At 34.8% G+C, this 72,089-nt stretch overlaps 3 protein-coding genes across 3 annotated transcripts; 2 read left to right on the forward strand and 1 right to left on the reverse strand.

Annotated features, from left to right (window-relative positions):
• Positions 1-18,838: 18,838 nt before the first annotated feature.
• On the forward strand, positions 18,839-19,156 carry LOC141714016 (protein BOLA1, chloroplastic). Its single transcript, XM_074517565.1, has one exon. The coding sequence runs from the start codon at positions 18,839-18,841 to the stop codon at positions 19,154-19,156; it is 318 nt and encodes a 105-aa protein (XP_074373666.1).
• A 4,216-nt stretch (positions 19,157-23,372) lies between these two features.
• Positions 23,373-27,745, forward strand: LOC141712010 (kinase-interacting family protein-like). Its single transcript, XM_074514768.1, has 3 exons — positions 23,373-23,524; positions 24,553-24,701; positions 26,533-27,745. The coding sequence occupies exons 2-3, from the start codon at positions 24,560-24,562 to the stop codon at positions 27,534-27,536; spliced, it is 1,146 nt and encodes a 381-aa protein (XP_074370869.1). The 5' UTR covers positions 23,373-23,524; positions 24,553-24,559; the 3' UTR covers positions 27,537-27,745.
• Positions 27,746-27,813: 68 nt separating this feature from the next.
• On the reverse strand, positions 27,814-30,273 carry LOC141712012 (xyloglucan endotransglucosylase/hydrolase protein 9-like). The gene is made up of 4 exons (XM_074514769.1): positions 29,951-30,273; positions 29,592-29,692; positions 29,164-29,357; positions 27,814-28,340 (listed from the first exon to the last, which is right to left on the reverse strand). Exons 1-4 carry the CDS (start codon positions 30,123-30,125, stop codon positions 27,941-27,943), a joined length of 870 nt encoding a protein of 289 aa, XP_074370870.1. The 5' UTR covers positions 30,126-30,273; the 3' UTR covers positions 27,814-27,940.
• Positions 30,274-72,089: the final 41,816 nt, after the last annotated feature.

The following is a 72,089-nucleotide window of genomic DNA, read 5'->3' on the forward strand; positions in this document are numbered from 1 at the left end:
AACCTAAATTACATATTTATATAAATATACTGAAATGACTTTCAGCAAGACAATTTCAATTGTCTTGCCGATTGTCATTCAAGTATAAACTTAACACAACCAAACGAATATAAATATATATATATATATTTAATAATTAAAATAAAAAACTGTTTTTTAACAAAAACAAATACAAACAGTTTTTAACAAAAACAGAACATATATATATATATATATATAAACAAAATTACAGAATAGTACAATAAATACTAATATAGATATGGCATAAAATATTTACACAAATAAAATATTTCAGAGATAATAATATTTTCAGTCCAAAAATAGATTTCTTTTGAATTTTAGCAAATAAAATTCATAGAAAAATATTTTTAGAGAAAATAAAATATTCTTAGATATTAAAATTAACAAGTTGAGTAAATAAATAAGATAAGGTAATAATAAAAATTATATAGAAATAAGCAAGAAATTTTGGAAAATGATAAAATAAATTTGCAAATAAATTTTTCATTTATGAAAAATTCATTTGTAAATTCACTCAAGAACAGATTTCAGATATTCACACGTTTAATCACTAAAGCTATTCAACATACCCAATTTACCAACTAATTTGGTAAATATGGATTCATCAAGAGGTTTAGTGAAAATATCTGCTATTTGTTCTTCTGTTGGAACAAAAAATAGTTCAACAGTACCATTCATGACGTGCTCTCTAATAAAATGATACCTGATGTCAATGTGCTTGGTCCTTATATGCTGCACAGGGTTGTTGGTGATGGCTATTGCACTTGTATTGTCACATAGAATAGGTATTTTGTTCAATACAGAGCCATAGTCCCGTAGTTGATCCCTAATCCACAAGATCTGAGCACAGCAGCTTCCAGCGGTAATATATTCAGCCTCGGCCGTTGAATTTGAAACTGTTTGTTGTTTCTTGCTGTACCATGAGACTAGTCTGCTACCTAGGAATTGACAACTCCCTGAGGTGCTTTTCCTATCAACAACACTTCCTACGTAATCTGAATCTGTATATCCAACAAGGTTAAAACCAGATTCTTTAGGGTACCAAATACCTAGATTTGGTGTTCCCTTAAGATATCTTAAGATTCGTTTAACAGCAACGAGATGAATATCTCTAGGATCCACTTGGAACCTTGCACATAAGCATGTAGCATACATAATATCTGGCCTACTTGTAGTAAGATAGAGTAACGAGCCAATCATACCTCTGTAGCTTGTGACATCTACCTTAATAGAGTTTTCACATGGTCCAAGCTTGACAGCTGTAGTTGACGGACTCCTTGCTGATGCAGAATCCTCTAGATTGTACTTTTTGAGGAGTTCCTTGAGATAATTGGATTGACAAATAAAAGTTCCATCTAACCTTTGATTTACTTGTAATCCAAGAAAGAACTTCAGCTCTCCCATCATGTTCATTTCAAATTTGTTGTGCATTAACTTAGCAAATCTCTTACAGAGATTATCATTAGTAGACCCAAATATTATATCATCCACATAGACTTGGACTAATATTGTATCATTCTTATGCTTTTTAGAAAAGAGAGTTTTGTCTATGACACCTCTAATAAAGCTATTTTCAATAAAAAATTCAGAGAGAGTGTCATACCATTTTCTCGGAGACTGTTTGAGCCATAGATAGCCTTGAAAAGAAAGTAGACAAAATCCAAATGATCTAGATCTTCAAAACCAGGAGGTTGCTCTACATATACCTCTTCATCCAGCTTTCCATTCAGAAAGGCACTCTTGACATCCATTTGATAAACTTTAAAGTTAGAGAATGCTACAAATGCCAGAAATATCCTGATGGCCTCTAGTCTATCCACTGGAGCATAGGTTTCATCATAATCAATGCCTTCAGCTTGAGAATACCCTTTAGCTACCAGTCTTGCTTTGTTTCTTATAACCACACCATCTTCATCTAGTTTATTCCTGAATACCCACCTAGTACCAACAGCTTTCTTGTGTTTAGGTCTAGGTACCAGTTTCCAGACTTGTTGATGTTCAAACTGATTGAGTTCATCTTGCATAGTAATCACCCAATCTGGATCAGTCAGTGCTTCCTCAATCTTCTTAGGTTCCATCTCAGAAAGAAATCCTGAGAACAGACACTCATTTTGAGTAGCACGTCTAGTTCTGACTCCAACATCTGGATCACCAATAATCAACTCAAAAGGATGAGCTTTATTCCAGACAGTCTGTCTTGGAAGATTTGATCTTGATGATTCGCCTTGAAATTTATTGGGATGTTGTGTCCTACTAGTTGATCCTTCAGCATCTCCCCCTGAGTTGTTGCCATGTTGACTTGAAGATTCTCCGTCAGTAGCAGTGGTATCTCCATTGTTGCCAAAGTTTCCATCACCATTACCTTGAGTATCATTATGATTAACAGGTTCTTCACCAGCAACAACCTCAGGTTCTTGACCATGTTCTGATTCTGAATCTGACATATCATCAAACTTCAGTTTCTCAGAAAGATCTTCAGTTTGGATACTAGGGAGTTTAGTGTCATCAAATGTAACATTGACACTTTTAGTTACTTTGTGTTGATCAATGATATACACTCTGTATGATCTTCTTCCATATCCAACAAAAATACCCTCATATGCCTTTGCCTCGAATTTACCACGACGATCATCTCCATCCTTGAGCACGAAGCATCTGGCACCAAATACATGAAAATATTTGATAGAAGGTTTCTGTTCATTCAAAATCTCATAAGGAGTTTTCATGAAGTCTTTGTTGATTAGAGTTCGATTCTGAGTATAATATGCAGTATTGACAGCTTTAGCCCAAAAGTACATTGGAAGACTTGATTCACTTAACATCGTTCTTGCAGCTTCAATCAATGTACGATTCTTCCTTTCTACCATTCCATTTTGCTGAGGGGTTCTAGGGGCTGAAAATTGTATGGTAATCCCTTTGTCTATACAGAATCCATTGAGAAGTGAATTCTTGAATTATGTTCCATTATCTGACCTTATTGCTCTAACAGGGACATTAGAATCTAACTCGATCAACTTGATATGATCAATTACAACTTGTGGTGTTTCATCCTTAGAGTGAAGGAATAAAACCCACGTATACTTGGAATAGTCATCAACTATCACAAGACAGTAACACTTCTTTGACATCGAAAGGACATTAACTGGTCCAAATAAATCCATGTGCAATAATTGCAGAACACCAGTTATGGAAGATGTGACAGTGCCTCTGTGACTTGCTTTCTTTGACTTTCCTTTCTGGCAAGCCTCACATAGTCCTTCTGGGGAGAATTCCAGCTGAGGCAGACCTCTGACCAATTCTCTTTTGACAAGAGAATTCATTGTTTTGAAATTGAGATGAGAAAGTCTCTTGTGCCATAGCCAACTCTCATCTAACGATGCCTTTGCATAGAAACAATTGACTTCAGGATTGCTTCCAGAGTTCATGTCAGCTACGAACAGATTTCCTTTCTGGATTCCCATCAAGGAGGGTTTTTCATTTTTCTTGTGCAGAATCTGACACTTCAGCTTGTCGAATAAAACATTGTAGCCGTTATCACAGAACTGACTAATGCTAAGCAGATTGTGTTCAAGTCCTTGCACAACATACACATTTTCAATGATAACATTTCCAGCTAGAAAACAGCCATATCCCTCCGTTAAACCTTTGTTGTTATCTCCAAAGGTAACCACTGGGCCAGCTTTCTCAACCACATTTGATAGTAGGGCTCTATCTCCGGTCATATGTCTTGACGATCCGCTGTCAAGAATCCACACTACCGGTTGTACCTGTTTAATGCCCTGCAATACAAATGGATTAGACCTTCTTCGGAACCCAAGCTTGGCTGGGTCCGACATACTTGTAAAATTGGCCTTTATCAGGCAAAACAACATTCTTAATTTTAATGTTCTCAACTTTCTCAATGACTGGACATTTGACCTTGTGAACAGCCTTGACAAATTTCTATTTAGGCTTAGGCACAAATGTCTCCTTTCTAGCTTTAGGAGGACTAGCAGTCTTAGACCTATCATGCTTCCTATTATTCACATGCTGACGAGGAGTAGTCTTATCATTAGAAACATGCTTATCATTAAAATAAGCATACATCAAATTAAAAGCACAAGACATACAATCAGGAACACCACATGCTTTATGAGAGGGATTAACAATAGGAAACTTATGCATGGTAGACATGGCATTTGTGTTATCCAACTCATGTGTGTTTGAGTTAGTCTCAGTTGCTTTCACAACTTTGACTGGAACCTTTGACACACTTGACTTGGAGACAGCTTTCTCATTAGTATGATCTTCAGCACGGATTTCTTCTTGAATAATAAATGAGGTCTCATCAAATGGTTCAGCAATTGATTCTTTATAGAGGGGTTCATCAACACCCTTAAGCACATGTGGTACTTCCCTGCCTTTAGCACAGACATGAGGAGGGGAGTTTATGCCTAATTTTCCAATAGAAACATTGTAATCATAACCTATTCCAGATGTTTGATTAACAGCTTGCTTATTGTAAAACTCTTTGGACTTCGAACAAGAATTAAAGTAAGCTTTAACCTTAGCCTCAAGACCGGTGATCTTGTCTTTGAGAATAGTTTCGAGTTGTCTATAACAGTCAACTCTATTCTCTAGAAAAGATACTTGTTCTTTTAATTTATCTTGATTAATGTGCACTAGTCTTAATTCATTAACCTCTTTCTCAAGGTCTTTGATTTGTTGATTTAACAATTCATTATCACGACGAGCACAATCTAAGGAACCTCCTAGATGATAAACTAATTCAGCATCAGTAAATTTTACCTCTTTTCTTGACGATGAGGTGTTTGCATCACTAGCCATGAGAGCAAGATTCCCAACTTCTTCATCTTCACTGTCAGTATCATCCCAGCTTCTTCCCTTTGCCAGGTAAGCCCTTTCAGATTTACTCTTCTGATTAGAATCGTAAGAGTTCTTCCTAACTTGTTTTGGCTTCCTGCATTCTGTGGCAAAGTGTCCCAACTCATTGCAGTTGAAGCATCGAATGGTGCTTCGATCAACCATCCCTGTTTTGTACCCACCACTGCTGGTGTTAGAGGATGAAGATCCACCTTTCTGGAATCTGTTGTAGTTGGACTTGTACTTGAATTGGGATTCCTTTTGAATCTGACATTTGAGAATCTCTTGACAATCAGGGCCATTGACTCATCCTCCAATTGCTCCAGTTCTTCCAAGGAATAAAAATCATCTCCTGATTGATTTGTAGTAGGAGGATCAAATTCTGCTACTATCACATTTTCTTCAACCTTGGAAGACTGTACCATTCTTTCTGACTGTTGAGATTGTTGTTGATATTATGGTTGTTGTTGTTGTTCATTAGCTACTAGAGCAGTAGACGTGCTGACCACTCTTCCTTTCCCGTAAACTTCCTTCTGCTGAATCTGCTCCAACTCATAAGTCTTTAACACACCATAGAGCCTTTCCAAAGAAATTTCACTCAGATCTCTTGCTTCTCTTATGGCAGTGATTCTATGTTCGAGATGAGTTGGCAGTGTTAAAAGGAACTTTTTGTTGACCTCCCTGATGGAATAGTATTTACCATTAATGTTCAGGTTGTTGATCAATGCATTGTACCTCTCAAACACTTCAGTGATTCCTTCTCTTGGATTGGATTTAAAGTATTCATACTCAGAGGTTAGGATTTCTAACTTGTTCTCCCTAACTTCCTCTGTGCCTTCATTAATAACCTCAATAGTTTCCCAGATATGTTTGGAATCTTTACAGTTCATCACATGTCTATTCATCAAGGGATCAAGGGAATCTACTAAAATTAATTGAAGGCTAGCATCCAGGGAGGCTTCTTCTTTTTCAGCAGGAGAAAAATCCTCAGGATCTTTCACATAAGTTCTTGCTTTGGTAATCACCACATCATTTTCTATTACCTCTGGTTCAATAACCATCGGAATTTTAGGACCCTTCTTTAACACTTCCAGATATTTGGAATTTGTAACTTGTAAAAACAATAGCATCTTCTTCTTCCACATAACATAATTTTCTTTATCGAATAGTGGAATTTTAACGGTTCCAACTTTTTGTGTAGTCATTATGAATTTTTGAGTAAATAAATATTCAAGGAGTGAAAGAAACACAAAAGTCTAGGATCTTGATTTGTACGTTAATCAGAAGGCTCTGATACCAATTGTTAGGTCTCAATATGTTTGTAGAAGGGGGGTTGAATACAAACAATATCGTTTAATCGAATAAAATGCGGAATAAAAAAGTGAAACAAAATTCAAGTTAAATAAAATTATTATTAAACTTGAAAGGTGTTACAACAACGGTATCGTTTACAAGGGATTAATCTCAAATCAATTATCACAAATCTAGAATAAATTCGACATGAACTTTTTCTATTTTTGCAATAAAAAGATCAAATGCTAAAAGCGATTTGAGATTAAGTTCTAGGGATTTCGATCCGCTAGATAGTTACACAAGAACAAGAAAAGTATTTCTAGTGGATTGGATTTAACAATAAATACTAGAAATAAATGATCTGTGAATTTGCAATAAATTCTCTGCAGGTTTCTTTTGTTATGTGTTCTGTGTTCTGCTGAATGATATTCAATACTCTGCTGCTTGTTGAAAAATGATCTACTTTGCTTTATATTGACTTCTGTGATTTTAATTGGCAAGACAATCCATTTAGCTCAGCATGACAATCCTTTGAACTGGTAAGACTTTCGGTAGGACTATCAATTGAACTGATAGGACTTTCGGTAAGACAATCTAAATGAACTGGCAAGACAATCAAATGAACTGGCATGACTTTCGGTATGACTATTGATTGTCATACTGATTGTCTTGCTAATACAAAAGAAAGTCTTGCTGAATTAATATAGAATATTAATTCAAAATCAATTCTGAAAATACATAATATTAATTCAAAATTAATTAATTAATTAATTCAATTAATCAATAAATTAATCTTTGAAGATATAATTTATTTTCTTAATTAAATTATATGACTTAATTAATTAATAGAGAATTAATACTACTCTTGAGCAGCAACCATTCTTCTGAAAATCACTGTCAATTATGAATCAATTCCACCACTTCAATGTTGACACTCGATGTACTGTCTGGTTCATGAGTGACAAACTTCCGTGACGTTTCTTCATGCCTTGACCTTGATACTCTTGATTTTCTTCAGACTAAATCCTTGTAATTAATTGATACCCTGACGAGATCTCTGTCGCTTGATTAAATCCACAATCTTGATTTATATCACTGAGGCTTGATCAATTTCTTGAGCTTCTTCCAGTGAATTAAGTCATCAAGTCTGTAGAAGAACAATGTTACTCAATCCTTTGACATATGTTACTCTGAGAGATCTCTCTGACGATAGAACCACTATTTACTTGTTACATCCTTATTTGAGTTGAGTTAAATCCTCGAATAAACAAATAGGCTATGACATATGCCTTTCAGTATCCTTAAGAGTGTTTTTGAATTAGATTCTTCAAGCAGCTTCACACTAGTCGATTTCTAAAGCTCAAAATCGACTAGTAAAATCTAGAAGTCGATTTTGGCTTGTTCTTGCCTTAGAAAATTTTCTACAATGCACTTCATTCGACTACTAACTCCTTAGAATCTACTAGTAGATTTTCTTGAATTCCATAAGTCGATTTCTACTCCTAGAGTGCTCTTTACTTAGCCAAATCTTTATACATGCTATTTGCTTGACCAACAACTCCTGGAATATAGACTTGAATCCCTTTTGAACTTGATCTTGAATTCACTGACCACTTCTTTTGTAGACTTGAATGATCAATCCTGGAATACTGACGCTTAGTGCACTGGTCCAGTTCACAAACGACTAGCCCTGAATTGGATATCCTTATCCTTTCTGATTGTTCCATGTTAATGAATTCTGACTTGAGTTATATAGATTGTTTTCTACTGGAATCACTTGATTTCTATACTTGAATCTTCAACTGTATTAAAACAACAAGTCCTCTGATTGTTTATTATTCACAGAGGCCTGATCACTGAATGATCTTCTTTCTATGACTTCAAATAGACTTGCACTTGTAATACTGTGTTCTGATTCTTATATGTGTCTGATCATTCTTCTTCTGGATTCCTTGTGTAGACGTAGTATTATTAACATGTCATGTTCTAGTGTTGTTATTGTGTTGAGTTATCACGTAACTGTTCATACAGCTACGTCGTCTCACCAACAGGGCTAATCGTTATCATGGGGTTCTAGCGGATTTATTTATGGATTTCTTTAGTTAAATTGTTTGATGCCTTAGTATGTGGTGATTGTATGATATCCTAGTATTGGTTGTGCGTATTCGTCTTATGAGCGTTGCGAACTTATAAGATAGTGTGTTAATTCTTAATGAAGCGAAAGTGAATTTAAGGATTTAGAACTTTCCATGCTAGCATAGGTTCATGTATTTGTTATGCATGATGCGTAGGTAATTTTAACCATCTTACTTGCCCTATATAATCAAGATAGATAACTTCTGCTTAAACCGTTATGTTGTCAAATTCTATAGACATATAGGGTCTTAATATAATTGGTGCCTATTTAGCTTCTATCTCTTTTGTGGATGTCTGGTAGAATGGTACTCGTGCAACGAAAATTAGCGTTTATCAGTTTCGTGTTATCTGATTAGTGTCATCACCATTGCATCCTAAGGTTAAGAATAATAAGGCTATTGAATGAATTATTTAATGAACTTAGAATCCCATGTTTGTCATATATATTAATTCAGTTAATCTTATTCTCGTAGTTATAATTGTTAGCGTAATTATTAGTTATAAACAATCTCAATTTGTTATCGTCTTAGCATTGGATAATAACCATACATTGTTGCTTAGGTGCATAAATTAAATTGTTAACCAATACAGTCTCTGTGGGAATGAACTAGAAAAGGTTCTATACTACTTGCGAACTCGTATACTTGCGTGTATTATTAGCGCGTGTTTAGCGACTAAATACCCCCCTCTGTATTGTATTGTTAGGGAATAACATTTCTAAACCTAGAAAAGTGAAAAATACAACTGCTAGTTAAACACCTAACCCATTTCCATCCTTAGCGGACATAAACATTTTTATATTTTTAAATTTATATGGTCAATTAATAATTTTATAAGTTTATTTAAAAAGTTAACAAAAAAAGTAGCGGAATAAATAACCAATATACTACTAACTTAACTTTTGCCCCTTATAAATTTTCAACACTATAATATCATATTTTTAAATTAAAAAGTATAATACATATTAGTAATAAAAAATTTCAAAATAGTTTAATTTAACAATTATTTTGTAGTTTGATTAATATTAATATTTGCATTATAAGAGGGAGGTTAATAGTATAATAAATAATAACTTATATGTTAGAAAAATAAAGAAGAGACTCTTGAGTATAAATTAGTTATGAGTTATTTCGTAGAAGATTCTTAAAAACAATTGTATATAATTATTAATTGGATTATTTAATAAAAGCTGCAAAATCGTATATATTTAGAGTCATATAATTAGAAATTTTATTTATTCAACCTATTTCAAAAGACTTTTTTATATTTTATTTGTCATCTTTAATTATATTTTATCTAAAAAGTTATTTTGAACATGTTAAAAAAATATGTATATATAATTAAATTGTAAAACGTTAAAATTGTTTTATTAGTTGCCCTTCTATATATTTACTCAAATTATCTTTTTATTTTGTTGGATATATTTGAGATGTCATGTCTAATATGTTTCATGTTTAGTTTTTAGATCTTAAAAAACAGGAAATATCAGTACTTACTAGAATCAGTACTTACTGGAAGTCAGGACTTAATGTCATATCAGGACTTAAGGTCATTTCAGAACTTAAGTACGAGAGAATTACAGTTAAGGAAGAAAGTTGATTAACAGTAGAAGATCGAGACTAATACAAGAAGAAGATATGCAAGGAAAGAGTTAGAGGACTAGAAGAATTATATAAGATATCTGATTGATATATTTTAGGAGACAGAATTATATTCCATATCAATTAGAAGTTATCTTGTAACTGTGTACTATATAAACACAGACATAGGTTTACACTATATGTGTTATCATTATCGAGAAGATCATACATTGTAACCTAGCAGCTCTCGTGATATTTTTCATCACTGAGAGAGGACAGTTCCATTGTAACAGAGTTTATTATATCGAATACATCTGTTTTCTGTTATCTGTGTTCTAAATCGATTTGATTGTATTCTACACTGTATTCAACCCCCTTTTACAGTGTTGTGTGACCTAACAAATGGTATCAGTGCCTATCTGTTAACACACATACAGTAAAGATTCAAAACAATCATGTTTGAAGAAGCAGAAAATCCAACCAAGCCCGCCAAAATTGAAGAAACTCCAAAGACTCAAACCCATAGTCGATATGAGACTATTAGGGTTCCCATGTTGAGACCTTCTGAGTATCCCATATGGAAAGTGAAGATGGCTATATTTCTGGAAGCTACAGATCCAAAATACCTTGACAGAATTAATGAATGACCATATAAGCCAACCAAGCTCTCTGTTGTAGTTGCTGATCAGCCAGCAACGACCGTACCAAAGGAGAAAAGTGAGTATACAGCTGAAGATATCTAATTTATTGCCAAAGATGCAAAGGTAAATCATTTGCTGCATAGTGCCATTGATAATGTCATGTCAAACAGGGTAATTCACTGCAAGACTGCAAAGGAGATATGGGATGATTTGGAGACAAGATGCTAGGGAACTGATGCAATCAAGAAGAACAGGAGGACTATACTCACTCAAGAGTATGAGCACTTTGACTCAAAAAGTGATGAGTCATTAACTGACTTATATGACAGGTTTGTCAAACTCTTGAATTATCTGTCACTGGTGGACAAGGAATATGATCTTGAAGATTCAAATCTAAAATTCCTTTTAGCTCTTCCTGAAAGTTGGGATTTGAAGGCTACTATTATAAGAGACAACTATGCTCTTGATGAAACTACTCTTGATGAAATTTATGGTATGCTCAAGACTTATGAACTTGAGATGGATCAAAAAAACAAGTGACAAGGGAGAAAGTCAAGAACAGTTGCTCTTAAGGCTGAGGAAGAATTCCCCAAAGTGGCTGTCTCAAAGAAAGGAAAAGGAAAAGCTCTTAGCTCTCATCACAAAGTCTGATTCAGAATCATCAAGTTCTGATGATGATGATTCAGAAACTGAAAGTTTACCTGAAGTAGATGCTAATGAAGAGATGATTAAATTGTGTGCTCTTATGGTGAAGGGTATCACAAAGATAGCCTACAGGAAATTCAGAAGGGGAAATAAGTTTTTCAAGAAAGGTGGAAGTTCTGATAAGAAGGGATTCAGAAAATCTGGAGGCAGAGGAAGAAAGTCTAACATAAGAGATTACTCAAATGTCAAATGTTAAAATTATGGTGAAAGAGGCCTCATATCTCCTGACTGCGAGAAAGGAAAGAGTGACAAAGGCAAGGCACTTGTCACAAAGAAGAAAAGCTGGACAGACACTTCAGATTCTGAAGATGAGGTGAACTATGCCTTGATGGCAAATGCTGATGGCAGCCCTAAAACTGCTGAGTTAAAGGTACCTCAAACAACTTATGCATTTCATACTGATGATATTACTGAGTTGAGATTATATCTTAAAACCATGTTTATTAGCTATAGAGATCAAACTTTAACATGTGAAAGATTAACTTCTGAAAATCTTGCTTTTAAGAAAAGGAATGATTATTTAGAAAAGGAGTTAGTTATGTTCCATCAAACTCAGAAAGAGAGAGATGATACTTTTTATGTTAGAGATGAATTGCTGAAATTGAATAAATCTCTAAAAACTGAGTTAAAAAGAAAAAAAGATTATCAGGACTTGGACTAACTCTGGCAGAACAACTCAGAAGTTATTAAGTAGTGGAAACTGGAAAGAGGGCTTAGGTTATGGAGTTGACAAAAGTATAAAGGGATCTGAGCAAATTGAGCCAATTATTGTTAAACAAACTGTTAAGCCAAAGGTAAATCCTGTTAAGTTTGTAGGTAAAACTGTAAAGTCTGATTCTGAAAAGATGAAAGAGTCTGTGACAAAAGTTAAGGAGAAGTCAACTTTTGACAAATTAGAGCAGGATAAACCAGCTGAAGTCAACATAGGCTTAATGACAAAGAAGCAACTTAAGCATAAGCTGAAAGAAATAAGGAATGTCAACAAGGTTAAGGCAACTAGGAAAAATAGGAATGGAAAGGAAGGTGTGAATAAAAGCAATAATTATATGCCTGTTCCTAATGCTCCTAGAAAGAAATGTTATAACTGTGGAAACTCTAACCATCTTGCTTATTTTTGCAGGAAGAATAAAAATATAAACTCTTTATCTCTTAAGTCAGGAGTTAAGAGTTAGTCTGTTAGGTTTAAGCCACAAAATCCTTGTTTTCATTGTGGTAGTTTATGGCATTCCATTTATACTTGTAAGGAATATTATAGTTTATACTATGATTATTATCAAATAAAACCTTTTTTGAAGAAAGTTGCTTTAATTCCTTCTAGTGTAAAACCTGAAGCAAAGTCTGATATAAGTTCTGATAAACAGCATGTTAGCATAAACTCTGATATTAAATCCGCTGCAAATGCTAACAAACTTAATAAGGCCAAAGGATCCAAGCAAGTTTGGGTCCTTAAAACTAACCATTAGTGGTCTTTGTGATTGCAGGGCAACAGGAGAAACATCCTAGTACTGGATAGTGGATGTTCAGGACATATGACTGAAAATAAAGCCCTACTCTCAGACTTTGTGGAGAAAGCTGGCCCAAAAGTTTCTTATGGAGATGGCAACATGGGAAAAACTCTGGGATATGGCAATATTAATCTTGGGAATTTCATCATTGAAACAGTAGCTCTGGTCTCAGGACTTAAATACAATCTGTTGAGTATAAGTCAAATCTATGACAGAGGTTATCATGTGGATTTCTTTGAAGAACACTGTGAAGTTGTAAGCAATTCTACAGGCAAAGTGGTTCTGAAAGGTTACAGGCATGGTAACATTTATGAAGCCAGACTTTCAACAACTACTGAAGGTTCTGCAATCTGTCTGTTGTGTAGAGCATCAATTGAAGAAAGTTGGAATTGGCACAAAAGAGTCTCTCATTTAAACTTCAACAACATAAATGAGCTTGTAAAGAAAGATCTTGTGAGAGGACTACCAAAATCAGTATTTTCTCCTGATGGCCTTTGTGATTCATGTCAAAAGGCAAAACAAAGAAAATCTTCTTTCAAGAGCAAAACTGAGTCATCAATTCTTGAGCCTTATCACTTACTGCATGTTGATCTATTTGGTCCAGTCAATGTCATGTCTATTGCAAAGAAGAAATATGTTATGATTATAGTGCATGAGTTCACAAGGTACACTTGGGTGTACTTCTTGCACAAGAAGAATGAAACTACATTTAATCTAACTAATCATGTCAGACAGCTGGATAAGTTGGTCAAAGATCCTGTTAAAATAATAATGAGTGACAATGACACTGAGTTCAAGAATTCAAATATGGAAGGGTTCTGCAAAGAGCATAGAATCAACAAGAATTTTTTGCACCTGGAACTCCTCAGCAAAATGGATTTGTAGAAAGGAAGAACAGGACTCTCATTGAAGCTGCACGAACTATGCTTGATGAAGCAAAGTTGCCAACCTATTTTTGGGCTGAAGTTGTGCAGACTGCTTGTTTTACACAGAATGTAACACTCATAAATAAGCATGGAAAAACACCATATGAGATGGTGAAGAAAAAGTAGCCAAATCTGAAATACTTTCATGTATTTGGTTGCAAGTGTTTTGTTCTTAAGACTCATCCTGAGCGGCTGTCAAAATTTGATCTAAAAGCTGATGAAGGAATTTTTGTTGGATATCCACTTTCCACAAAAGCCTTCAAAGTCTATAATTTAGGAACAAGGGTTGTCATGGAATCTATTAATGTCTCATTTGATGATAAGAAGATTACTGAACTTGAAGATTTCAATGATCATGATCAGCTGAGATTTGAGAATGAAGACTTAACTTCTGATTCTGTAATTTCTGATGACTTAAACTCTGAACCTGTAAGTACTGATGTCATTGAATCTGTGGTAACAATTCCAAAGGAAAATGCACCTGTCCAGGGGGAGCAAACTGAAGATCCTACCACATCTCAAGACTCTAAAGAAGAATCAGAACATGTCACTGGCTCTTCAAGTGCTTTTTCATCTAGTTCTGATGAGCTAAATTCTGATAATTCTGGAAGCTCTGATTCTTCAACTCTTGCTTTAATTTTTTTTACTGACGGTTATTATTACAGATCGGTCTAGGGAGTCGAGGCATCATTATTTTTACTTGTAATTGTTAAACAGTCCTCGCGTCCCTTGGTATTCTACTGGCTATTTAAACCGACTATTCATCCCAGCCAAACCATCTTCCATTTTCTCACAAACTCACTCTCTCTTTTAATTCTCATCATTTTTCTTTTTCATAAACAAAAATGGTTCGTTTCAACTTGTTCATGAACTATGAAACTTTCAATATCGAGTTGAGTTGTGATGATTGGCAACACGAGTGGCATGTCACCGCCATTCCTGAAGAACTCTGGAACTCCGTTCCACAAGAGGTTCACACAGACCTCTTGTTCTTTTCGATGGACTACCATCTCCATCTTGATCGATTGGAAGAAGAAAGGAGAGAAGCTCTCCGTCAGCAAGAACGGATCATCCGTCTTGCAGTGCTCTTCATCAGCAGCAGAAGGAACTAGTCGATAGATCTTCTTAGACTAGGACTAAGGCTGTTAATGTTAAGAATCTTAGAATAGGACTATCTTGTAATTTTTGCATGTAATTGATAAATTTCATGAAATGTACTCATCTGATATATTAATGAAATTTCCTTTAATTGCAAGATTTAGTCTCTGTTTCTCAAATTATGTGACTGTGCATGTTTTAATTGCAATTTGCTAATCTTTACTTAATCTATTTTTAACTTTATCCTGTGATGAATGTTTTGATTACAATTATGGTCAATAATAAATTTTGTTGATTTGAGGAGGAAACAATTGAAGCACAGGTTCCTGCATCAGAACCTGTGATAAATGAAGCTGGGAATGTTACTTCTCAGAAAGAAACAACCACTCAAAGTTCTGATACTTTGAAAAGGAAATCTGTAAATTCTGATGCTGCAACATCAACTCCTTCTTTGGCAAGGAGATTGAAGAAAATGAAGGCTATGAGGTATTTGGCTAAATCTTCATCAGAAGATAATGAAGAAGCAGAGGAAGGGGATCAGGAATCTCTGATCTCAGAAGAACCAATCATTATTGAAGCTCTGATTTCTTCATCTCAAGCCACAGAAACTGCTACCGATACAGTGGTTACCCCTCCTGGCTCTCCAATAAAAGCTTCAGATGATGCTAAAGAATAAACTAACAACTCTGAGATAGATATTCACAATTTGAATATACCTCAAGTTCTTTATCTGGAAGCTCCAACTACTGAAGCTCAGCCATCTACAGTCAAATCTTCAATCTTAGATGCTGAGATACCATCTACATCAAAGAGACCAGCTCTGGAGATAAATTCTGATGATCAAAATTTAGATGATGTTATTCTTGAATCTCCAGTTGTATCACACACTCTTGTACTGTCAGAAAATGATGAAACTTCCTCAAGTTCTGGAGACAGTATTTCTGTTGAAACTCCAGTTCCTATTCTGGGAAAGGAAGCTTTGGTGAAGAAATTTGTTAGACAGGATGCACCTGTACCTTGGGAAGAAACTCACAGGGGAGTTGCGTGGACCAAGAAGTGGAATGACTCAGATTTTATTCCATGCACCAAAATTCTGATAGAGCATGTATCAAAAGCTGATGAGTTATTATCAAATTCTGATTTCAAGACTCAACTCAAGGTTGCAGCTATGAGTACAAGAAGTCTTCATGGTCTACATTCTATTACTCATGCTAAAGTTGATACACTCAGGGAACAAGCTGATAAGCTCGATCTACAACTCAAGCTTGATAAGAATAGGTATGTCAGACCTACTCTTGAAAAAATTGAAGCCATTGACAAGGTTCAAGAGGAGCAACAGGCCCAAATTGCTGAGGTTCTGGTTAATCAAGCTTCTCAGAAAGCTCAAATGGATGAAATCCAATCTTCAGTTGAACTTCTTCTCTCTCTCTCTCTCTCTCTCTCTCTCTCTCTCTCTCTTATTTCCTGATGATGCCAAAAAGGGGGAGAAGATAGTTAAGTCCAAATGCTCACCTACTCAAGTACTGAAGAAGAAGGATGATAAAGGTGATGACCAAGGAAACTCTGAATAGAGCAGAGGTCAAAGAAAATTTCAAGGAAAATCTTCTATACAGAACAAGTCAAGTTCTGATGATGTGAATGCTCAAAGTCTGAAGTCAAGTACTGATAAACAAAGTCTGATGTCAAGTTCTGATATTCTGATTCAGTCAGGATCAAAAGACTCTCAGAAGTTTATGCAAACTCTGAAGCTAAAAAGGAAGTAGACTACTGTTTATTACAAAGATCCTAAAATTCAGACACTTGATGAGGAGATAGCAAGAAGATTATTTCTGAAACACAATTCAGGAATGGATTTAGAAGCTCTCAAGGAGGAAGAAGCTAGATTTGCAACTGAGAAGACAAATCTTAAGTCTAAAGTTTCTGATGCAAGGAAAACCTCCAAGGCCTAAGGAAAAAGGCATTGTGATCAAGGAAAAGTCAAATTCTAAAAGTTCAAAGTTCAAGACTAGATCACAGACTGAGAGTAATCCCAAAGACAAAGGGAAAGGAAAAGTTGTTGAACCAATCAAGTCACTGGAGATGAAAATTTCTCAAGTTTTGATGAAACCAATATGCAAAATGGTTCAAGTAACTGATGATAATCTTATTGAAGATGAAACTGTTCAAATTCTGAAAAGAAGAAAGATAATTGAAGAATCTAAAACAACCTCTGACATTGCTCAAGTTGTTCAGAATGAAGGACAACAAGCTATAGAAGAAACAACAAATTCTGATCAAGTTGATTTGAATAAAATGACAATTGCTGATAAGAAGAAGCTGTTATGGAAGAAAGCTACTCCAGTTGAACCAAAATCTAATCTCTTGATTAATCAACTCGCTATATTTGGGTTGAGATCCAAGCAACCTAGGGATAGAGCTGGATTAAGTTCTGACGAAGAGAAGATTCAAACAGAAGTACAAGTTACTCTAAGAGATCCTTTCATGTTGACAGACAAACCATATGAACTATTCAAACAAAAGCACCTTGACAAGGTATTGTCTGCTCAAGTTGTGATAGATGTTCATGATAAGGAGAATCTAAAAGAGAAATTGATTTTATTTCTCAATGATGGAAGGACTTATAGACTAACTGATACTGATATACTAAAGAAGTCTGTCAGAGAGTTTCAACATATTCACTATCTTCTGGAAGTAAAATCTGATGTTACAAGAAGATGGTCAGAATACATTTTGAAGGCTATAAAAGATCTACTCAGAATCTATGGTACAAAGACTTCTCATTACAGTCTAATGATTATTGAAGATGATGGAAGAGAAATTCCTATGTTGAAGAATTCTGCTAAGGTGGAAGTAATTCTGAAAGGAAAATGTTTATGTTATAATGAAAACTCTTCACATTCTAAAGTTATCAGACTTGGTGATGGACTTGAAAGAACATCCATTCAAGCTCTCAGAACAGCCATTTATCAAATTGGTGATAGTAAAGAAGAAGAACTGACGCAGGTCAAAGCACAGTTAGTTGAAGTTCTGAGGAAAGCTGAAGATAAGCTGGTGAAAGATTTTGTTAAGAATCATTATGGATTCAGATTGATCCAGTAATGTTGGTAAAGCTGGATGTTTTATAAGTTGTAATTGATAGTCTTATTAAACTCTTATTGCATTTGAACTTAAGTGTTTTTGACATCACCAAATCTATTAACTTGTACATTCTTGCATAATTTACAAGTTGGGGGAGATTGTTGAATATATTTGAGATGTCATGTCTAATATGTTTCATGTTTAGTTTTCAGATCTTAACAAACAGGAAATATCAGTACTTACTGGAATCAATACTCATTGGAAGTCAGGAATTAATGTCATATCAGGACTTAAGGTCATATCAGAACTTAAGTACGAGAGGACTTACAGTTAAGGAAGGAAGCTAATTAACAGTAGAAGATCGAGACTAATACAAGAAGAAGATATGCAAGGAAATAGTTAGAGGACTAGAAGAATTATATAAGATATATGATTGATATATTTTAGGAGACAAAATTATATTCCATATCAATTAGAAGTTATCTTGTAACTGTGTACTATATAAACACAAACATAAGTTTACACTATATGTGTTATCATTATCGAGAAGATCACACATTGTAACCTAGCAGCTCTCGTTTCCATTGTAACAGAGTTTATTATATTGAATAGATCTGTTTTCTGTTACTTGTGTTCTAAATCGATTTGATTGTATTCTACACTGTATTCAACCCCCTTCTACAGTGTTGTGTGACCTAACATATTTATTTAATGTTTTTAATAAAAAGCTGACCATATATTATTTTAGCATTTGAAACACATTTTTTCGATTTTCAACTATTTTTTAGCTACAAATGAAAATTTCAGAAAATTGAAAAATGAAAAAAATTCTACAAAGTAAAGAGGCCATAAATATAAATTTAGGTGGATCCGGGTCTCATCCATCAATGGGCCTTGCAAGCCCCAATATATACATATATGGGTGAAAGCCCGAAGGGGCACTTAAAACAGTAGGCTTCAACGTTCATACATGTTCCAAGTTCCAACAAAAGATGGGGTCTCGAGCAGGAGCAAACATGTTAATATCACGAGCCAATCGAATCAGAACAAAGCTCCAATCTGCCCTTGAAGCCACAACTTTAGAAGTTGAAGACGTTTCTTACCAACACGCAGGCCATGCTGGCGTTAAAGATAATCCCAACAATGAAACCCACTTCAATTTAAAGATTGTTTCTGGGAAATTTGATGGACAGTCACTAGTGAAACGACACCGTATGGTGTATGAATTGTTGGCCGATGAACTTGATTCTGGATTGCATGCTGTGTCTATTCAGGCCAAGACTCCTAAAGAAATTGGAGGGTCTGCTTGAGTTTTTGTTGAATTTACATTTTTACCCTTTTGGTGAGATTATTTAAATAACTGTGTTTGAATAATTGTTTTTGATTTAATTATATAGATCGCTGTTACTTATGATATTTTCTGAATTGCTGTTTTTTTGTTAATTGTCACTTTGTTATTTTGCTTGTTAATTAGTTTATTAACAATGTTTTGATACAAGTCCATTATTCATTTATGAGTAATTTCGTTTTTCCTGATTCGATTGATGTACAACTTTTCATGTACGGATGCCAATATCTTTCATGACCCCAGAATCTGGCTTGATTCTTGACGCCAGCACAGAGATAAATAATCAAAATGACACATCGCGACAATGCTCTGAAACAAAATTTCATTTAGCTTAATGTTCATTTTTATTAAATTTCAGTGAAGTTTAGGACCAAACTTGTTTAGTAACATACCCCGAAACCTGATATTTCCACCTTTATTTATTATGTGGATTCACAAAGCTCAAATATTGGTCTTCCGGTCAGAGGTTTGATGACATGTGTCCAATTTTCTTAGGTATGCGTATGCCTTTATTAGCTATAATCCTGTAAGAAAGATGGTCTTGGTTTATAATTTGGAACTTCTTATAGACTGCAATATTGGGGGTTAAGAATTAAAAACAGCTGAAATATACTTTCCTAGTTGACCATTTCCTTCCATTAAACAAAAGAGTTAATAGGTAAAATCTAAGAAACACACTTTTTTTATAATGACTAAAGGTCTGAGTGCAATGGGTGGACTAGGCAAGGAGAAAAAATATTTGTGGTAGCCTCTTATGGGAAATGATAGGTAAAGACAATAAGCATGTCAAACGGGAACATGGGAACATGGAATGGGGAGCTGATGCCAAACGGAGAATTAGAATATTAGTTTTGTTTTTATTTTATATTATTATGTAGATATAAGTGTGTTTTGTAATTAATAATTATATAATATATTAGGAACATTCTAGATTATAGTAGTAGAATAAAATCAATGATATGTTTTCTTTAATTGGTTATTCTTTGATTGGTTATGGTAGTTTATTTATATAAGTATTTAGTTTTCAGGAAATTACTTGGCATCCAAGTAATAGTTATTTACATGACTTCATGTAATCTTTCATTATGAAATAGAATTGATTGATTATTATTGAATTGAGAATTATTTATCTTTTGTTCTGGGTTGCGATCCTAACAAACGTCTCTTCTGCGGTTGAGAAATCCTACAGGTAGTGATTCTTCTTCAATTGGATCACCTTAGGCGTGGGTTTTCTGCGGATAATACACATTTATATGTCATTTTACTTGTTTTAAATACATGTCATGCATCAGGAGCACAATATTAATTCTCTTTGTATTTTGTAATATAGTGTCAATTATTAGACGACCTCCTAAGCTCATCCCGTGACATAATATAATAGCTGTGATTAGACGAGTTGCCTTTGAGATGTTATATCAACTTCCTTTGTCCTAGAACTAGAAATGCCATTCTCCTTATTCTTATTCTGATGTTCCGAAGTTAAGGAAACATTTTTTTTTGCTAAACAGTCAAGGATACCTTAATAATTTAATATATTTAAAGTAGCATATAATTTCTTAAACATAATACTTGTTAGTGCAAATCTAATGTTTGAGATCAGAATAACTATAACTATATTTTAGCGCTTGAAGTGTTTTCCTTGCAATAGACTCTATTAAAGCATCTCCAGTGGGGTGTCAAAAAGAGTGACATAGTGTCATGTCATGTGTCATGGCACTCTTGTTAGGTGCCCATTGAAGTTCTCTCAAATGGGAACAATTTTATATATCTTGATAAAGAAATGTACATTCATATCTATTTTTAATAATACCTGCATATAACTAGTTTGACAACTTTTAGTGCTAATTGTTGAAGTAAATTTTGGTAAGAAGGGTGTCAAAAGTACAATCGAAGAAAGAGACAATAGTATATTAGTAATATTGATGAGTTGGCAATATTGGCAACTTTGGTTTAACATTTCCCTTGGAAATGCTCTTAAAAGCTGGTTTTTGGCTTAAACCAGAACGTGGACAACATTTACCTTCCCTCGTCAGTTTTATGAACTCATCTTGCTCCCTTTTATGGATAGGAGCATCTGCGGCTTGTTCTAAATACGGAACCAAGTTTTTTTTTTGTGCTAATTTCAGTTTGTAAATGGTTCTGCACTTAGATTCGTTAATTTTAGATCGGGTTTCACATTTTAGTTGTAACACCAGTTTGAGCACTGCACTGGATTCATTAATTTTAGATCTGGTTTCACATTTTAGTTGTAACACCAGTTTGAGCACTACACTGGATTCGTTAATTTTAGATCTGGTTTCACATTTTAGTTGTAACACCGGTTTGAGCACTGCACTGGATTCATTAATTTTAGAGCTGGTTTCACATTTTTGTTGTAACACCAGTTTGAGCACTGCACGGGATCTGCTCTTGAAAATATAGTACTACTTGTATATATATTTTTCAATTACTTAATTGTTCCAGTCATAACCCATCTTTATTTTTTCTTTGTTTTGGTGGCAATTAGTTATTATAATGTCATTAGATAGATTAAAGCATAGAAAACACCGGAATCTGGTTTGTGGGAGTTATAATTGAGGATAAATTGAACCCAGAATAACTATCTGGGAGCCAGAACATTCAGTTGATTACAATAATCTGAAATGTTCAAGCAATGCTTTCACAAAACAAAGTTTTGGCCTGGTAAGGATGATCGAGATTGTATTAAAAAATAAACTGTGGGTGCTTGATCTGTAGCGAAGACGAGCCAAAGGGGGCTGGTCCTTGCACAAATGGTAGTGCCCGTACTTCTCTACTCCCCTCTCAGATTATGATCATTACTTGAACACAGATATTTTTTTTTTCATTGCAGCAGCGTGCATGAAATCATTCTTTTACTTTTTGATTTTTCTTGTATTTTTTTAAAAAAGTTTCAAAAACCTTGAAGCTTATCAGATTTTAAAGAATAGGTGATTTTTGTTCATAAAGGCAGCGAGTTTAAGACCGCTCTTTCGGTCTTAATAACTTATATGCTGTTTTGGGTGATACTACTGACCGAGGTTTGAAATCGTAACATCGTATGGTGATATAGTTGGTCGAGAGATGCTTAACGTGGTGGAAGGAGGCCGTCAATTAACACAAGGTTGAAATTGGATTCACAGGGAAGCAATAGAAGTTAACAATACATTTTAGCCGATTCACATGAGGTGTTTCATGTATCTCTCCAGTTGGTGAGGATGGGGTTATTTGGTTGAGGGGTTGGTGGGGATGAAGTAAGTCGCTGTTAGCATCATTGCATTTTGATGGGAAGGTTGTTGTCTTGAGTTTCTATTTGAACCTTTGCCTGATTATATCTTGATATTTGGTTTACAAAAGATAATCAAACCCCTTTTTAAACCCCTCAATCACTTCATCTAACTAACTAATTACAGTATATTCTTTAGGTAACATTTGCCATCATTATTACGATAGATAGTGTCATTATTCCCAGAATCAAGCATTTTACACCTTGTTTAAGGTGATATTATACATCTGACTTTTTGTGGATGGCAAAATCCGGCATGAATAGACACACACGAATTTAATTCGAGAAATATGACGTGTGGTTACGTTTTGGTTTGGGTTAATTGTAAGTGTAACCGGAAATCATGTTAAAACAATAACTAAAATTCATTTTTGATAAAGGTTATTAATTTAAAAAAATAAAAAATAAATAGGGGGATGAATAAAAGATGTTGGAGGGTATCCAATGTGTGTGAGTGACCCCTAAAGAGGTACCGTAAAGTATATGCAGGGCCTGGGTAAAGAAGAGGACATATCCTAATGCTAGATTTTTGTTCATAAATTTAAATACTACTACTACCCTTTGTTTTAGACCCAACACCTTTTTAGCCGGTACTACATTATCACATTCTTTTTACACCAATTCTGTTCTGTGTTTTTATACACTTCCCATTTTTTTGGCTTTATTGTTACATAGTCTACTCATTTTTTTCAAGAAAATTCATCTTGATTTAACTATATAGTTAAAGTTAGTACTACATGTGAGGACCTCCGTAAATTTGAAAACGAAAATTAAAATTTCATAATTTTCAACAACTGACAATAGATAAAGTTCTACTTTTACATGGTTCCCTACCCATGTACACATGGCAATCAATAATAGACAGAGCCACTCCTTATTTTCCCCCATCAGTTCACTACCTAGCTAGTGCCTTGTAGCTATAAGAGTAGTTCTGCTTATATATACTCTCCATTTTTACACCTAAAAACTGGATACATCAAATTCAAAAGCCTTAATCTAGAGACTAGAGCAAGCGAAACCTATCTGCAGCTGTGGTTTTTTCTTAAGGTAAGCATTTCAACCCCTTCAACTTCTTTCCTCTTGACACTTATGTTGGTGTGTATATAAATCTTCATGATTTTACATTTTCTACCATTTTTCATGTTTTTCTTAAGCTTCATAAATTCTGGCCAAACTATCCTTTTTGGCTCGTTTAGCAACAAACTATCATCATCTTCATGTGTTTGTGTGTGTTTCCTTGTCAATGAACTTTGCATCACCAGCTTAATTTTGTGTGTGTGTTTAGTTCTTGAACCTCTGGAAAACTGATCAAAAGAATAATGAGTGGCCACTAGTTTTGTGCGTAAAGATGTCTTGCCCAGTTTACGCGCACCGTGACTGAGGATCACTGCGTCCCACCAGCACCACCACCCGCTTAAATCCTTACCTGGTCTTGAGTAGCCAGTAGTTTTACAAACCAACAAAAATTACAAGAGCAATCAAATAACTGTTGTTACAAATGTGAAATGTCAGTTCTAAAATTTGTTTTGCTTCGCAGTATAACAAAGTTTTAAATTACAGAATAAAAAATGTAATGAAACCCTTCAATATAGTGTACACACACACAAAAATAAACACATACGCACATGATTGGTGGTGTAGATTTTGAACCAACTGAAAAGTGGTGTTTTTCTCCTAGATCTGCGGTCCATTTGTCTGTCAAACACTTGTTTTCATCCAGTTTTTTCCTACCCTGTGCTTCAAAATTTTTGTTTCCTTTACAAAATACAATGCATTTATTACCTTCACAATATTCAAACTTTGTACTAGTACAGAATATTTTAGCCTAAATTTTGGAGTACTCTCTGTAATTTTTGATTTTTTTTTATCTAATGCACAGGACTCAGGACTCTGTCTATGTAACTAATTGTAATTTGCCATGTAAATTTAGGAGTGTATTTAGGATTTTATTTTTAGTTAATATGTGATGGATATCAAACCAAAAACACTCAATGTGAAATCATCCATTTTTTCTTCTTACACAGCACTACTAAGTTGTGTGTATAAGATTGATTGACTGAGTGTTAATCTTGTAGGGGCAATATGTCTGGAGATATGGAAGAAAAGGAGAGAATAGAAGATAAAAGTAGTACTAATAATACTACTAATTCAAATCATTCGAACAAAAACAACAGAAGAAATGGCACATTTATCAAGCCTTCTTGGTTGCTCCTCTCCGTGGCTGGTACGTTCTCTCTGTCGTGTTTCTTTTGTTTTTGTCTCAATATTTAGCCCGTTTTTTTGTTTCCTCTTTCTTAAATTCGGTAACAATTTTATGTTGTCACATCTTAAATAATTAGGCTAAACTGTTCAGATGTTATTCCAGAAGATTTTAAATATGTTATTTTTGAAATCAAGTGTGACATGCCATGCCATTTTAACTGTTGAGATAGACTCTTGGGTTTCAACGGCTGTTTTCGTGCTGGGCACTCTGGTCATTCGGAAAGTCACTTTTTTTTAGTGTCAGATTCTTTAATCGAAATATAGACATTTCGATGAACTCATATATGCCATTTAGAATTCAAAATGAAAACAATGAGAAGAATGGAAATGAAATGAGCACGGAAAATGGAAGGGAAGGGAATGACTCATAGTTTGCTAAGTAGTTTTTGTTCAGTTTGATATGGTTAATTTTCACTACAAACTTCTATACTTGTTTATTACATTTCTCGGCTCATGTATTAAAATTTCTGAAGTTTCGAGTGTGTACTCAAATATGTATCGTATCCGCAATACCATGGTTGAAAATGTGGTTTAATCTTCAATGGAGTCTCCTTTATATAGAAAGCATAGTGATAATACCATTATTATTGATAATATGGAATATGGATTGCCCCTTTAACAAAGATGTCTTTTCTTAACCATTCTTTGTAAAAGTGGAAGGGCAAAGGTTCATAAAGATACTTCATATTTACCCAATTGTCGGCAGAGTGAAACAAATATGAAAAGTAAAAGAAGAACAGTAAGAAAGTTTAACTGCCACTCAGTACTACTCTTTTGCAACTACTCTAAAAAAGACAAAAGTGAGAAAGTAAAAACACCACTATTAATGCTCTGGTTGGCCCATGATCTACTAGGCCCACACAATTTCTTTCTTCCCTGCATTCAGCTAGATTGCAAATTACCAGAATTTGAGGATCAAATTGAAGGGTCACTTTCTACTTACTGTATGTATACAAGAAATGATGCTGAATAGGCCTATTCAATAAAAGCTGTAACCATCTGATATATTTATGTCTGCATTTGTCTTTTTACAGACTATACTTATTCAAAATTTGAATTGTGTACGTGAACATGAGTTTTCATTATCTTGGAAGTTTTTTTGCAGAAAGGATAAATATATTTTATTTTGAGATTTTCTGGGATTTATGTCTTGCCTATTCACACACAGTGACTATTCATATTTTTATGGGATGTACTTTGCTATATGAAGTTGTAGCGTAAAATGATTTCTACTGTTATCAGAAATTGTAGAGTTTCTGCATTTGACAAAAAATCCAAATTATCACAAATGGGAGCAATGCAATTCAAAATATCAGAATATGTGAGTAGGCCTTAAATAACACTTGAATCAGCTTGTAAAATAGTTGCAAATAGTGTAGGCCATTTTCCAACCGGCGAAGCACATTTCGCATGCAAGATTGGTTGTAATTCAGGACTTCTTTAAGTTATGATATTTTTGGCAAAAACATCTAAATTATGACCATCGAATGTTCATCTAGTGTAGTGGAACGAGATTTGAATTTTTTATGTAAGAACATATTCAGATATTGTAAGATCTTATATTGATACTAGAATTTTTAACCAAGTGAAGCAGACATTGAAATGATGTACTATGGTAGATATGTTATTGAGAACAGTAGTTATGAAACACTGCCATTGTACATTAATCACATTATATATCAGTGTTACTAATTTGGTATGTATAGAATTGTGCAAAAAATAGCATGTATATTGGGTTTTTTGATTGAAATTTTGAAGTGCATTTGTGTTGGTCTATGCATTGGCAATTACAGATTTGGACAGAAGGATGAAAATGGTATCTTCAAACACTGACAAGGAAGAAGATAAAGGGGACAGTTTTGCTGAACAAGCTGCAACATATTATGAGAAACGCCCCCAGCTATTATCTTTACTCCAAGATCTCCACAATGGCTACCTTACGTTAGCTGATCGTTACTGCCAAACGCTTGCTAAGCATCGACATACTTCATCGGCATCATCAATCCCAAGTTTCCAGTTGACTTCAGATGAAGAAATATATTGTTGCAGTGAAGTTGACAATGAGTCCGATATGGAGAGCTCATTGTCCTTCCAAGCCCCATTCTCGACTCCATTCAAGACTCATCAAGTCATAACAGATGCTGATCAGATTGTTGCTGAGCTTGTGATCAAGAATGTTGAGTATGAGATCATTGTTGATGAGTTGGATGGAGGGGACCAAAAGTGGCAGGAGTTTTCGAGGAAAATAGAATTGCAAAAGAGTTTGTTGGAGGTTTTGGAATCGGAAAGGTTGATTTTATTGAATGAGAATGCTAGGTTAGGATACAGAGTTGGTACACTGATGGAAGAGAACAAAGGGTTGGCTGCTGAGTCTTTGTTCATGAAGAGAAAGGCCGGTGAGCTTGCACGTTGCATTTTGAAACTGAGGGATGATCATAGGGTGTGCATGCTTAGCCGAAAAATTGAAAATCTTCAAGCTCAGATATATAGCTTGGAGAGGCGGAACAAGGAGTATTATGAGCAGCTTGTTAAACAAGAAGAGGAAAAAAGGAGTAAGATCACTATGAAGAAGATTATGAAACATAAGAGCGGAGAAGTGACATTGGAGGATTGCTTTCAGGTGGATGAAGAAGAGGCTGGCAGTGATCCGAACAGTGATCCAAAACGACGATGGCGGCGTGGCGGTGGCAGTGTGAGAGGGAGTGGCAGGAGGGCTTCAAAGCTGTGGGATAAGATGAAGAACATTGACATGCTTCTATGTGGTCCACATTACAACTCTTCTACTTGGAAAGCATAAGAGCTCCTCTTAACTTAATTAGGTGACTTGATGAAGTGTATAGATATATTGCTCAATTGAAGATTTCGTTTTTTATCGTTATTTATTACCTAAAAATTCAATGGCATGCTAAAAGAAAACCTTAGCTTATATTGTAAACCGAATTTGCTATGGATCAGTTATTGGTATGTATGCAACATATATGTCATGTTATGGCACTATTTTCTTAACTAGTGGTGCTTCCTTTCCTTTTCCCTGTTTCTTATCAATGAGTGTTCTATTCAAATATGTCATGAAACCTCACCACTTCTGCAAAACATATACAAGTAAGAAAAAGAAAACAATGGAACCAGAAACCTTAGTAGTTATATTACAATCTTGAAAAGTTGCAAGATACAATAAAAACATGTACAACGTAATAAAGCCTACTTTAGGCACTCCTTTGGTAGCTCAAGGAATCTTGGTACATCCTTGCAATAATCATATACCAAGTGGTTGGCTAGAACCCACTTTAGTTGCTTTCTTTTCTGTTTGTTTAACCTATTCATGGCTGGCTTGTCCCACCAAAACTGTCCCAACTTGCCACATTTTCCGGCAAGGCCATCGGATTCAGTCAAAAGCTCGCAAGCATCGATATCGAAGGATCTAAACATGGTTACAAAGGGGGCATTAGTCCAGTTTGTCTTCACTCTTCCTCCTTGTGTAGCCCAGTCGTCTGCATTCCATAGGGATCCATGAATTCCCATAGCTTGAGCTTTTGGGTATGTAACTCCTTTTTTCTCTTTGTTTGCAAATATCCTTATTGGAATGTCATCTATAAGAAACCTGCAAATTGCAGAATAGTAAAAATATGAAAGGAAGCATTGAGAGAAGATAATTATTTGAAAACGTTTTCTTGTGCTGTAATAAATCATTTAAGGTTATTATCCAATGAAACAAAGTCTCCATTAGTGTCACAATTTTTGTTGTTGTGAAATTTAGTGTCGCAATCTTGTTTCATCACACTGTCTCCTATCCTTAAAATGATCAAATATACTAAATTACTCAAGCAACACTCTTCGTATATATGTTGCAAGCACATGCATTTTCTCCAACGGTTCCTAGTGGTAAAAATGTATCTCAATATTGAAAATGAACTCAGATCCCATCCTCATATTTTCCTTTCCATAATGAAAGAACACATTTTTCTCTCACCTTGGGAGAGGAGAGATAGTAATATTCAGTTTTAAACGAAGGGTATTTTTTTTAAAGGATGTTATTTTACGCCATCTACAACTAAAACAAGTCACTAAAAGCAGTACAAAAGAAAGTGGAAGCATGCTGCATGCCAAGGTTGCAGTTGAAACAAAAATAGAAGGGGAAAAGAGAGTACATCATTTCTCAATTGAACAAGAAGGCATCATGGTCTATCTTTAGTGTCAACACGCTAAATAAAATAAGTGTACACATCAATAACTCGGTTTTATAGTATTAGTTGGAACACTTGTTAACAAGTAAAGCCTGATATAAATATTGATTAGTTACATTAACATGTTCTGATGCTGAGATTGACTCGGATTCTTATGAATAGTCTGCACAGTGTGTAGACTTTAAAAACTACGCACAGAAACATGTTGATTCTAGGCACCAGGGTAAAACAATAGCTTACATGATGGAGCGATGATTCCAAAAGAAAGAATAGGTATGGAAGTCTGTTGTAGGATCAAACCAAAGGGTATGCCTCTGCTCTCGATTTCCAGAGCCATTAACATACACATTTGTCTGAACAAGGTAAGGCTCTCCTGATACATTTCCCAGAAATTCAAAGTCTAGCTCATCATGATTAGGCCCTTCCGACGACATCTGCATGATCAGTATGTTATAATGTAAATTCTTAACATTTTTTTCGCCAGATGAGTTGCGTGTTAAACAGTCAAATATGAAACTCATTCGAGTACAAATGCATACTAACAAGTAACAGGCACTAATGATATTTGAATATTCCAGCAAGTTAGTTTCTAGTATAAACTGCTTACAAAGATTAAGGGCATGTAATAGACCAGATGACTAAAGTTTGGTTGCAAAAAATGTACTTACATAAAAAGCAGTTACTATTCCAGCTGAATCGCCTGCGATTAATTTGAGCTGTAAACTTGCTTTACCAAATAAGTACTTGCTCCTTGATTCAAATCCACAACCTGCATTTATATGAAACGTCATTTATATTTATATACTCATATAGCAAACTTAACAGTGTATTTGAGAATCTAAAGCAGCCAGCATCGGCAAAACTGCTCCTAGGGGGACATCCGGTCTAGAGTTCGTTTCTCGCCTCCTCTCCCCAGTTCCCCCTTCCTCTGTAACTAAAATCTAACGCAGTAATAAAAATGTAGACCATTGAAAACAAAAAACTTAACAATTTGTGTGTGTAAAGTAAAGTACAACATGAATAATACCCGTCGTATTGTCGAGTGTTAACAAAATGTTTTCCCCTTGAGTAACAATATGATCAGGTGCCCAGTTGGGCTTGAAGAGTTGAGTGAAATCAGCATAAACCTGCAGTTGAACTAAAGCTGCATACAGCACAGTGGATAATGCAACTTTAGAGATGAAATTTAAATGACACTCCATTGTTTACACTCTGATATGCTTCTTACAAGAATGTACTGCTTATTTATACATGTTATTGGGATAGTGGACTGATATAAATATGAATTAACCCCCATATTCCATTGGCAGCAGCAATGAGTTGATGAGCAGAGGCGGTGCACTGTTAGGCACAGAGAATCTTTACCAAGAATTGCACTTGCACAATTAACCATTAAACTTGCTTAAATGGATGAGCTGTTATCAACTTTTTATTGCTTCCATTCACTTCAATATGTAAGAATGTAACGGATATACTAATCATCTGCTGAATTTTGGTTAAGTTGAGCATCATACATGCATGATGCATTACATAATTAGTGACGGCTGAAAAAATATTATGATGAAATTTTTTATATCTGCGAAGCGTGCGACTCTGCGAGTACATTTGCTTATATAATAATTATTATTGCGCAGCTATACATCGGCAGGCCTGAACAATAACCTCTGTTTTAGTCTACTACGAAATGGTGTTTGTATGATAAAGATTGTCAAAATAATAGATACATTTATGTTTTGGTCTTTTCTATGAACACCACGGTATAGTGTCTATTTGACATTTCTCTTTTCTGAAAATAAGTTTGAAAAAATATACTCATTATGAATTTATATATTTTTTTTTGAATAAAATGTGCTTGCATTAATCAAATCATATCTTTATCGAGTCAGATGCATGATAAACCCAGGCGAATTAACTCATTCCTCTATTTCTGACATAAAATAGGCAATTTTGATATAATGAGATAAGTTAAAAATATAGAAATATATATAATAATTTTAAAGAGAAGAACCCTAGAACAAAATGAGAAGTTGCTGAACAGCAAATAAGTTATGTTATAAGTTATTAATAAATTATTTGAACTTTTCTCAAGCATAATCCTAAAATTTTCTTATTAACTTTCTTATTAATTAAACTTTTGGTTAAACTCAAAAAAAATATTATTTTCTCTTTTATTAGTTAGCCGCCTTCGTACTTTCCTCTCCGGCGATGATTTAACGGAGGCCTTTTTCTTATTTTTTTAATAATAGTCATTATTGAGTAAGTTGTGTTTTCTTCACCTAATTTTTTGAATTGTTATATATATATATATATATATATATATATATATATATATATATTCAACAGAGTTTAATAATATACTCCCACAGTCCCTTCCAATAATTTACATTTTTGAGTAAGTGTCCGACACGCATTTTAAGGTGCATAAAAAATATAGTTATGTAACTTGTTTTTACAATTTTCTTTTTCTGAATAAAAGTTGAATGTTTTAATTTTTATTCTAGAAAAACAAAATTGTAAAAAAAAATACGGAACTATACTTTATATGCACCTTAAAATGCATGTCGAACACTCTCTAAAAAATGTAAACAGTTGAAAGGGATGGAGAGAGTATATGTTTTGAGTTATATTTCATTAAAATTGACATATTATGGAAACTACTCGATTTGACGATTTCTTTTATTAGGAGGTAATATTCCAAGTCACTACTGGTCAAATGTTGTTAGCATGGGCACGACAGTTTATCATATTAATCGCATGCCAAAATCTTAGATTTTTAGACTCCGTTGCAAACTTTGTCAACCCATGTGCCATTACCTACAATATTGATGATTTCGCTTGTGTTGCATTTGTTAATCGTCGTAAACAAACAATACTTGATCCATGTATCATTCATTGCATTTTTTGGGTTATGGTATACACCTAAAAAGGTATATTTGATATGAACCGCTTACTCAACATATTTATGTGATCATGAATGTCACATTTTTTTAATATGATGAATTTTATTCCCTAAAAATCACCAATTCTTCATTTCAGGAGAAGACATTATATGGTGAAAATTTGAATTATCAAATGAAGTTGATACAAAATATGTCACTATTACTAATATCTTTGACACTCCTTTGCCGATGAAGGCACTTATACTAGAGTCAACATCAATAGAAATGATAAAAAAAACAGAAGTTGAAGCAACGAAAGCTGAAACAGCAGGTGCTGAAGAAATAGCATCGCATCCCTTTTCGAGGCTTACTAACCAATCTCCTCAGAATATCCATGAGATTAGTTTTTCTGTGATCACACCTAATATTATTAATAATATTGATTCTGAAGTTGTCTATGAGTTACCTGATTCTCAAGTTAGCTACGAGTTACCTTTCAGAAACAACAGAGAAAAACCACCAAATAGATATTCGTCAGAGGACCAAAAATCTAGGTATTCAATTGCCAATTATGTCTCTACAAAAAAATCTATTTGAACTACTTAAGAAATTTGGGATCGAACTCTCTTCACTTCATATTCACATCAATACTAGAGAGACCTTTAAAGACCCCACATTTGCCGGAGTCATAAAAGAAGAAATAGATGCATGAGAAACAAATAAAACCTGGACTTTAGTTTCTCTGTCAAAAGAAAAAAATTGTGTGGGGTGTAAATGGGTCATGGGTGTTCTCCATCAAATATAAAGCAGATGAATCGATCAAAAAAGGTATAAAATAATAGTAGTGGTGAAGGGTTATACGCAAACTTATGACAGTGGACTATCAAGAAATCTACTCACATGTGTCCAGATTGAATACTATTCGTGTTCTGTAATTTCTAGCAGCAAATCATAAATTTTGGGAATATACTGACCAAGCACCAACAAGTAGGGAATTATACTAGAGGTTAGTTGGAAAGCTATTTTATTTTCTCGTACGCAATCAGTCATTGCATATGAAGCAAGTATAGTAAGCAATTTATGCACAGTCCCAATGAAGATTATATAAATGTTGCAAACCAGATTTTTGAATATTTAAAATTCTCCCCTGAGAAAGGACTTATATTTACAAAAAACAATCATATACGAGTCAAAAGTTATATAAATATTGATTAGGATGACAATGTCTCAGATAGAAATCTACCTCAGATTGTTTTATCATCGTTGGAGAAATTTAGTTACATGCATGATTAAAAGGTGGTAGCATCATCAAGTACAAATATTGAGTTTCAAGTGATGGCTAAGAATGTCTGTGAACTTTTATAACTACGAAGACTATTGACTGAAATTGGCTTTGCGTCCACGTATAAGATAAATTTATTTTATGACAATAAAGCTGTGACTGATAGCTCTTATAACTCAACATGATCAGACCATAACTCTGCATAACTCAACATGATAAGAGTTAACTCTGCACAATCAATAGATCGACACTTCATCAAACATAATCTTAAACATAATCTTAAGGCCAAGATAGTACAATTTCCATTCGTTAAATTCGAAGACCATGTTGCATACATACTAACAAAAGTTGTATACAATAGAAATTTATGCAACTCACTTAGAAAGTTGGGACTTCCAGATCTTTATTCCCCAACTTATAATAATACTCTATATATTAATAAATTCATTAAAGTAATAAAAAAATTATTCCAATTTGGGTCAGTTATAATTAATAATAATATTTACATTATAATATTTTATATCTTTTTAAGTTTTTACTGTATTAATTTTTTTATAAAAAAATTAATGTGTAAAATTATATCTAACCGCAAGCGCACGGTGTCTGTTGTTAGCAGATACAGGCAAGTACGGGTCGTATCCACAAGGAGACTGTTTCAAGGATTTTAATTCAACTACTACAAATTATTTTTGGATTAAAACGAGTGTTGTGAATTTTTAGCTAACTAAATAATGCAAATTTAATGTGGTTAAAATCAAATAACTAAAGTCTAGGGCAATGTAGGTTGACCATGCTTACACCAAAATATTCACATAAATATAACAATTTATTGGGTCGAGTAATTAAAGTAATAGTTAATCTCTCTCAAGAATTAACACCTTCAGAAATTCAATTATGCTCTCGCACTAGTCCTCAATTATGCTAAACGTATGTGTGCCTCTAGCGAGTAAAATCTCTCGATCTATTATTCCTATTTGTTGGATATATTTGAGATGTCATGTCTAATATGTTTCATGTTTAGTTTTCAGATCTTAACTAACAGGAAATGTCAGTACTTACTGGAATCTGGACTTACTGGAAGTCAGGACTTAAGGATATCAGGACTTAGATTATCATAAGATAATATCAGAAGATGGATATCAGAACTTAAGTACTGGAGGACTAACAGTTAAGGAAGGAAGCTGATTCACAGGAAAGAAGATTGAGACTAATACAAGAAGAAGATATGCATGGAAAGAGTTAGAGGACTAGAAGAATTATATAAGATATCTGGTTGATATATTTTAGGAGACAGAATTATAGTCCATATCAACTAGAAGTTATCTTGTAACTGCGTGTCTATATAAACACAAACATATGTTTACTCTATAAGAGTTATGATCATCGAGAAGATCATATATTATAACCTAGCAGCTCTCGTGATATTTGTTCATCACTGAGAGAGAACAATTCCATTGTAACAGAGTTTATTATATCGAATACATATGTTTTCTGTTACTTGTGCTTTAAATCGATTTGATTGTATTCTACACTATATTCAACCCCCTTCTACAGTATTGTGTGACCTAACAAGTGGTATCAGAGCACATCTGTTAACACACATACAATAAAGATCCAAAACAATCATGTCTGAAGAAGCAGAAAATCCAACCAAGCCCGCCAAAACTGAAGAAACTCCAAAGACTCAAACCCATAGTCGGTATGAGACTATCAGGGTTCCCATGTTGAGACCTTCTGAGTATCCCATATGGAAAGTGAAGATGGCTATGTTTCTGGAAGCTACAGATCCAGAATATCTTGACAGAATTTATGAAGGACCGCATAAGCCAACCAAGCTCTTTGTTGTATTTGCAGATCAGCCAGCAAAGACCATAACAAAGGAGAAAAGTGAATACACAGTTGAAGATATCTCATCTATTGCCAATGATGCAAAGGTAAGGCATTTGCTGCATAGTGACATTGATAATGTCATGTCAAATAGGGTAATTCAATACAAGACTGCAAAGGAGATATGGGATGCTTTGAAGACAAGGTGTCAGGGAACTGATGCAATCAAGAAAAACAGGAGGACTATACTCACTCAAGAGTATGAGCACTTTAACTCAAAAAGTGATGAGCCATTAACTGACTTATATGACAGATTTGTCAAACTCTTGAATGATCTGTCACTGGTGGACAAGGAATATGATATTGAAGATTCAAATCTAAAATTCCTTTTAACTCTTCCTGAAAGTTAGGATTTCAAAGTTACTATTATAAGAGATAACTATGCTCTAGATGAAACTACTCTTGATGAAATTTATGGAATGCTCAAGACTTATGAACTTGAGATGGATCAAAGAACAAAAGACACGGGAGAAAGTCAAGAACATTTGCTCTTAATGCTGAGGAGGAATCCCCCAAAGTGGTTGTCTCAAAGAAAGGAAAAGGAAAGGCTCGCATCATAAAGTCTAATTCAGAATCATCAAGTTCTGATGATGATGATTCAGAAACTAAAAGTCTACCTGAAGTAGATGCTGATAAAGAGATGATAAAGCTGTGTGCTCTTATGGTGAAGGGTATCACAAAGATAGCCTACAGGAAATTCAGAAGAGGAAAGAAGTTTTCCAGGAAAGGTAGAAGTTCTGATAAAAAGGGCTTTAGAAAATCTGAAGGCAAAGGAGGAAAGTCTGACAGAGGAGATTGCTCAAATGTCAAATGCTACAAGTGTGGTGAGAAATGCCACATATCTCCTGACTGCAAGAAAGTAAAGAGTGATAAAGGCAAGGCTCTTGTCACAAAGAAGAAAATCTGGACAGACACCTCAGATTTTGAAGATGAGGAGAACTATGCCTTGATGGCAAATGTTGATAACAGTTCTGATGCTGCTGAGTTAAAGGTACCTCAAAAAACTTATGTCTTTCATACTGATGATATTACTGAGTTGAGATTATATCTTAAAACAATGTTTATTAGCTATAGAGATCAAACTTTAATATGTGAAAGATTAACTTCTGAAAATCTTGCTTTTTAAAAGAGGAATGATTATTTAGAAAAAAGAGTTATTTATGTTCCATCAAACTCAGAAGGATAGAGATGATGCTTTCTATGTTAGAGATGAAGTGCTAAAAATGAATAAATCTCTAAAAACTGAGTTTGAAAAGGGGAGAGAGATTATCAAGACTTGGACTAACTCTGGCAGAGCAACTCAGGATATACTAAGTAGTGGAAACTTGAAAGAGGACTTAGGTTATGGAGATGAGAAAAGTAAAAAAGGAACCAAACAAGTTAAGCCAATTATTGTTAAATAGACTACTAAGCCAAAGGTAAATCCTGTTAAATTTGTAGCTAAAACTGTAAAGTCTGATTCTGAAAAGATGAAAGATATTGAGACAGAAGTGATAGCAGAGTCAACTTCTGACAAATTAGAACATGATAAACCAACTGAAGTTAACATAGGATTAATGACAAAGAAGCAGCTTAAACATAAGCTAAAAGAGATTACCAGTGTAAACAAGGTAAAGGTAGCTAGGAAAAATAGGAATGGAAAGGAAGGTATGAATAAAAGTAACAATTATATGCCTGTTCCTAATGCTCCTAGAAAGAAATGCTATAACTCTGAAAACTCTAACCATCTAGCTTCTTTTTGCAGGAAGAATAAGAATATAAACTCCTTACCTTCTAAGTAACGAGTTAAGAGTCAGTCTGTTATATTTTAGCCACAAAATCCTAGTTTTCATTGTGGTAGTATATGGCATTCCGTTTATACTTGTAAGGAATATCATAGTTTGTACTATGACTATTATCAGATAAAACCTTCTTTGAAGAAAGTTGCTTTAATTCCTTCTAGTGTAAAGTATGATGCAAACTCTGATAATGTTAATACTAAAATTGTTAGCATAAACTCTGATGTTAAATCCGCTGCAAATGTTAACAAACTTAAAAAGGCCAAAGGATCCAAGCAAGTCCGAGTCCTTAAAACTAACCATTAGTGGTCTTTGTGATTGCAGGGCAACAGGAAGAACATCCTAGTTCTGGACAGTGGATGTTCAGGACATATGACTGGAAATAAAGCCCTGCTATCAGATTTTATGGAGAAAGTTGGCCCAGAAGTTTCTTATGGAGATGGCAACATTGGAAAAATTCTGGGATATGGCAAGATCAAACTTGGGAATGTCATTATTGAAAAAGTAGCTCTTGTCTCAGGACTTAAACACAATCTGTTGAGTATAAGTCAAATCTTTGACAGAGGTTATCATGTGGATTTATTTGAAGAACACTGTGAAGTTATAAGTAATTCAACAAGCAAAGTGGTTCTGAAAGGATACAAGCATGGTAATATTTATGAAGCCAGACTTTCAACAAGTACTGATGGTTCTGCGATCTGTCTGTTGAGTAGAGCATCAATTGAAGAAAGCTGGAATTGGCACAAGAAAATCTCTCATTTAAATTTCAACAATATAAATGAGCTTGTAAAGAAAGATCTTGTGAGAGGACTGTCAAAAACAATATTTGCTCCTGATGGCCTTTGTGATTCATGTCAGAAGGAAAAACAAAGAAAATCTTATTTCAAGAGCAAAACTGAGTCATCAATTCTTGAGCCTTATCACCTACTACATGTTGATCTATTTGGTCCAATCAATGTCATGTCTATTACAAAGAAGAAATATGTTATGGTTATAGTGGATGAGTTCACAAGGTACACTTGGGTGTACTTCTTGCACAAGAAGACTGAAACTGCATCTACCCTAACTGATCATGTCAGACAGCTGGATAAATTGATCAAAGATTCTGTTAAAATCATAAGGAGTGATAATGGCACTGAGTTCAAGAATTCAGTCATGGAAGAGTTCTGCAAAAATCATGGAATCAAACAGGAATTTTCTGCACCTGGAACTCCACAGCAAAATGGAGTTGTAGAAAGAAAGAACAAGACTCTCATTGAAGCTGCACGAACAATGCTTGATGAAGCAAAGCTACCAACCTATTTTTGGGCTGAAGCTGTGCAGACTGCTTTTTTTACACAAAATGCTACACTTATAAACAAGCATGGAAAAACACCATATGAGATGGTGAAGAAGAAGAAGCCAAATCTGAAATACTTTCATGTATTTGGTTGCAAGTGTTTTGTTCTTAAGACTCATCCTGAACAACTGTCCAAATTTGATTTAAAAGTTGATGAAGAAATTTTTGTTGGATATCCACTTTCCACAAAAGCCTTCAGAGTCTACAGTTTTAGAACAAGAGTTGTCATGGAATCTATCAATGTCTCTTTTGATGATAAGAAGATTACTGGACTTGAAGATTTCGATGATCATGATCAGCTGAGATTTGAGAATGAAGATTTAAATTCTGATTCTGGAAATTCTGATGACTTAAACTCTGATCCTGTAAGTTCTGATGGACTAAGTTCTAATGTCGTTGAAACTGTGATAACAACTCCATAGGAAAATGCACCTGTCCAGGGGGAGCAAGCTGAAGAATCTACCACATCTCAAGACTCTCGAGAAGCATCAGAACCTGTCACTGGCTCTTCAAGTTCTGATTCATCTAATTCTGATGAGCCAAATTCTGATAATTCTGTAAGCTCTGATTCTTCAACTCCTGAAAAATCAAATTCAATTTCTGAAGTCTCAGAGAGCATAACAACAAGGGAGCATCAGATAATGCTGATGGAGACAACATGGAACATGGGGGAGGATCCAGTTCTAGAGATCAACTTCCATCTGCAAGGAAGTGGACTAAAGCACATACACCTGATATAATCATTGAAGATCCTGAAACAGGTGTCAGAACTAGAACTGCAACTTCAAATGAATGTCTCTATCAATCTTTTCTATCTCAGACTGAACCAAAGAAAGTGGAAAAAGCTCTTCAAGATGCTGATTGGGTGCAAGCAATGCAGGAAGAGTTAAATGAATTTGAAAGAAATAAAGTCCGGACTCTAGTTCCAAGACCAAAGAATATATCAGTTGTTGGTACAAAATGGGTGTTCAGAAACAAAACTGAAAGTGATGGCATAATTACAAAGAATAAAGCAAGACTGGTTGCTAAAGGCTACTCTCAACAGGAGGGTATTGATTATGATGAAACATTTGCACCAGTTGCTAGATTGGAAGCCATAAGGATCTTTTTGGCTTATGATGCTCACAAGAAGTTTAAAGTCTTTCAAATGGATGTAAAAAGTGCTTTTCTCAATGGAGAATTGGATGAAGAGGTATATGTTGAACAACCTCCAAGCTTTGTAGATCCTAAATTTCCCAATCATGTCTACAGGCTTGACAAAGCACTTTATGGCCTTAAGCAAGATCCAAGAGCATGGTATGAGACTTTAGCTCAATTCTTTCTGGAAAGTGGATTTCACAGAGGCACAATTGACAAGACTTTATTCTACCTCAACCATGGAAATGACTTACTTTTGGTACAGATATATGTTGATGATATCATATTTGGCTCTACTAATTCCAAACTGTGTGAGAAGTTTGCAAAGCTAATGCAGTCAAGATATCAAATGAGTATGATGAGAGAACTCGGCTATTTTCTGGGCCTTCAAGTCAAGCAAACTGCAGAAGGCACTTTTATCTGTCAATCTAAGTATACTAGAAATTTACTGAAGAAATTTGGAATGCAAGATTGTTCAACTGCATCCACTCCCATGGCCACTACAACCAAGTTAGATAAGGATACTGGTAAATCAGTAGATATTACCAACTACAGAGGTATGATTGGCTCCTTACTCTATCTAACTGCAAGTAGACCTGATATCATGTATGTTACCTGTCTTTGTGCAAGATTTCAGGCTGATCCAAGAGAACCTCACTTATTAGTTGTGAAAAGAATTTTCAAGTACCTTAAGGGTACAGCTGATCTAGGATTGTGGTATCCTAGGGAATCAGATTTTAAGCTAATTGGTTACTCAGATGCAGATTTTGCAGGATGCAAAATAGACTGGAAAACCACTAGTGGAAGCTGCCAATTTCTTGGAGGCAGATTGGTTTCTTGGTTTAGCAAGAAACAAAAATCAATTTCCACATCAACTGCAAAAGTAGAATATATTGCTGCAGGGAGCTGTTGTGCACAAATTCTTTGGATGAAGAATCAGTTACTGGATTATGGGTTAGAATTTTCTAAAATCCCTATTTACTGTGATAATCAAAGTGTTATTGCTATGACAGGTAATCCAGTTCAACACTCAATGACAAATCACATCAGCATAAGGTACCATTTCATAAGGGAACATGTGGATGAAGGTACAGTGGAATTGTATTTTGTTCCAACAGATCAACAGCTAGCAGATATCTTCACAAAACCACTATGTGAAGCTACTTTTATAAGATTGGTAAATAAACTTGGAATGGTTTCAGGTTCTTTCTCTAAATCTGCTTAGTTTTTGTTCTCATACATCAGACTTTATGATCAGTGTTTACAGATTGTATTATCTATATGTAATCTGTGCTTAATTTAAAAATTCATTAAATGCCGATTGTTATCTGATGTGGATTTATATACTCTGATAAGTGTTTTGAATGTTCTGTGACTATTCAATCCAATGAGGATAAATGTGCTAGATGCTGACCTAGTAGTCTTTAATATACTAGAAATCCCATGTTTGAACTAGTTGTTTATATGGAAACTCATTAACACAAGAAGATTCTGATATTAAGCTTAGTCAAGTTTACTTTGTGTATCTTATTACTAAGTCACAAACTAGATTCTTGTTTCTTATCTGTCAAATTCTGTTGTCAGTAAATCTTAAGAATGAACTAAGTGCTGATAAGCCTCACTTATCAAAAGAAAAGAAAAGAATAAAAGTCAGGTACCAAAACATCTTTCATTTTCTCACGAACTTACTCTCTTTTTATTCTCATCAACAAAAATGGTTCGTTCCTGAACTATGAAACTTTCAACATCGAGTTGAGTTGTGATGATTGGCAACAGGAGTGGCATGTCACCACCATTCCTGAAGAGCTCTGGAACTCAGTTCCACAAGAGGTTCACACAGACCTCTTGTTCTTTTCGATGGAATACCATCTCCATCTTGATCGGTTGGAAGAGGAAAGGAGAGAAGCTCTCCGTCAGCAAGAACGGATCATCCGTCTTGTAGTGCTCTTCGTCAGCAGCAGAAGGAGCTAGTCGATAGGTCTTCTTAGACTAGGACTAAGAATGTTGATGTTAAGAATCTTAGAATAGGACTATCTTGTAATTTTTGTATATAATTAATAAATTTCATGAAATGTACTCATCTGATATATTAATGAAATTTTCTTTAAATTGCAAGATTTGGTCTTTGTTTCTCAAATTATGTGACTGTGCATGTCTTAATTATAATTTGTTAATCTTTACTTCATCATTTTTTTAAATTTATCCTGTGATGAATGTTTGATTCAATAATGGTCAATAATAAATTTTGATGATTTGAGGAAATAATTGAAGCACGAGTTCATGCATCTGAACCTGTGATAGTTGAAGCTGAGAATGTTACTTCTCAGAAAGAGAAAGCAGCTCAAAGTTCTGATACTTTGAAAAGGAAATCTGTAAATTCTGATGCTGCTGAAGCAACTCCTTTATTGGCAAGGAGGTTGAAGAAAATGAAGGCAATGAGGTATTTGACTAAGGCTATATCAGAAGATACTGAAGAAGCTGAGGAAGGGGAACATGAATCTCTGATCTCACAAGAACCAATTATCATTGAAGCCCTTCCAGCTCAAGCCAGAGACACTGCTAATGACACAGTTGTTACCCCTCATGTCTCTCCTATTAAAGCTACAGATGATGCTAAAGAACAAACTGATAATTCTGAAATAGATATTCAGAATTTGAATATACCTAAAGTTCTTTATCTGGAAGCTCCATTTACATCAAAGACACCAGCTCTGGAGATAAATTCTACTGATCAGAATTTAGATGATGTTATTCCTGAATCTCCAGTTGCTTCACACACTATTGAGCTATCAGAACAGAATGAGTCTTCCTCAAGTTCTGATGACAGTGTTTCTGTTGAGACTCCAATACCTACTATGGGCAAGGAAGAATTGGTGAAGAAATTTGTTGAAAAGGAAGCACCTATTCCTTTGGAGGATACTCACAGAGGTGTTGAGTGGACCAAGAAGTAGAATGAATCAGATTTATTCCATGTTCTAAAATTCTGACAGAGCATATGGTAAAAGCTGATGAGTTGCTTACAAATGCTGATTTCAAGACACAACTCAAGATCACAACTCTGTCTACAAAACATCTTCAAGGTCTATATACTTCTACTCATGAAAAGGTTGATACACTCAGGTAACAAGCTGATAAGTTCAATCTACAGATCAAGCTTGACAAGAACAGGTATATCAGACCTATTTTCGAAAAAGTTGCAGCCATTGAGAAAACTCAAGAGAAGCAACAGGCCCAAATTGCTGAGGTTCTGGCTAATCAAGCTTCTCAGAAAGCTCAATTGGATGAAATCCAATCTTCAGTTGAACTTCTTCTTGCTCTCTTACTTCCTAATGATGCCAAAAAGGGGGAGAAGGTAGTTAAGTCCAAATGCTCACCTACTCAAGAACTGAAGAAAAAGGATGATAAAGGTGATGACCACGGAAACTCTGAAAAGAGCAGAGGTCAAAGAAAAGTTAATGGAAAATCTTCTATTCAGAACAAGTCAAGTTCTGATGTTGTGAATGCTCAAAGATTGAAGTCAAGTGGTGATAAGCAAAGTCTCCTTATATTCAGAACAAGTCAAGTTCTGATGTTGTGAATGCTCAAAGATTGAAGTCAAGTGGTGATAAGCAAAGTCTGATGTCAAGTTCTGATATTCTGATTCAGTCAGGATCTGAAGACTCTAAGAAGTTCTTGCAAACTCTGAAGTTAAAGGGGAAGCAGACTACTGTTTATTATAAAGATCCTAAAATCCAGACACTTGATGAGGAGATAGCAAGAAGATTATTTCTGAAACATAATCCAGGAATGGATTTATAAACTCTCAAGGAGGAAGAAGCTAGATTTGCTGCTGAGAAGACAAATCCTAAGTCTAAAGCTTCTGATGCAAAGAAACCTCCAAGGCCTAAGGAAAAAGGCATTGTGATCAAGGAAAAGTCAAATTTTGAAACTTCAAAGGTCAAAACTAGATCACAAACTGAGAGTGATCCCAAAGACAAAGGGAAAGGAAAAATTTATGAATCAACCAAGTCACTGAACTTGAAAACTTCTCAAGCTCTGATGAAACCAGTGTGTAAAATGGTTCAAGTAATTGATGATAATCTTGTTGAAGATGAAACTGTTCAAATTCTGAAAAGAAGAAAGATAATTGAAGATTCTAAAACAACCTCTGACACTGCTCAAGTTCTTATTCAGAATAAAAGACAGGAAGGTACAGAAGAAACATCAAATTCTGATCAAGCTATCAAGACATCAACTACTGACAATGCTCAAGTTGATTTGGATAAAATGACCATTGCTGATAAGAAGAAGCTGTTATGGAAGAAAGCTACTCCTGTTGAACCAAAATCCAATCTCATGATTAATCAACTTGTTATATTTGGGTTCAAAGCCAAGCAACCTAGAGATAGAGTTGGATTAGGTTCTGACGAAGAGAAGATTCAAACAGGAGTAGAGGTTACTCTAAGAGATCCTTTCATATTGACAGATAAACCCTATAAATAAATCAAACAAAGGCACCTTGACAAGGTGTTGTCTGCTCAAGTTGTGAAAGATGCTCATGACAAAGAGAATCTAAAAGAGAAATTGATCTTATTTCTCAATGATGGAAGGACTTATAGATTAGCTGATACTGATGTATTAAAGAAGTCTATCAAAGAACTTCAACATATTCACTATCTTCTGGAAGTAAAATCTGATGTTACATGAAGATGGTCAGATTACATTTTGAAGGCTATAAGAGATCTATTCAGAATCTCTGGTACAAAGACTTCTCATTACAGTCCAATAATTATTGAAGGTGATGGAAGAGAAATTCCTATGATGAAGAATTCTGCTAAGGTGGAAGTTATTCTGAAAGGAAGATGCTTATGTTATAATGAAAACTCTTCACATCCTAAGGTTATCAGACTTGGTGATGGACTTGAAAGAACATCCATTCAAGCTCTCAGAATAGCCATTTATCAAATTGGTGATAGTAATGAAGAAGAACTGATGCAAGTCAAAGCACAGTTAGCTGAAGTTCTGAAGAAAGCTGAAGATAATCTGATAAATGATTTTGTTCAGAATCATTATGGATTCAGATTGATTCAGTGATGTTGGTAAAGCTGGATATTTTATAAGTTGTAATTAATAGTCTTATTAAACTCTTATTGCATTTGAACTTAAATGTTTTTGACATCATCAAAGCTATTAACTTGTACATTCTTGCATAATTTACAAGTTGGGGGAGATTGTTGGATATATTTGAGACGTCAGGTCTAATATATTTCATGTTTAGTTTTCAGCTCTTAACTAACTGAAAATATCAGTACTTACTGGAATCGGGACTTACTGGAAGTCAGGACTTAAGGATATTATGACTTAGATTATCAGAAGATAATATTAGAAGATGGATATCAGAACTTAAGTACTGGAGGACTAACATGTTAGATATATTTGATAATGTCATGGCTAATATGTCTTATGTTTAGCTTTCAGATCTTGTGTGAACAGGATAGATCAGTACTTAACTGTTGATCAGTGCTTATACTGGAAGTCAAGACTTAAGGATGTCAGTACTTATATTATCAGGAGATAATCATCAGAAGATAGATATCAGAACTTAAGTGCTGAAGGACGATCAGATAAGGACAGTAGCTGATTAAAGGAAAGAAGATAGAGATAAAACATAAGAAGAGATATGCATGAAGAAGGAATTCCGTGAAGAATGGAATACTTGGAATAGAAGATATCTGATTGATATATTTTAGGAAGCAGAATTATATTCCATATCAATTAGCGATTATCTTGTAACTGTGTAATATATAAACACAGGCATAGGGTTTACACTATAAGTGTTATCATTATCGAAGTTATTAATATATATAACCCTAGCAGCTCTCGTGATATTTGTTCATCACTGAGAGGTAACAGTTCCATATTGTAACAGAGTTTATTATTTCAATAAAGTTTATTTTCTGTTACTCAAGTTCTTTAAGTTCGATTTGAGTGTACTATACACTGTATTCACCCCCTCTACAGTGTGCGTGTGACCTAACAATTGGTATCAGAGCCTATCTGTTAACTTACATACAGTTAAATATCCAAACACAATCATGTCGGACACAGAAACTCCAACTAAGCCTACCACAACTGAGGAACCACCAAAGACACAAATTCAGAGTCGGTATGAGACCATCAGAGTTCCCATACTGAGACCATCTGAATATCCCATATGGAAGGTAAGGATGACCATGTTCCTGGAAGCAACAGATCCAGAATACCTGGATAGAATCAAGGAAGGTCCTCACAAACCAACCAAACTCGCTGTTGTAGTTGCAGGTAAAGCAGCAATGACCGTACCAAAGGAGAAGAGTGATTATACTGCTGAGGACATAGCATCAATTGCTAAGGATGCTAAGGTACGACACTTACTGCATAGTGTCATTGATAATGTAATGTCAAACAGGGTAATCAACTGCAAGACTGCTAAGGAGATATGGGATGCTCTGGAAACAAGATGTCAGGGAACTGACACAATTAAGAAGAACAGGAAGACAATACTCACTCAAGAGTATGAACACTTTGACTCAAAGACTAATGAGTCATTGAATGATTTATATGATAGATTTGTCAAACTTTTGAATGATTTGTCATTGGTTGATAAAGAGTATGATCTTGAAGATTCAAACCTTAAGTTCCTGTTAGCTCTTCCTGAATGCTGGGATTTGAAGGCAACGACAATTAGAGACAACTACAATCTTGATGAAACAACTCTTGACGAAATCTATGGAATGCTCAAGACACACGAGCTGGAGATGGAACAAAGAAGCAAGAGGAAAGGAGGAAAGTCAAGGACAGTTGCTCTTAAGGCTGAAGAAGAATTCCCCAAAGCAGCTTCCTCAAAGAAAGACAAGGGTAAAGCTCTTTTCATAAAGTCTGATACTGAGTCATCAAGTTCTGAAAATGATGATGACTCAGATTCTGAAAGCTTGCCTGAGACTGATGCTGATGAGGAGATGATGAAGCTGTGTGCTCTTATGGTGAAAGGAATCACAAAGATTGCATACAGGAAGTTTAGGAAGGGAAAGAAGGTTTCCAGGAAAAGCATAAGTTCTGATAAGAAGAATTTCAGAAGATCTGAAGGCAGAGGAGGAAAGTCTGACAGAGGAGATTACACCAATGTTAAATGCTATAACTGTGGTGAGAAAGGCCACATATCTCCTGACTGCAAGAAGGTAAAGGGTGACTAAGGCAAGGCTCTTGTCACAAAGCAGAAAAGTTGGACAGACACTTCAGACTCTGAAAGTGAGGAGAACTATGCATTGATGGCAAATGCTGAGAAAGAAAGTGTTGAGAGCAGTTCTGAAGCTGCTGAAACAAAGGTACCTCAGACTACTTATGCTTTTCATACTGATGATATTAATGAGTTGAGAAGATATCTTAAAACCATGTTTGTTAGCTATAGAGATCAAACTTTAACATGTGAAAGATTAACTTCTGAAAATCTTGCATATAAGAAAAGAAATGATTTCTTAGAAAAAGAATTAGTCATATTCCATCAAACTCAGAAGGATAGAGATGATGCTTTTTATGTTAGGGATGAAGTGCTAAAAATGAATGAATCTCTAAAAACTGAGTTAGAAAAGGAAAGAGAAATAATCAGGATTTGGACTAACTCTGGCAGAACAACTCAAAATTTGCTAAGTAGTGAAAATTGGAAAGAGGGCTTAGGTTATGGAGAAAATAAGAATGATAAAGCAACTGAAGAAATTAAACCTGTTGTTAAGCAAAAGCCAAAGTTAAAACCTGTTAAGTTTGTAACTGTAAAGTCTGATAATGAGAAATCAGAAGTTAAAGAGGAATTAACTTCTGACAAACTAAAACAGGAAAAGACAGCTGAAGTAAACATAGGCTTAATGACAAAGAAGCAGCTTAAGCATAAGCTGAAAGATGTCAAGAATGCAAACAAGGTAAAATCACCTAGGAAAAATAGGAATGGAAAGGAAGGTGTGAATAAAAGCAATGATTATAAACCTGTTCCTGATGCACCTAGGAAAACATGTCATAACTGTGGAAGTTCTAATCATCTGGCTTCTTTTTGCAGGAAAAATAAGAATATTAACTCCTTACCTTCGAAATCAGGAGTTAAGAGTCAGTCAGTTAGATACAAACCACAAAATCCTTATTTTCATTGTGGTAGTTTATGGCATTCCATTTATACTTGTAAGGAATATCATAGTCTGTACTATGATTATTATCAAATAAAACCTTCTTTGAAGAAAGTTTCCATTGTTCCTTCTAGTATAAATTCTGATTCAAAGTCTGATAATGTAAATTCTGATAAGAAAAATGTTAACATAAACTCTGATGCTAAATCCGCTGCAAATGTTAACAAACTTAATAAGACCAAAGGATCCAAGCAAGTCTGGGTCCTTAAAACTAATAATTAGTGGTCCTTATGATTGCAGGGCAACAGGAAGAATATTCTAGTTCTGGACAGTGGATGTTCAGGTCATATGACTGGAAATAAGGCCCTGCTATCAGACTTTGTGGAGAAAGCTAGCCCAAGTGTTTCTTATGGAGATGGCAACATTGGAAAAACATTGGGATATGGCAATATCAATCTTGGGAATGTCATCATTAAAGAAGTAGCTCTGGTCTCAGGACTTAAACACAACCTTCTGAGTATAAGTCAAATCTGTGACAGAGGTTATCATGTTGATTTCTTTGAAGAACACTGTGAAATTGTGAGTAAATCTAAAGGCAAAGTAGTTCTGAAAGGATATAGACATGGTAACATTTATGAAGCTAAGCTTTCAACAAGTGCTGATGGCTCTGCAATCTGTCTGTTAAGTAGAGCATCAATTGAAGAAAGCTGGAATTGGCATAAGAAACTCTCTCATTTAAATTTTAACAATATAAATGAACTGGTCAAGAAAGATCTTGTGAGAGGATTGCCAAACACAGTATTTGCTCCTGATGGTCTTTGTGATTCATGTCAGAAAGCCAAACAAAGAAAATCCTCATTCAAGAGCAAGATTGAATCATCAATTCTTGAGCCTTATCATCTTATACATGTTGATCTATTTGGTCCAGTAAATGTCATGTCTATTGCAAAGAAGAAGTATGCGTTGGTCATAGTGGATGAGTTCACCAGATACACATGGGTGTATTTCTTGCACACAAAAAGTGAAACTGCATCTATCTTGATTGATCATGTCAAACAGCTGGATAAAATGGTCAAAAATTCTGTGAAAATTCTAAGGAGTGATAATGGCACTGAGTTCAAGAATCTGATAATGGAAGAGTTCTGTAAAAGCCATGGAATAAAGCAGGAATTTTCTGCTCCTGGAACTCCACAGCAAAATGGAGTTGTTGAAAGGAAGAATAGAACTCTCATTGAAGCTGCACGTACAATACTTGAAGAGGCAAAGCTTCCAACCTATTTCTGGGCTGAAGCTGTGCAGACTGCTTGTTTTACTCAAAATGCAACACTCATTAACAAGCATGGAAAAACACCATATGAGATGGTGAAGAAAAAGAAGCCAAATCTGAAATATTTTCATGTATTTGGATGCAAATGTTTTGTTCTCAAGACTCATCCTGAACAGCTATCAAAGTTTGATCTAAAAGCTGATGAAGGAATCTTTGTTGGATATCCACTTTCCACAAAAGCCTTCAGAGTCTATAATTTGAGAACGAAAGTGGTCATGGAATCTATCAATGTCTCTTTTGATGACAAGAAGATCACTGGTCTTAAAGATTTCGTTGATCATGATCAGCTGAGATTTGAAAATGAAGACTCATATTCTGATACTGAAAAACCTGACAGTCTAAGTCCTGATACTACAAACTCTGACGGATTAAACTCTGATGTTATTGAAACTGTGGTGACTACGTTAAAGGAAGATGCACCTATGCAGGGGGAGCATACTCAAGATTCTACCACATCTCAAGAAACATTAGAACATGCATCTGGCTCTTCAAGTTCTGATTCGTCAAGTTCTGATAAGCCAAGTTCTGATAGTACTGAAAATCTAAATACTGAAGAATCCAACACAGAGAGCATAGTTTCAGGGGGAGCATCAGAAAATGAAAATGAAGATAGCATGGATCATGGGGGAGCATCCAGTTCTAGAGAAAACATTCCATCTGCAAGGAAGTGGACAAAATCACATACACCTGATTTGATAATTGGAAATCCTGATGCAGGTGTCAGAACTAGAACAGGTACTTCAAATGAGTGTCTATACAATTCTTTTCTCTCTCAGACTGAGCCAAAGAAAGTAGAAGAAGCTCTTCAAGATGCTGATTGGGTGCAAGCAATGCAGGAAGAGTTGAATGAATTTGAAAGAAACAAAGTCTGGACCCTAGTGCCAAGACCAAAGAATAGATCTGTTGTTGGTACAAAGTGGGTATTCAGAAACAAAACTGATAGTGATGGCATAATTACAAGAAATAAGGCAAGGCTGGTTGCAAAAGGATATTCTCAACAGGAGGGAATTGATTATGATGAAACATTTGCACCAGTTGCTAGGTTAGAAGCCATAAGGATATTTTTGGCTTATGCTGCTCACAAAAAGTTTACTGTCTTTCAAATGGATGTAAAAAGTGCTTTTCTCAATGGAGAATTGGAGGAAGAGGTATATGTTGAACAACCTCCAGGTTTTGTAGATACCAAACATTCAGATTATGTCTACCGGCTTGATAAAGCACTTTATGGACTTAAGCAAGCTCCTAGAGCATGGTATGAGACTTTAGCTCAGTTTCTTCTGGAAAGTGGATTCAACAGAGGGACAATAGACAAAATACTGTTCTACCTCAACCATGGAAAGGACTTACTTTTGGTCCAGATTTATGTTGATGATATCATTTTTGGATCTACAAATGACAAACTTTGCAAGAAGTTTGCCAAACTAATGCAGTCAAGATATCAGATGAGTATGATGGGGGAACTTAGCTATTTTCTGGGCCTTCAAGTCAAGCAGAATGAGGAAGGCACTTTTATTTGTCAAACCAAGTACACCAGAAACTTGCTAAAGAAATTTGGAATGCAAGATTGTTCAAGTGCATCCACCCCAATGGCCACTGCAACAAAACTGGATAAGGATACCGGTAAATCAGTAGATATTACTGACTACAGAGGTATGATTGGCTCTCTACTCTATCTAACTGCTAGTAGACCTGATATCATGTATGCTACCTGTCTTTGTGCAAGATTTCAAGCAGATCCAAGAGAACCTCACTTAACAGCTGTAAAAAGAATCTTTAAGTATCTTAAAGGAACAGCTGCTCTGGGATTATGGTATCCTAGAGAATCAGATTTTAAACTAATAGGTTACTCAGATGCAGATTTTGCAGGTTGCAAAATTGACAGGAAAAGCACAAGTGGAAGCTGCCAATTTCTTGGAGGCAGATTGGTTTCTTGGTACAGCAAGAAAAAAAAGTCAATTTCCACATCAACTGCAGAAGCAGAGTATATTGCTGCAGGAAGCTGTTGTGCACAGATTCTTTGGATGAAGAATCAATTACTGGATTATGGGTTAACATATTTCAAAATCCCAATTTACTGTGATAATCAAAGTGCTATTGCTATGACAGGTAATCCAGTTCAACACTCAATGACAAAGCACATCAGCATCAGGTACCACTTCATCAGGGAACATGTGGATGAAGGTACAGTGGAATTGCATTTTGTTCCCACAGATCAACAGTTGGCAGATATCTTCACAAAACCATTATGTGAAGCTACTTTTACAAGATTGGTAAATGAACTTGGAATGGTTTCAGGTTCTTTCTTTAAATCTGCTTAGACTTGTTCTGTGTTATCAGACTTTATGCTCAGTATTTACAGAATTAATATCATTGTGTATTCTGTGCTAAATTGATAAATGTCCTTAAGTACTGATTGTTGTCTGATATATGTTTCTAAACTCTGATAAGTGATATGTTTGTTTTAGTACCTATTCAATCCTATGAGGATAACTGTGCTAGATACTGACCTAGTAGTCTTCAATAAACAAATGACTCCATGAAAGAAATAATTATTTCAATGGAAATCTTATGACACTAGCAAATTCTGATAATTGAGCTTAGTTAAGTTTACTTTGTATATCTTATTACTAAGTCACAAATTAGAATAATGCTACTCATCTGTTAAGTTCTGATACTAGTAAAACTGCTGAGTGCACTAAGTGCTGATAGACCTCTCTTATCAAAAGAAAACGCAAAAAAGATTAAAGAATAAAATCAGGTACTCCTTTGAGATCTAGAGTAAAATTGTGGAAAGGACGACCCAAGTGCATTGCTGGTATTAAGTAAATATGCATTAGAAAAGCAAAATATTTTCTTGGTGACTTTTCACACTCTATGATTACTGGAGAAATACTCTGATAATAGCATAAATTCTAATAAACAGTCGTAACTCACTTACACTGAGAAGCCACTGTAAAATAAAATTTCAAAAGATGCATAAAATGAGCACAAAACAGTTGAGGTGGACTCAAGCATGAACTCATTCATCAGTAGGTTTCAGGACAATGACAGATCTTTAGCAAAATTTTAGTTATGCCTTATTTCTAAGATATACTGAAGTGAATCGGACTTTACTCTTTATCTGTTTTTAGCTTAATGCACACACTAATCACTCCATATGAATGATGAAAATTTCTGTGTGGTCTATGTTATTTTAAATAAACAGTCATTGTGTCATTATTGCACAAATTCTGAGGACAAGTTCTAAGTTACACGTTCTGATGATTAAGTTCTGACGTCCATAACTCAGAACTTGTATGAGTATTTACTAAGATGGGCATTCCTTTTTCGAGTTAAGAAATTCTGTTCTGATGACTGTTAAGTTCTGGTATAGGTCTAAGTTCTGATTTCTCAGTCTAATCCTTTACTTGGCTTATCTGTGAATAAAATTTGATAACAGTCTCAGTTCGAACTCGAATATGTTGAAGTGGAAGATTAATAGTCACTATGATTAGGATTAATGGTATTTGTACTTGTACAGTTCATTGTTTCTTGTGTCTTGTGCAGTCTAGACCATGTTTCCTCTTTCCAATGACTGTTACTCTTTTTCAAAGTCAAGGGAGACGTGGTAAAATTAATTCTACCTGTCAGCATTAAATATCTTTGCGTCTCTTGGCATTCTCTTGCCTATTTAAACAACCACTTCACATCAGTCTTTCCATCACATTCTTCTCACACACTTATCCTCCTTCTTCTGTCCAAAACACAATGGTTCGATACAACATGTTTTTGAACACACAAACCTTCACAATGGAGCTCAGTTGTGCTGACTGGCAGCAGGAGTGGCATGTAACAGCCATTCCTGAGGAGATCTGGGACTCTGTCCCACAGGAGGTGCTAGCTCAGCTTCTATTCTTCGAGATGGATTATCATCGCCATCTGGAGAGCCTGGAGGAGGAAAGGCGGGAAGCTATCCGTCAGCAAGAGCAAATCATACGACTCGCCATCTTGTTCGTCGAAGATAGGAAGAGGAAGATGACTTAATCTCATCTTCTTCCTGTTCTTCTTCATCCTCAGCTTAATCAGGCTTCTTAGCTAGGACTAAAGCTGTTGACGTTAGGATTAGGAGCTTAGGGAAAATCTTGTATAAGTACTGATGTAATTTTCATTTCATCAATATATTGTCTTGATATATTAATGAAAGTTGTTTTTACTTCAAGATTTTGTCTCTGAGTTATTTTATCTTGTGTTGTTAAATCTTGCTTGATATTCTGATGACCATTTAAATTTTGTCTTTATTTAAGTTCTGATTCTTTGTCAGTACTTATTCATCGAAATTATCTCGGTCATTTTTAACATGATTCATTTTCAGAATATTAATGTTGTAGTGAAAAATACTTCAATCAGTGCTAACGGTTTAAATTTTGAATTAAAACTGTGTCTCTTGATAAATGGAATGGTTTTTCCTTGAAACAAGGCAACTGGGTAAGTAATCATTCCTGTTTTCTCGAGCCCAGTAACTATCCGTTATTACTGCATGTCTGACAGGTTTCCAACGGTAATATTTTTTTTGTATAAGTACAGCAGAGAGAAGATTTCTGTAATCTTTTTAATTTCTTCATCTTTTATCTCTCTTCTTACTTTTACTCTCCTTCACTTTACTTTTTCCGTTGTTTTCATACAGATATTATCTCAAACACCTAACAGGCATACTTGAATCTCAATATTTTTTTTTCACATGGCACCAAAGGATTTAATCATTGATGGAGCAAAGTTTGTTCCAAACAACTATGCTGCAATTCTTAATCATGCTGAAGCTCCATCTGAATTGCACTTTGTGCAAGATCTTCTTGCACATAGTGAGGTTGGGTACGCCTTAACTCAGCCTGAATTATTTTCAAGTCAACAAGTTCTGCGGTTCTGGAGGACTGGAGTTTTTGATGATGGTGGTAAATGAGGAACTCCCAGTATTATCTTCCAAGTGGGTGATTCATCCTATGTAGTCACTCCTGGTACAGTACGAAGAGCATTACATCTTCCAGAAGATTGTACCTTCTCTATACCAGAGGAATCAGAACTTCGGGGGTTAATGACTGAATTGGGATATGAAAAGAGTCTGACGAAACTTGGACAGTTGAAACGGGCTAATATCAGAAGAGAATGGAGTTTCTTCTTCGATTGCATCACCAAGGCTTTTGGCAACAAGTGTTCAAATTTTGATGCCATCCCAATTCTGAGTCAGCACATCGGGTATGCTATTATTCATCAAACTCATTTTGATTTTGCAACTGGGATAATTGGTTTTATTGGGGATAGGATGACAGAGGATCGAGATGTTGTTTATTTTGCTAGATTCTGTCAACTTATTTACACGTATTGTACTGCTGAACCCCAGTTAGTCAGCACTCAAACCCCACCTTTTAAGGTTGCAAAAAGGTACTTTAACGACCTGATAAATGCTGACACAAAGAAATCAATGGTGAGACAATTACAGATTCCTCAGTCTGTGAAACAGATTCTGGTAAATGCTGATCCTGCTACTTACAAATCTGTTTACTCAAATGTTCACCCAACTCATCATAACCAAAATCCATCAACCTCAGTACCTACCTCTCATTCTACTCAACCTACCCTCAGAACTTATCTCCAATCATATCTCTCCACTTCACAGACTGCTCAACCTTCTTCTTCAGCACCTACTGTGAAGCCTACATCCTCTACGCCAAAGAGAACAAAGACTGTTCCTCACACATCTCAAAAGAGGAGGAGAATTACTTTGGGAGATGAATCAGATTCTGAGGATCAGATTCCTTCTTCAGAACCTGTAGTCCATGAAGCTGAGAAGGCAACTTCTCAGAAGGATTCTGCATTTGGGGGTTCTAGGCTTCTCAAGAGGCTTAGACGTATGACGGTTCCTGACACTCCCAAGGAATCCAAATCAACAAGGAAGTACAAGAAACAGAGGGCACAAAGGCCAGTTTCAGATGATGAGGAGGAAGCAGCTAAGGAAGGGGATCAGGAATCTCTGATCTCACAAGACAAGGAATTTGCTCCGGTCACTTCTTCTCCATCAACTCCATCTCAGGAACCTGTATCTGACAAGGCTAATTCACCTTCTGTGTCTCTTGTTGATCCAGGCACAAGTGCTGAAATTGATATTCAGAACCTGGTTGTGCCTGAAATACTTTTCTTAGAAGCTCCAACAGCAAATAATCCTTCCACAACACCTGTTACTGATGCTGTTCAAACTCCTGAGTTATCATTCACACCTTCTCTGCATCAAGATGCTGATGATCAGATTTTAGGTGAGCATCAGGATATGGCTGTTGATCAGAACTTAATATCAGATCAGAAATTAGAGGATGATGAAGCCTCCATTACTACTCACACTGTTATCTTATCAGAAGATACTGATTCTCTAAGTTCTGATGCTGCAAATGTTGGAGATACTGGTGAGGCTGCTACAACTGTAGATGCTGATGAAGCAGGTCCTTCAGGACATACTCCTCCACTGACTCTTCCAAAGTCTGAACTGGTAAAGGAGTTTGTTATCGGGGATGCACCAGTACCTTGGAGTGAAACTCCTGCAGGTCAGGAGTGGACTAAGGAATGGAACTTAGTTTCCTGTGTTCCAAATGCTTTACATCTTGCTGAGCACTTGACTAAAGCTGATGAAATGTTACATTCTGATGATTTTAAAACCCAGCTTAGAGTCACTGCATTGAGTACTAAACATTTACAAGGTCTTCATTCTAACACTTATGCAGAGCTACACAAGATTCAGGAGAACTTTATCAAACAGGAACAAGTTTGGAAAATTGATAAGAAAAAGTTCTTCCAACCTACCATTGACAGGGTTACTTATATTGAGAAAACTCAAGAGAAGCAACAAGCTCAGATTGATCAAATTCTGACAAACCAAGCTTCTCAGCAATCGCAACTTACTGAAATCCAGACCTCAGTGGAACTACTTATCTCTCTTTTATTACCTGCTGATGCCAAAAAGGGGGAGAAGGTAATTAAGTCCAAATGCAAAACCAACAAGACACTGCAAGGAAAGGATGATGGAAACGATGACCAAGGAAACTCTGGAATGGGTACTGGTCATAGTCAAGGTAGAAGGTTTACATCAAGACAAGATAGTCACAGAACAAGTTCTGATACTGGGAAAAGAATAAGTTCTGCTGCTGGTAAAAGGATAAGTTCTGATGAACTTCTAGATCTTGATGAGGAAATGTCAAGACAGTTATTTCTTCAAGAAAATCCAGGGATGGACTTGGAAAGTTTAAAGAAAAAAGAAGCCAGACTTAAATCAGAGAAAGTCACATCTAAATCTGAAGCTTCTGGTAAAAAGTTACTTCCAAAACCTAAAGGCATTGTGATCAAAGAAAGGATACATTCTGAAGAAACTTTGACTAGATCACAACCACAGATAGATCCAAGATCCAAGGGTAAAGAAAAGGTTGGTGAACCTATCAAGCCTTATGTACCTCCTGAGAAAGAAGAAATTACTGATGGAAAAGATGATCTTGCTCTGACTTCAAGAAAAGTTCTTAAAACAACCTCTGACATGGCTCAAGTTGTTCAGAGTCAAGAAATTGTAAGTTCTGATATTCAGAAGAAGCAAGTAACCTCTGACAGTGCTCAAGTTAACTTGATATCAGAAAATAGATCTAAAACACTCCTACCAGGATTCACTAAAGCAAAACAGACTCAATCTTTGAAGACTACTCCAAGTGTTTTTGAAGCAAGAGTAGTTACTGGAAAGGAAGCTAGAGATAAAACTGGATTGGGAAGTGCTGATGAAAGAAGAGTACACAACACTACCGATGATCCAACTTCCTTGAGTGAACCAGGTATTGGAGCAACTCCTGAGAGATTGAATCAACTAGAATCTGTACAGATGGTTTACCATACCTACTTGAAAGAATATATCATGTTGTATTTCATGACAGATGGTAGGGTTTATCATATAAGACAAAATGCCATTCCTTTGAAGTATTTTGAAGAATTGGAGCATGTACTTTTCTTACTTCAAGTGGATGACAGAATAACAGAGACTGCTGCAAACTACTTAAAAGAACAGATTCAAAGACAGAAAAGGCTTTATTCTGTTAAGTCTGACAGCAGATATGTTCCAAAGTACAGAGATCACAATGGGGATATTGTTGATATGAAGCCTAATACTGCACAGATCAGAACGTATCTTGGTATTAAGGGACTTGAATTCAATCTTGAATCTGACAAAGCTTATGTCATAAGACTAGACCAGGAGTTAAGGAAAGCAAAGATTAATGATCTCAGAGCTGCAATCTTTCAAACTGGTGAAGATACTGCAGAGCTTAAAGGTGTTAAAAGGAGAATGATTGATGAACTAAGATATGCTGAGAAATGTTTGTTGAAGAACTATCTCAGAACAACTCCTGACATCAGAGAGATCGGAAGTTGATGAAGCCAAGTCGAAGATCTACAACTGCTTAAATTCTGATATTTATGCAGATTGAAGTTGTTATCAGAAGTTGAAATTGGTAAAACTTTAAGGACTGTAAGTTGTAGTTATCTAGTCTATTTCTCATGCATTTGTACTTAATGTTTTTGACATCATCAAATATCTGTTTAACTTGTATATTTTGTTAATTTACAAGTTGGGGGAGATTGTTAGATATATTTGATAATGTCATGGCTAATATGTCTTATGTTTAGCTTTCAGATCTTGTGTGAACAGGATAGATCAGTACTTAACTGTTGATCAGTGCTTATACTGGAAGTCAGGACTTAAGGATATCAGTACTTATATTATCAGGAGATAATCATCAGAAGATAGATATCAGAACTTAAGTGCTGAAGGACGATCAGATAAGGACAGTAGCTGATTAAAGGAAAGAAGATAGAGATAAAACATAAGAAGAGATATGCATGAAGAAGGAATTCCGTGAAGAATGGAATACTTGGAATAGAAGATATCTGATTGATATATTTTAGGAAGCAGAATTATATTCCATATCAATTAGCGATTATCTTGTAATTGTGTAATATATAAACACAGGCATAGGGTTTACACTATAAGTGTTATCATTATCGAAGTTATTAATATATATAACCCTAGCAGCTCTCGTGATATTTGTTCATCACTGAGAGGTAACAGTTCCATATTGTAACAGAGTTTATTGTTTCAATAAAGTTTGTTTTCTGTTACTCAAGTTCTTTAAGTTCGATTTGAGTGTACTATACACTGTATTCACCCTCTCTACAGTGTGCGTGTGACCTAACATAACAGTTAAGGAAGGAAGCTGATTCACATGAAAGAAGATCGAGACTAATACAAGAAGAAGATATGCATGGAAATAGTTAGAGGACTAGAAGAATTATATAAGATATCTGGTTGATATATTTTAGGAGACAGAATTATATTCCATATCAACTAGAAGTTATCTTGTAACTGTGTGTCTATATAAACACAGACATAGGTTTACTCTATAAGAGTTACGATCATCGAGAAGATCATATATTATAACCTAGCAGCTCTCGTGATATTTGTTCATCACTGAGAGAGAACAGTTCCATTGTAACAGAGTTTATATATATCGAATATATCTGTTTTCTATTACTTGTGCTTTAAATCAATTTGATTGTATTCTACACTGTATTCAGCCCCCTTCTACAGTGTTGTGTGACCTAACACTATTTGCATATAATTAATCCACGATATTGGCCATTTGCATAGAATAAACAATAAAGCATATCAATTAGATTCACTCTTTACCCATTAAGCTACTAACAAATCAAAGAATTGTCATGGTGCAAACATGGCTTTCCTTAAGCCCTAGAATAAGACTACTCACTCATATTAACAATGAAAGCAACAAGAACAAAGAAGAAAGTCATAGAAAACATATGCTAATAAATAAGAAGAGATTAAGGATACCTTAAACTTTTATATTAATGAATAAATTGAGATCCCAGCTTAAACAAAGAATCCAATGAAGAAGATGAAGAACATAAACCCTAGCTTTTTTATGTAAACTACGTATGTCTCTCTCCAACTAATGATTAAAACTAATAATAAAACTAAAACTCTCCTCTAATAATAATATTTGATCCTATTTTTAACATTAAAAGTATTTTTAATGTTCTTTTAATAATCCAAAAGAATTTCATAATGGAGTAGGAATTTAATGTAAAACTCGCAGCTGTTTTTGCTTCCCTGTTTCTGGGCTTTCCAATCGGACTTTGCTTTTGGGCCCATCTCTAAATTAAGGGAAATCTCGCAAGCTTCGCGTGGACCATAAGATCATCAAAAACGGGCTTCTGGATCTCTAGATATGGCCCAAACAGTATTTGCAGTCCATAGAGGCAAATAATACGATTTTTCTTCTATTTTCACTCCAAAATAGGTCTTTTCGCTCCAAATTCTTCCAAGTCGAGGATTCTTTATTTCCTACAATAAAACATTAAAATCTATTAAATAAATATCCAAATCAATTTAAAATATAATTAATATGGGAATAAAATAATCTAAAATATACATAAAAATATATTCTATCAAACATCCCCACATTAAACATTTGCACGTCCTCGGGCAAATAAACAAAATAAAAACTAAGTCCTAACTAACTAACACCATTTTCGTAGATGACACGATTGCATTGAGTTTATGCAAAAAGTCGTTAAACCCCTAAGCAGCCCTAGTAGGACGAGTGTTGTCTCGTGAAGGTTTATAGTGAATTTACCTACAAAATTTATTTTTTCTTTCCTGCCAAGTCTCAAGCATGCAACATCTCATAACACTCCACACATGTAAACTACAATTACAAAATTTTGACATTCTTTCTAATTCGCACATCATTTGTACACAACAATCCAAGTACACACACATTGTCTAAATAGACAAAGATAACATGAAACATTCATCAAAGTCGCCTTTAGTAGATAACATGCTATGTATATGAAAGCTCATATAACTCTCAAGTCACACAAGCTTAAGTGTATTCGCTCAAGTTCAATCAATGAAGTTACGTGCTACCATAAGCTTGGTTGTCCACCAAATCTTCACTACTTCGAATATATGCATGCACAAATCAAAAAGTCTTTGTCAAATGTTGTAACGTGGCTAAGGTGAAGGGCGGGATATCAAGAAAAAGGCTCACAAGTGGCTAACTTGACAAACTAATAGAGCATAATGATCATTTTTATTTAAGCACTCAATATGAAATTAAATCATGCAAAAGCTGAGCGAACTCTTACAAGCATTGAGTCCAAGCACATATAACCATGTACTTTCCTACTTCATATTGCACAAACCAATAAACACAAACTTTTTTTTCTTCCTTCCCCTTTTTCATTTTTTTCAAAGTTAGGTAATTCTCCATTAACCAAGGACAGTGAAAAGTCACCAAGAAAAATAAGGGTTATTAGGTTGACCCCCTTAATTTCTAGTATAATGCACTTAATACCAGCACATGTACGTGGATCGTCCTTTTCATATGATATTACACTTGCCACCCAATGGTCTCAAAGGAGTACTTAAATTTTTCTTTTTCTCTTTTTATTTTTTTCTTTTTCCAAAAACTTATTAAAGAGGAAGTAGCTAGCCACCCATTCCAATTCCCACCAAATTAGCACATCATAACAAAGAATCCCCACACTATGTTTTCACCAACCCTCAAATAAATCGAAATGCTGTACTAGTAAATTATATAAAGAATAAATAAGTAGGCTCAATCATTTAAATTGGTGATATATTAAAAGAACATATAAAAGGCTCATGGTGGTTCACTAGAGATAATTCAGGAGTACTGTTTGGGATAAAATATGGTTAAATCCTCATGCCTTTATCATTTTCATGCATAGACATATCATGTAGTCTCAACAAGGTTCAAAACAAGTTCTAGAGCACATACTCAATGATGAACAACACACAACAATAAAAAATTGGATTGATATAAAATGTATCAATCACAAGTTAGGCTCAAGATCTCACAAGGTGAAAACATGCTTCAGTACTTACTAAAATGGACAAAGATGCATCCCAAATTTTACAATTTTCGCAAGCACATACTAGGAATCATCATGTAACAAATGATTTTCTATAGATATGATATATCAACTAATTATGTAGAAGAAGCTCACATGATGTGTACTTATCCTTATAAACACACTACGAGACATGGCAATATACAAGGTTTTTCTAATTTTCTATTTTATTTTTTTGATTTTTTTTGATTTTATAAAATTATTTTTAAAATTTTATAATATATAATTTTTTTGGATTTTTTATCATTGAGAAACCATCCCCACACTTAAGTGGTTCATTGTCCCCAATGAACTTATTAACATAATACAAAACTATAAGTAAAAAGAAAATAAAGAAGACTCCCATGGGGCTTGAAAATTTTGGAAGAGTGATAAAATCCATTGGAATGGCTACATAATCCTGCTCCTGATAGCTTTCTTTGTGAAATATGACCAACCCAGTGCTCAAGTAATTGTCAGACTCTGATGACAAGTGGTGCCATCACTCAGTGAAAGATCATGAGGATCAAATCTCACCAACAAGTTGCTCGCAGGGACTAGACATGAATGTAACATTGATGGGCTGCTGATGTAGGTGCAAACACAGTGTAAGATCAGGCGGGATATATTTGAGAACAACCTGGTCTGCATAACCCCTGTTTCGTTTCTTCTTGTGAGGGGTCTGAGATGAAGATTCACGACCTCGCATGATGTAGCAGCAGCGGTAGGAAAATCGGAAGCCAGATAAGATCACTCTCCGACTGAACATAGCATGGAGGATGGATGGTGAGCCGGTACATGATAATACAGGAACACAAGAAAGAAATAAGAAGGACCCATCAAAAATTAGTCATGTTGCTGTGAAGCAGTACGTCTATTGCCTGGAAGAAACTCTCGCAGCTCTGCTTGTATGTCTACTAGTTCGTTGATAAAGAGTATGTAGCAGAAGTCTGACTTTAATGCGGCGGCTTGGAGGTTACGTGACAATACGTGCACACATGGAAGAAAAACAAAACTGAAGAAAAGTATGTTTTGCTGTGTTGGAGGTGCAAAGGAGAGCGGATGAAGAGCATGACTGGTGGGTTGTATGGAAGTGATTATTTATACATTAGTTTACAAATATTACAAAATTTATTTTAGAACTTTTCTTATAAGTTAATAAAATACATAGTTATATATAAAATATGGCTCACAAAAAAATAGTAAAAACAATATATAAAATATAGGTAATGCAGTAGATATTTTACATAAATATATATGTTTCAAAAAAAATTGAAAAGAAAGAAAAAAAATAAAAATAAAGTTTAAGTAATAATAATAGAAATATATATATATACAGAATTATTTTTCTAAATACATACACATTAAAGTCAATTAAAAATAATAATAGTAATATAAAATAATATATATATATATATTTAATATATATATATAAATATAAAAATATTAATATAATAATAACAAATAGGTAATAAATAATAATAATATAAATAATAATATTATAATATTAATAATAAAATAAGAATTATAAATATTCACACATAAATATATTAAATAGTTAAAGTAAATAATATAAATACATAATTATATATTATAGGGAGAGGGGTTGTACGTGCGTGTAATTGGAGGGAGGGGGTTTAACATGTTATGATATATGTTTGTTTCGAGAGGGATGTGGTGATCGCGGGGAGGCAACACCCACTGTGGGTTGTATTGTCTGCGTGCGTGGGTTTGTTAGATATATTTGAGATATCATGTCTAATATAATTCATGTTTAGTTTTCAGATCTTAACAAACAAGTCATATCAGGACTTACTGAAATCAGAATTTACGAGAAGTCAGGACTTAATATCAGAACTTAAGGACATATCAGAACTTAAGTGCGGGAAGACTTTCATACAAGGAAGGAAGCTGATTTACAGTAGAAGATCGAGACTAAGACAAAAGAAGATATGCGTGGAAAAAGTTAGAAGACTGGAAGACTTGTAGAAGATATCTGATTGATATATTTTAGGAGATCGATATAACTATATTTCATATCAATTAGAAGTTATCTTGTAATTGTGTACTATATAAACACAGACTTAGGGTTTACACTATATGTGTTATCATTATCGAGAAGATTATACATTGTAACCTAACAGCTCTTAGTGATATTTGTTCATCACTGAGAGAGAACAACAGTTCTTATTGTAACAGAGTTTATTCAATATACTTGATTTTTGTTACATACTTGTGTTAAATCGATTTGATTGTATTAACACTGTATTCAACCCCCTTCTACAGTGTTGTGTGACCTCACAATTGGTATCAGAGCTTATATGTTAACACACATACAGTAAAGATCCAAACAAACATGTCTGAAGAAGCACAAACTCCAACCAAGCCCACCAAAACTGAAGAAACTCAAAAGACTCAAACTCACAGTCGATGTGAGACTATTAGAGTTCCCATACTGAGACCTTCTAAGTATCCCATATGGAAAGTGAAGATGGTTATGTTTCTGGAAGCTACTGATCCATAATCCTTGAAAGAATTAATGAAGGACCACATAAGCCTACCAAGCTCTCTGTTGTAGTTGTTGATCAACCAGCAAAGACCAAACCAAAGGAGAAAGGTGAGTACACAGCTGAAGACATCTCATCTATTGTCAAGGATGCAAGGGTAAGGCATTTGCTGCATAGTGTCATTGATAATGTCATGTCAAATAGGGTAATTAATTGCAAAACTGCAAAGGAGATATGGGATGCTTTGGATACAAGATGCCAGGGAACTGATGCAATCAAGAAGAATAGGAGGACTATACTCAGTCAAGAGTATGAGCAATTTGACTCCAAAACTGATGAGTTATTAACTGAATTATATGACAGGTTTATCAAACTCTTGAATGATCTGTCACTCGTGGACAAGGAATATGATCTTGAAGATTCAAATCTAAAATTCATTTTAGCTCTTCCTGAAAATTGGGATTTGAAGTCTACTACCATAAGAGACAACTATGACCTTACTGAAACTACTCTTGATGAAATTTATGGTATGCTAAAGACTTATGAACTTGAGATGGTCAAAGGAGCAAGAGGCATGGAAGAAAGTCAAGGACAGTTGCTCTTAAGGCTGAAGAAGAATCTCTTAAAATGGCTGCCTCAAAAAGGGGCAAAGGAAAGGCTCACATCATAAAATCTGATTCAGAGTCATCATATTCTGATGATGATGATTCAGAAACTGAAAGTTTACCTGAAATGGATTTTGATGAAGAGATGATAAAATTGTGTACTCTTATGGTGAAGGATATCACAAAGATAGCCTACAAGAAATTTAAATAAGGCAAGAAGTTTTCCAGGAAAAGTGGAAGTTCTGGTAAGAAAGGGTTCAGAAAGTCTGAAGGTAAAGGAAAGTCTGACAGAGGAGACAACTCAAATGTCAAATGCTACAACTGTGGTGAAAGATGCCACATATCTCCTGACTGCAAGAAAGGAAAAAGTGACAGAGGCAAGGCACTTGTCACAAAGAAGAAAAGATGGACATACACTTCAGATTCCGAACATGAGGTGAACTATGCCTTGATGGCAAATGCTGATGGCAGTCCTGAAACTGCTGAATTAAAGGCACGTCAAACAACTTATGCTTTTCATACTGATGATATTACTGAGTTGAGATTATATCTTAAAACCATGTTCATTAGTTATAGAGATCATACTTTAACATGTGAAAGATTAACATCTGAAAATATTGCTTATAAAAAGAGAAATGATTATTTAGAAAAGGAGTTAGTTTTTCTTCATCAAACTAAGAAAGAAAAAGATGATGCTTTATATGTTAGAGATGAAGTGTTAAAATTGAATGAATCTCTAAAAGCTGACTTAGAAAAGGAAAGAGAGATTATCAGAACTTGGACTAACTCTGGCAGAACAACTCAGAATTTATTAAGTAGTGGAAACTGGAAAGAGGGCTTAGGTTATGGAGATGATAAAAGTGAAAAATGAACTGAACAAATTGAGCCAATTGTTATTAAACAGACTGCTAAGCCAAAGGTAAATCATGTTAAGTTTGTAGCAAAAACTGTAAAGTCTGATTCTGAAAAGATGAAAGAGTCTCTAACAGAAGTTAAGGAAAAGTCAACTTCTGACAAGTTAGAACAGGATAAACCAGCTGAAGTAAACATAGGCTTAATGACAAAGAAGCAGCTTAAGCATAAGCTAAAAGAGATTAGGAATGTCAACAAGGTAAAGGAAGCTAAGAAAAATAGGAATGAAAAGGAAGGTGTGAATAAAAGCAATAATTATATGCATGTTCCTAATGCTCCTAGAAAGAAATGTTATAACTGTGAAAACTCTAACCATCTTGCTTCTTTTTGCAGGAATAATAAAGATATAAACTTTTTACCTCCTAGATCAGGAGTTAAGAGTCAGTCTGTTAGGTTTAAACCACAAAATCCTTGTTTTCATTGTGATAGTTTATGGCATTCCATTTATACTTGTAAGAAATATCATAGTTTGTACTATGATTATTATCAAATAAAACCTTCTTTAAAGAAAGTTAGTGTTATTTCTTCTAGTGTAAAGTCTGATGCAAAGTCTAATATAAACTCTTATAACAGGATGTTAGCATAAACTCTGAAATTAAATCCGCTGCAAATGCTAACAAACTTAAAAAGGCAAAGGATCCAAGCAAGTCTGGGTCCTTAAAACTAACCATTAGTGGTCTTTGAGATTGCAGGGCAACAGGAAAAACATCCTAGTGCTGGACAGTGGATGTTCAGGACATATGACTGGAAATAAAGCCATGCTATCAGACTTTGTGGAGAAAGCTGGCCCATGAGTTTTTTATGGAGATGGCAACATGGGAAAAACTCTGGGATATGGCAATATAAATCTTGGGAATGTCATCATTGAAACAGTAGCTCTTGTCTCAGGACTTAAACACAATCTGCTAAGTGTAAGTCAAATCTGTGACAGAGGTGAAAGGATATCTTCGATATATTATTTATTTTGATATTTGTACGATTAAACATAAAATTTAAGTACACTTAGATCCTCTCCATTAGGACATGATTTTAATTTATCCAGATCAAAGTCAAATAGTCAAACCAGCTAAATTATTTTCAAAGACTATTTATAAAAAGAGACATTCCATTATTCTAAAAACAATCAAAATTATATTCTATGGAATATATCTCTAAGGCAATTTGATCAAATAAGAAATATCAAGTTATGATATTTTTTAGATTACAGTTGCAACATCAATAAGGCAACAAAATCGAATAAGGAATATATCAGAAATACTCTTTAGAGATCTCGTGCTAAATCAAAAATGTTTTACTCTTCGCTCCAAAATATATCTCTACATATAATCAAAGAAGTTTTTATCCAAAGATTATTAATATTCATAATTGGAATATTTAAATCCAGTTCTGCAACTCAGTTTTGTATACTTACAGTAATTTTCTTCCGGTTCGTAAAATCAGCATCTCTCGGAGAAAATCATTCAAAAATACTCAAACACATTTCCTATCCTCCAAATATATCTCACATATTAGGAAATATATTCTAAGTATTTATACAACTCAAAACTTTGGTCAAAAGATCCATCTCCTTTATTTTAAGACCAATGGTATTTTTACTCGGAAGAAAGACTAACAGAACAGTTTTACTTTTATATAAAATACTTCCACATGCTAGAATTACTTGATATTTGATATGGATCATTTAAATGGTATTCTCTAAGTATGGTAAAAATTTCGTAGCATTCAGAGAATTTTTGTCCGGGCACAAAAATCGAGGAAGTTGGTCCCACAGTTGACGATGTTTGTCCTAGTTACCATTGACTAAAGTTGACCAAACTTTGCAGGACATCATTTTATAATATTTAGATAATTATCATATTTTTATGATATTTATTTAAGAGTTTTTGGGGTGGTCATAATTAATGGTGCTTAATCCCTAATTAAAGTGATTAAAGAATGATTAAAAGAAAAGGAAAATATATATTTAATATATATATTTCAGCTGGGATTTGAATGAATACTAGCTTTTGTTTCCTTCCCACTTGCAAAGAAATACAACTTACTTGCCATGTCATCAATCCATGTGATACACTCCATACACCATCCATTCCTTCTCAAATCTCAACCATTCATTCCACCCAATTTCCTCTATAAATAAACCCCCACCCCAACCCATTTCAACTAAGCTGAAGAGCCAAATACTTGCTGGGAATTTTTCAAGAAGTGCCTCTCTTCATCTTTTTCAAATTCTATACACACACTTCTTCTCAAAAACCTTCTCTTTCTTAAATATATACACATATACTTAAGGTTTTTGATATCCAAGCTTAACTTCACCCAACCAAGCTTGTTCCCACCAAGTGAGCTCATCCACCACCACTTTTCGGCCTCCCGAAGGGCTGCCCAAGTTCGTCCATAGTGCCAAAATCCGGCCGAACCTCCGGCGAATTTTTTCGGCGAACTTTTCCGACTGTTTTCCAAAAGTGGTGAGTTTTTAGATTCTTCTTTGGTTTTCTTTATTTTGAGCTTTGTACTTAATTTCTCTACTTCATCTCAAGCTCGAATACAAGATCTCCTATAAAGAAGGTTCTCTAATAAAAGAGAACGAAGATTCGAACTCGGAATTCGAATAAGTACTTGATCTTCAAACCGAAGCTCTAAACGAAGAAGATCTATAATATACAAGTACTTAAATCTCTAAATAACTCCTCACGAGTGAGATTTCATAAATCTCTAAATAAATCTCTAAATAACTCCTCACGAGTGAGATTTCATATTTGACATCACGAGTTGGTCAATTACTTGCACTTTATTTATCTCGACCTTGACCAACATATTTCGTGAATATAGTATCATTACGAAAGGTATCGTCTTATAACCCCTTCTAGGATCTTCAGTGTTCCGGGGGATTGTAAATCGATCAATAGTGATCTTCGTAATTTTTTCAAATATAAGAGACGGATTAAATCACACGAGTTGGCCAATTACTCGCACTTCTATTATTTAGATCTTGGTCAACGCATAATTCGTGTATATAGTCCAATTACGAAAGATATCGTATAATCCCCTTATAGCACCTTAGTGTTCTGTGGGGTTTTTATTCGATATATATTAACTTCGTAATCATCTGTCTAAGCTTCAAAGGTGGATTTAATCACACGAGTTGACCAATTACTTTGCACTTCATTTATCTCGATCTTGGTCAACGCATAGTTCGTGTATATAGTATCATTACGAAAGGTATCACTTATAACCCCTTCTAGCATCTTCAGTGTTCCGGGGGATTATAAGTCGATCAATAGTAAACTTCGTAATCATCCACCTAAACTTCAAAAGCACAAATTCAAAGCCAATTACTCGCACTTCTATTATTTGGATCTTGGCTAAGAATCATAGAACATATAAAGTTGAATGAAGTTAAAATTATACTTTGACCGCATAATCATCAAATCATAAGTATACTAAATCCATAAGCCTAAGAGCTTAAAAGGATAGGTACAATTCCAAGATTGTAACCAAAGTATTCTTCGATCCATAAATATATAATCGAAAGAAGAAGAATACAAACGAGGCTGTAAGCCATAGTGCTTATACATATATATACAAGAGTTCGTATTACTCCCATAAACATATATTTTACGGAGTAATCATACGTATACTTGACATATAAATATATATTCCGAGTTAAGTATACGTGTTGAGCTTGAAGATCAAAAGAAGTCATAATCCTTATTGATTATACATATAAAGGACTTCTTATATTACTCCGATTAACACATAATCCATAAAGACGGAGTAATCAAAAGTATACTTGATATAACATTTTATATCCAAAGTCAAGTATACATATAGAGTATTAATATTCTTATTTGAATATTATACCATCTTTGGGCTAGTACCGTAACATACTAATTCAACACATATTTTCTCTATACTTTGTGTTTTGTGGATTGTCTTATTAGTTTCGCAGTGAGGTGAGGTGACGTGAGGTGATCTTCGTTCTAAGACCCAAGTCTCATACGCACTAGTATTTGCACCGTGAAGAAGAGGAAAGACCCAAGATCGGATACTAAGATCCGAGACCGGTGAAAGCTAAGGAAGCCAAGTCCACACAAGGGATCTACATCAACTTTGAAGAGATAGCGGGGAGTTATTGTCTAAGATAAGTTGTGTAGGAACTACATTTATTTTGAGGTGGTGACCCTTGTGTTACGCATCAAGATAAATAGTTGTAAGGGCGTAAAGGCTTCTCCGCCTACTAAAGGAGCGACTTTATATTAAGGGAAAATCCCGAGTCCTGGAGAGGAGCTCGGGGACTGGAGTAGGGGTGAGCAGATCTATTAGAGGTTGTGCCATCGCGGACCAGGATAAAATCACCGTGTGGTATTTTCTTTTTTTGCACTTTATTTTCCGCACATATAAACTGCATAACCACTCGGTAAAGTTTTTAAAACACTATAATAATTTTTAAATTGGTAATTAAGCTATTCAACCCCCCTTATAGCTTAACATAGCCCTCATATGGGACCTAACAATTGGTATCAGAGTAGTGCTTTTTAACGTGTTTGTTAAGTGATTTGCAGATTTACAGGCACAACAAAAAAGTGGTCCAACTGGCGTATATCAATCCCGTTGGTTGTGGTGAAGGATTGTCAAGCTCACGACCTCCTTTGTTCGATGGCACCAACTTTGCAACATCGAAAACTAGATTTCACATTTATGCAAGATATCAAGGAGTCAAAGTTTGGATGGCTATCGAAGACGGTGTTCGCATACCTACCAAAATTATTGATGACATCCTCATCGAAAAGAAGGTTAGTGAATACAATCTCGAGGAAGAAGCCACAATGAATATAGCCGCCAAGGTGGAAATGGTTCTCACAAGTGCACTTGCGGAAAAAGAATACAAAAGAGTAAATAATTGCAAGTCGGCACAAGAGATGTGGAACAAATTAGTGGTAACCTATGAAGGAACCACTGATATAAAAGATTCTCGGATGGAAACATTGATCCAAGATTATGAGAACTTTAAACTTTAAGAAGGAGAAAATATCATCGACATGGAAACAAGATTTACTCATATAATCGATGAATTATCTCAACTTGGAAAGAATTATACTCAAAATGAAAAGAATAGAAGAGTGCTTAAATCTCTACCTCCAAGTTGGAAAGTCAAAGTTACTACTATAAAGAGATGCACAGTCTAAATGAGTATAAGATTGATAACCTCTTCAGAAATCTTCGTGCTTACGAAGAAGATAATATTCCGGAAAAGGTTGCTCCAAAAGTGAAGGACAAAAAGAAAAATATGGCACTAAAGGCCATATTAATAGATGAAGATGAAAACGACGAGGAGTTAAATGAGGAACTTCAAAATCTCAATGAGAGTGAAATTGCTCTTCTCACGAGACAACTCCGTCGTGTGCTTCAAACAAAGCTCAAAGATACGGAAAGGGCTTCCTAAAATCAAATAATCAACAAAGAATTTTTAACTATAACGGAAGGCCTAATTACCCCCAAAATTATTCCTCCAACAATAAGAATAATTTTTCGTCAACGAGCTACAACAAAGGCGAAGACAATCAAAATATGAATACCTATAGTAATGCCAATGTCTCTACTACTCATCCCGTTTACATTCCTCCAAAACCAAAAGATGCATCTCCCGAGGAAACACAAGATGTGTGTTTTGAGTGTAAACAACCCGGTCACTATAAAAGAGAATGTCCTAAACTCTCTAAGGGACGAAATCTCGTGGCTGAAAATGGTTGGGATTTGAGTGAAGATGAAGAAGCTCCGGAAGCTAGTGAAGAAGTGGTGAATCTATACTTGATGACTCTCGGAGAAAAAACTACATCTAGGGAAGTCTCCTCTACAAATTAAGAGGTAACATCTAACTACGTCTCAATTAAGTCATTATTAGATGAATCTAATTTATCACTTATGGACATGAATAAGCATGATTTAATTGGACTTGTGGTAGAATATAAAAGTAAATACAAAGATGTTGATCAAAGGCTTCACTTAGTATGGTCCGAAAAAATGAAAATAGAAGAAATACATTATACTCAAAATAAAGAGTATACTCGGATGATGGACTCAAGAGTCCAAGATGAAAAAGAGATTACATCTCTAAAAGATCAAAACCATCTCATCAAGGTTGAAGTAAATAAACTTCAAGAAAATATAATCAACCTTGAAACAGAGAATATATCACTAATCCTCAAGGAGGAAGAGATGGTACGTGAAAAGGTTCAATTGAATGAAAATACATGTGAACTTCACGTTGATCTATTGAACCTAAAGATTCAAATGGAATCAAGTGTTCAAAATAAAGAAACATCTTCTAAAGACAATCTTGATAAAGAAAATGAGCTAATAAAGATCAACGAGCTTACAATTGAAGCTCAAAAGTTGAAAGAAGAAAATTACAAGCTCATAGCTCAAGTTAAGGATCAAGAAATAATCCTTAACAACAAGATTGATGCCTTACAAAAAGATAATGAAAGTCTTGAAAATGCTCTTCAAAGATTTACAAAAGGCAATAAGATGTTGGATCAAATGGTGCATACAAAAACCTCATACAATCATGAAGGTTTAGGATATAATAAGAATTCTCCTCCTAAAAATAATATTCGGAGATTTGTATCACCAACTAAGACTTCACCCGAATCACCATCGTATAAATGTTCCTATTGTAACAAGATTGAACACACTGTTCAATATTGTAAATTCAAGAATGGTGAAATTAAGGGAAAGCATGTATGGATACGCAAGGAATCATACAAGAAAGATGATAAGCGTGTGCCTTACAAAAATATGGAATATAAAGATCAAAGGCAACAAAGGTCTCATCAACCTTGTAAGAACCCTGATTTTTGTAATATTTTAAAAATTTTGTGAATAGTAACTTGAGCTGATTAAGTAATACGTATGGGGGTCATCATAAAATAAATAGTGGAATTTTGAGAATTCGAGATCATATTCTTGTTTATCGAGGAAAATAAGTGAATGTTAAAGCCGACGGAATTCGAAGATTCACGATTATACTATGTGTTTTCGTATCCGTAAAGAATGGCGTAGAACCGGGAATACTACATGAAATAAATAATATATCAAGGTGTTTCTATGATCAAGAGAAGGAATGGAATTGGTTATAGGATTATAAGCGATAAAAGAAATCGCTACGAAACAAGTCGTTATACGTGGAAACTATTGGAATGGAACGACGATTGCATTTACGATAAATAAATGAATGAGAAATTAAATCCCATGCAAGTTGGCCATGCATAAACAAGTCCTAACTAGTAGTTAGGAGTGTAACTAGATGATTAGAAGTTAACTAGAATAGTTAGTGGAATAGTTTTGAATAATGATGGGAGACAAACAAGTACACAAGCCATACTTCTCCCTT

This window comes from Apium graveolens, chromosome 3 (genome assembly GCF_009905375.1).
Source record: "Apium graveolens cultivar Ventura chromosome 3, ASM990537v1, whole genome shotgun sequence".
NCBI classification, from domain to species: Eukaryota; Viridiplantae; Streptophyta; class Magnoliopsida; order Apiales; family Apiaceae; genus Apium; species Apium graveolens.

What these genes read in the sequence shown, in the direction of transcription:
- LOC141714016 (XM_074517565.1), top strand. Translation starts at nt 18,839, where the DNA reads ATGGGGTCTCGAGCAGGAGCAAACATGTTAATATCACGAGCCAATCGA.
- LOC141712012 (XM_074514769.1), bottom strand. Translation starts at nt 30,125, where the DNA reads ATGGAGTGTCATTTAAATTTCATCTCTAAAGTTGCATTATCCACTGTG. An exon ending in AACACTCGACAATACGACGG is followed by an intron (nt 29,693 to 29,950) that starts GTATTATTCATG and finishes ATATAAATGCAG; the next exon opens with GTTGTGGATTTGAATCAAGG. An exon ending in GAATAGTAACTGCTTTTTAT is followed by an intron (nt 29,358 to 29,591) that starts GTAAGTACATTT and finishes CTGATCATGCAG; the next exon opens with ATGTCGTCGGAAGGGCCTAA.
- LOC141712010 (XM_074514768.1), top strand. Translation starts at nt 24,560, where the DNA reads ATGTCTGGAGATATGGAAGAAAAGGAGAGAATAGAAGATAAAAGTAGT. An exon ending in GTTGCTCCTCTCCGTGGCTG is followed by an intron (nt 24,702 to 26,532) that starts GTACGTTCTCTC and finishes TGGCAATTACAG; the next exon opens with ATTTGGACAGAAGGATGAAA.